Genomic DNA, 68,403 nt, shown 5'->3' with positions numbered 1-68,403 from the left:
CCTCTACCCTATATAGTAAAAGGGTAATATGCCTCCCAGCACCGGGATCAGCGTGACAGGGGGCAGCGCCCAAACCCCCTGATCGCCCTGCGGCTCTGTGTGTGACAGGGGGCGGGGCCCCAACCCCCTGAGCAGCCCTGCTCTGTGCCTGATAGGGGGGAGCTCCCCAAGCACCCCCACCCCCCACGGGCACTGCACTGTGTGTGATGGGGTAGAGCCATAACCTCCCCATCGGCCCTGCCCTGATTGTAAGAGTGGCGGCGCCCCAACCCCCTGATGGGCCCTGCTCTGTGTGTGATGGGGGCAGCGCCCCAACCCCCTGATTGGCCCTGCTCTGTGCGTGACAGGGGGTGGCGCCGCAACCTCCCATCGACCCTGCCTTGAGTGTGACAGGGAATGGTGCCCCAACCCCCCAACTGGCCCTACCCTGAGTGTGACTGAGGGTGGCATCGCAACCTCCCAATCCGACCTACTCTGTGCATGACAGGGGGCGGCACCCCAACTCCCCAATCGGCCCTGCTCTGAGCCCAACAAGGGGCTGCACCTAGGGATTGGGCCTGCCCTCTGCCACCCGGGAGCAGGCCTAAGCCAGCAGGTCATTATCTCCCGAGGGGTCCCAGACTGCAAGAGGGCACAGGCCGGGCTGAGGGGCCCCCCTCCCCCCCCCCCCCCGAGTGCACAAATTTTTGTGCACCGGGCCTCTAGTCTCATATAAGGTAACTTCAAATTTATTATATGTCCCTTCAAAGAGAATCTACAGCTCAGCAGGTGTAGCTCAGTAGGTTAGAGTGTCATCCCTCCCACCAGAAGATCACAGATTTGATTCCCAGTCAGGTCTCGTACCTGGGTGAAAGGTTTGCTCTCCACCCTGCCCTGTGTGCCTGAGGGAGGCAATTAATTGATGTATCTCTCTTATATCAATGCTTCTCTCTCTACCTCTCTACCCACTATCCCTCCCACTCTCTCTAAGATAAATGGAAATAATAAATATCCTTGGATAAGGATTTGAAAGAGAAACTACATTTACTTTTTAGAATATTGTATTGATTTTAGAGAGGAAGGGAGAGAGAAAAAACATCAATGATGAGAGAGGATCAATATTCCACTGATTCCTATTGGTGATTGAAGGGGAAACCCCGGCATGTGCCCTGACGAGGAATCTAACCCGACCTCCTGGCTTATAGGTCAATGCCCATCCACTAAGAAAGTTAACTTCCTACAATTATAACCTATTTTGTTGCCTCCTCCCTACTGAATCCCCTATTTTTGCTTTCTTTTCTATTTCTCAGTGATCTGTCACGTATGCATAACAAGCCTGTCAAATATATACACTGAAGAAGACATTGGGACATATTTTTAGCTCAAGAATCATGAATTCTGGCGTCACTAAGTGGATACATCATTGGCTCATGGACTGAGAATCCTGGCTTTGACTCTGGTAATGGGGACGTACGTACCTTGCAGGCTGAACTCTTGGCCCGTGCAGGAGGCTACCAATCGATGTGTCACTCTCACACTGATGTTTCTCTCTCCGTGTCTGTTCCCCTTCCTTTCACTCTTTCTAAAATTCAATTGAAAAATAGCCTCAGGTGAGGATTCACAACAACAAAAAGATTCATTAATGTTGTCCTGGCCAAGGAGTAACTTTGCTGGCTGGAGTGCCACCCCAATGTGCCAGGATTGCGAGTTCGAGCCCATAATGGGGCACAATCAGGAGTCAAAAATAAACAAGAAAGGAATCATTTTGTATGGTGGTATATTCTCTATACTGTAAGCCCATAAAAGAGTACAACCATTGATCAAATATCCAATAGTGCGCCCTGACTGGTTTGGCTCAGTGGATAGAGCATCGGCCTGCGGACTAAAGGGTCCCGGGTTCGATTCCAGTCAAGGGCATGTACCTTGGTTGCAGGCACATCCCCAGTAGGGGGTGTGCAAGAGGCAGCTGATGTATCTAACTCTCTTTCCCTCTCACTTCCTCTCTGTAAAAAAATCAATAAAATATATTTTTAAAAAAATATCCAATGGTGAAATCTCCCTCTATAACCACAATAATTTTTACCACAATATGTTAGTGAACATCTAATATGAAATATGTTTCATTGAAAAAGATTTCACCTATAGACAAACAGCAGGGAATTCTCTGTGTAGTGGGTAGCTCTGAGTGGGAGTAAGCTGAGTCCTGGGAGCTTCGGGTTTTTTTGTTTGTTTGTTTTTTGTCCAATAGCAATGGATCTCCCAAACTTTCAATCTATCTCAGCATAAGCATTTATTTAAAATAATAAAACCTGCCTAAATGAAAGAGAATTATAGTCCAATATCCCTCTTGAACAAAGATGCCAAAATACTCAACAAAATTCTAGCAAATCAGATCCAACAATACATCAGAAAGATCATACACCATGACCAAGTAGGATTCATCCCAGGGATGCAAGGATGGTACAATATCCACAAATCAATAAATGTGATTCATCACATAAACAAATTGAGAGATAAAAACCACATAGTCATATCAACTGCTACAGAAAAAACTTTCGACAAAATTCAACACCCTTTCTTGATAAAAACTCTCAGCAAGGTAGGAATAGAAGGATCATACCTCAACATAATAAAAGCCATCTATGACAAACCCACAGCCAACATCATAATCAATGGGCAAAAACTAAAACCATTTCCCCTGAGAACAGGAACAATACAGGGATGCCCGCTCTCACCACTCCTGTTCAACATAGTACTGAAAGTATTAGCCATTGCAATTAGACAAGAAGAAGAAATAAAAGGCATCCAAATTGAAAAAGAGGAAGTAAAACTGTCCTTATTTGCAGATGACATGATATTGTACATAGAAAACCCTAAAGACTCCATCAAAAATTATTAGACTTAATAAATGAATTCGGCAATGTAGCAGGATACAAAATTAATGCCAAGAAATCTAAGGCATTTCTTTACACTAATAGTGAACTTACAGAAAGTGAGAAGAAAAAAGCAATCCCATTTACCATCGCACCAAAAATATTAAGATACCTAGGAATAAACTTATCTAAGGAGGTAAAAGACTTATATGCGCCCAAACCGGTTTGGCTCAGTAGATAGAGCGTTGGCCTGCGGACTGAGAGGTCCCAGGTTCGATTCTGGTCAAGGGCATGTACCTGAGTTGCGGGCATATCCCCGGTGGGGGATGTGCAGGAGGCGGCTGATCGATGTTTCTCTCTCATCGATGTTTCTGACTCTCTGTCTCTCTCCCTTCCTCTCTGTGGAAAATCAATAAAATATATTTTTAAAAAAAAGACTTTTATGCGAAAAACTACAGGACACTGAAAAAAGAGAGAGGAAGACATAAACAGATGGAAGCACATACCGTGTTCATGAATCGGTAGAATCAACATCATCAAAATGTCCATACTACCCAAAGCAATCTATAGATTCAATGCAATACCCATTGAATTACCAATAGCATATTTCACAGATCTAGAATGAACGTAAAAAAAAATAATAATAAAAAAATAAAAAACGTAAAAAATAAAAATTAAAAAAAAAAGAATGAACGTTCCAAAAATTCATTGGGAATAAAAAAAAGACCTGGAATAGCTGCAGCAATCCCGAGAAAGAAGAACAAAGTAGGTTGGATCTCAATACCAGATATCAAACTGTATTACAAAGCCAGTGTTCTTAAAACAGCTTGGTACTGGCACAAGAACAGACATATAGATCAATGGAATAGAATAGAGGCCCCAGAAATCGACCCAAACCACTATGCCCAATTAATATTTGACAAAGGAGGCAAGAGCATACAATGGAGTCAAGACAGTCTCTTCAATAAATGGTGTTGGGAAAATTGGACAGATACATGCAAAAAGATGAAACTAGACCACGAACTCACACCATACACAAAAATAAACTCAAAATGGATAAAGGACTTAAACGTAAGACAGGAAACCATAAAAATAATAGAGGAATCCACAGGCAGCGAAATCGCAAACATATGCCGAAGGAATTTCTTCTCTTATAATGCTCTTAGGGAAATGGAAACTAAAGAGAAAATAAACAAATGGGATTACATCAAAATAAAAAGCTTTTGCACAGCAAAGGAAACCATCAACAAAACAACAAGAAGACCCACTACATGGGAGAACATATTTGCCAAAGATATCACCGATAAGGGTTTAATCTCCAACATTTACAGAGAACTCATGAAACTTAGCAATAGTAAGATAAACAATCCAGTAAAAAAAATGGGCAATGGACCTAGATAGACACTTCTCTAAAGAGGACATACAGAAGGCTGAAAGACATATGAAAACATGCTCAAAGTCACTAATTATACGAGAGATGCAAATCAAAACAACAATGCAGTATCACCTCACACCTGTCAGAATGGCTATCATCAACAAATCAACAAACAACAAGTGTTGGAGAGGATGTGGAGAAAAAGGAACCCTTCTGCACTGCTGGTGGGAATGCAGACTGGTGTAGCCACTGTGGAGAACAGTATGGAGCTTCCTCAAAAAACTAAAAATGGAACTCCCATTTGACCCAATGATTCCACTTCTAGGAATATATCCCAAGAAACCAGAAACACCATTCAGAAAGTATATATGCACCTCTATGTTCACAGCAGCACAATTCACCGTAGCTAAGATTTGGAAACAGCCTAAGTGCCCATCAGCAGATGAGTGGATTAAAAAACCGTAGTATATCTACACAATGGAATACTACGCTGCTGTAAAAAAGAAGGAACTCTTGCCTTTTGCAACAGCATGGATGGAACTGGAGAGCATTATGCTAAGTGAAATAAGCCAGTCAGAGAAAGATAAATACCACATGAACTCACTCATTTGTGGATTATAGAGAACAACATAGACTGATGAACAGGGACAGATCCAAACAGAGAAACAGAGATCAGACTATCAATCCCCAGAAGGAAAGTAGGGGCGGGAGTGGGTAAGGGGAAGAGATCTACCGAAGGACTTGTATGCACGCATATAAGCCAAACCAATGGACATGGACAACAGGGGGATGAGAGCATGAGTGTAGGAGAGGGAGGTTAGGGGTTAATGGGGGGGCTGAGAACACATTTGTAATACCTTAACTAATAAAGAATTTAAAACAACAACAACAAAACCTGCCTAGATTGCACAGCTCAGTGGTTGAGCATAGAACTATGAACCAGGTCAAGGTTTCATTCCTGGTCAGGGCACATGCCCTGGTTGAGGGCTCCACCTCCAGTGTGAGGTATGCAGGAGGCAGGGGTCCATGATTCCCTCTCACCATTGATGTTTCTATCTCTATCTCCCTCTCCCTTCCTCTCTGCATTTAATAAAAATTATATTTAAAAATTTTAAAATATATAAAAATAAAATAATAAAACCTTAACATAGTAAAATAAAAATACTTTAAATTTTTCAAAACTCATATTATTTCTGAGAAAACCAGGAGGCCTGTGTGGACCATGCTTAGCGTGGTTCAGGGTTCAGGATCTGGAGAAGGTCTTGCGCAAATGACAGAGACAAGAAATAATAATTCAGTCTTGCCAATTAATTTCTTCCTTGGTGGGGTGCCATTCATAAGACTTTTTACATAATGGCTAGTGGCAGGTGTCTTAGTAAAGTTACATTTTCTGCAGCTCTCCCTAGAGCAAGTAGTGATAGATGTATTTGGGCTTTTGTCTCCCCCTTCTTTGGTGTTCATACTAGCCAGAAGCCTCTCTTTTAATTTACACACAAAGGAGCAGTGGTTTGATTCTGTGTCATACAAAAGGGAAGCTGGGTGGCGACACCCGTATAATTATACTTTGCCCATATACTTCTTTCCCCCACCCCTCCTGGGTGACCAAGGCGTTTGGTATTATTGGTGACTACATTAGGCGGGGGATCAGTCCACGTAAGGGGTCTTGCCCATGGTGGGTCAGGAACATAAGTCCAAAATACTTCCCCATTTGCTCCTGGCAGTATTACTGCACAGCTGATTACTGCTAGCATGGCAAGAAAGGCGTTCTCAGAATTCTGGTCTCCTCACAAATTTGCTCAGCTTTCAGGTGATCTCCGGGCTGTTCGCCATCAGCTTCATCCTCCTCCCACTCCTAATCTTCAGTGGGTTGCTTGGGGCTGCTGCTGTCTGCCACTGGGGTAGGCGATTGTCTGTAAGGTGTGGCTCCAGGTGCAAGGTCCTCATTAACCTGGTCAGGTCCTCCCACGGATCCATGTTGAATTTTAATATTTCTTGCGGGAATCCACACAGGCTTGGAGAAATTTTCTGGAAATATATACAAGCATACCCTCAACAAAATGTTAAAAGGGGGTTGGGGCCCTTCCATAAACCAGACTCAGGATCTTTCCATTTATCCCAGTGGTTCTCAACCTGTGGGTTGCGACCCCTTTGGCGTCGAACAACCCTTTCACAGGGGTCGCCTAAGACCATCCTGCATATCAGATATTTACATTACGATTCATAACAGTAGCAACATTACAGTTATGAAGTAGCAACGAAAATAATTTTATGGTTGGGTCACATGATCACAGGAACTGTATTTAAAGAGCCAGATGGTTGAGAACCACTGATTTATCCTGACCATTTTCTTTTGGCTTATTCTAACACCAGTGTATTTCCATGGATGCCTTCCCATCGGCATCACAAGTGAAAAAATTTAAAGTGATTAAGGCGTGGTATAGACTACTTAAAGGCTACTTCTCCATAATCCCCCTTTTCTGTTTTTCAATTTGGGATTTTAGCCTTTGGTGTTGATGCACTGTAATTGCCTGTCCCTGTGAATTATATGGTATTCCTGTAATGTGCTGAATTTTCCACTTTTTACAAAATTGCTGGAAATGACAGCTTGTGTACGTGGGTCCATTGTCAGTTTTAATAATTTTTGGAATTCCCATCATGGCAAAAGCAGCTAGGCAATGATTAGTAACCTGTTTTGCCGTTTCCCCTGTAGATGCAGTAGCCCAGAGGACTTTTGAAAAGGTGTCTAGAGACATGCAATGCTCCAAGGCATCCAAAGGGAGTATAGTGTGTCATATCCATTTGCCAGTTATGGTCCCTTATTAATCCTCTAGGGTTAATTCCTGTGTTAGGCCCTTGAGGCAGATGTAACATGCAAGTGCAACATTACTTAATAATCTGTTTTGCCTGCTTCAAGTGATTGAGAATTGTTTGGACAACATTTTGGCAGGCTGATGTAAAAGCTGATGAGATTCTGAGGCCTGTTTTAATAAAGCAACCAACTGTTGAGCACGTGCATTTCCTTTTGTGAGTGGGCCAGGTAATATACTGTGAGCCCTGATGTTAGTGATATAAAAAGGATATTGTCTCTGTTGTACAATCTGAACTTGTTTAAATAGTAAAAATAAACTTTGGTCACTGAGCCATTTTAACTGAGCAGTTTCAATTCTATTCACTAGGCCCGCAGTGTAAGAAGAGTCAGAGATAATATTAAGAGGCTCTTGGAAATCCTGCAATGCAGCCTTAATAGCTTCTAATTCAATTCTTTGTTCAGAAGTATGACTGGTCAGTATGATTCGGTCTGAATTCATTGCATGGTAGGCGGCTTTCCCATTAGATGATCCATCAGTAAAAACAGTTAATGCTCCAGGAATAGGTTCCTGCCTAGTATTTTTGGGTATAATAATAGGGATATAATATAGAAATTGTAGTAATTTGTCTTTTAATAGGTGACAACTAAGTTCCCCTGAATATCCACTTAGTCCAATTCGCCAATTTAAATCAGTTTGAAATAACATTTCTAATTGTTTCCCAGTGAGGGGAAGATAGATGCACTGGGGTTCTTCTCTAAGCTGCCTGCAGTGATTTCTAAGCTGAGATATCAACTGAGCCAGCCGTGGGCAAACTATCCCGCCCGTTTGAAATGAATAAAACTAAAAAACAAAAAAAGACCGTACCCTTTTATGTAATGATGTTTACTTTGAATTTATATTAGTTCACACAAACACTCCATCCATGCTTTTGTTCCGGCCCTCCGGTCCAGTTTAAGAACCCATTGTGGCCCTTGAGTCAAAAAGTTTGCCCACCCCTGAACTGAGCCATCAGTTCTACATATGTAACTGCAGTTTTAGAGGACAGATGCCCTAGGTGGACCCATTCAATAATAGCAGGAGAGTTTTTATTTTGGAAGATGACTCTAGTGGGACTATTTGCAGTAGGGTTAATCTGTCCCAATAAAGGCAATTCAGGCTGTACCCGTGCTACTTGAGTTGAGGAGATTGTGTGTTCAATTCTTAGCAACTCTTTCCTAGCTTCATCTGTTAATATTCGGTGTGAGGAAAGATTAGAGTCACCTCTAAGTATATTAAATAAATTTGTCATTTCTCCCATTGCGATTTTCAGATAAGGTCTTAACCAGTTAATGTCCCCTAATAATTTCTGAAAGTTATTTAAAGTTTTAAGGCAACCTTTTTGTATTTCCAACTTTTGAGGCCTAATACATTGGTTTTCAGTTACGGTTCCCAGATACTTGAAAGGCATCTCTTTCTGTACCTTTTCTGGAGCAATTTTAAAGCTCCATTTAGGGAGTTTCTTTTCTAATTAGGAAAACATTGCTAAAGTCTGCTCTTCCCGTGGACTTGCTAAGAGCAAGTTATCCAAGTAATGAATAACATAACATCGGGAATATTTGTCCCTTAAAGGCTGAACAGCTTGAGCTAAATATTTTTGACACAAGGTGGGGCTATTGGCCATTCCTTGAGGCAAAACCTTCCATTGATATCTTTTCATGGGTTCTATATTATTAATAGATGGCACTAAAAATGCAAATCTTTATCTTGAGATGCCAAGGGAATGGTGAAAAAACAATCCTTAAACTCTCCTACTATAAGAGACCAATCTAGCGGGATTTGCAAAGGTGCTGGGAGTCCAGGCTGTAAAGCTCCCATGGGATGCATAGTAGCGTTAACCGCTCTAAGATCATGTAATACTTGCCATTTTCCTGCCACCTTCTTAGGTATATTAGTCGTATTCAAATTGATCACTGGGCCTGGTTGCAAAGAATAATTCAGAAAGGATATTCAAGTAAAATCTGCAGACGTCTCATGATTATTTCTGTTCTTACGTTTCTCATTGTTCATAACCTGATAGCCACTTATAACAGATACCGGGAGTCACAAGATGTCCACACAATCCAACTAGAATTGCCGAGGTGTCTCATTAACAAGGATCAAATCGATGCCTCACAAAAGGAGAAACGGAAGTACGCCAAGTCAGGATGATATGAAATTAAACCTGGACGCCTTTGGGCTTTTGGGCCTTTTTAAAGTTTCTTGAGCATTTTTAAATAGAAATAAATTCGGGTTTCAAAAACTTGGTTTCCTTTAGGATGTTCTTGTTTGTCCCCTATTGCCTCTGTGAAAATTCTTCCTGCTTTCAAATTCATGTCATGTTGCCCTGGCAGGGTAGCTGAGTTGGTTAGAGCATTGTCTCGCTGCACCAAGGATAGCGATTTGATCCCCAGTCAGGACACAGATGAGTGGAACAACAAATCCATGTTTCTTTCTCTCCCCTTCCTATGTCGTCTCTAAAATTAAAAAAAAAAAAGAAAAATATTGAACATCTTGTGTCTGCAATGACTTTGTCTGTCCTTTGGGTGGCACGTGCATAGGAACTGATACTTATCACCTTGTAAAATTCAGCACTGGACAGCAGAGAAGTAATAAATGTGGGGCTTTCATTTCAATCTCTGCTTACTTGCTGTCCCTGGAACTAGAGTGATGGCTTGGAAAACACTCCAGGGACAGCTAATGCCAATGGACATACTTCTGGTCAGGCTGTGAATATACAAAATAACTTTGCATCCAAATTTAAAAAGAGAATAAAACCAGTATAACACGGCTTAATTCCTCCCAATAAAGAAGTTAATGGGATAACAATGAGAAATTCTTATGGTTTCTAATGAAAATCAGGACAAGAAAAATCATTCCAATTACAAAGTACACAGATGCCAATTTGTGGTATTCCAAAACTTCATATTAAAAACTATAGGTATCACTATGTCAATGTTCTCATGTAAAAACCCCATCTGAGTGGGCCAGAGAGTTGTTTTTTTCTCTTAAAGCAAGAAGAAATGAAAACAGAAAGAAAACAACCGTAGTGAGAAAACCCCCAGTTCATCTGTGGTATACAGCTCAGGTGGCGTGGGTCTCAGGCTGAGCCCCGGCAGGCCCTCCAAGCCACCTGCATCACACATTATTGACCACTGACTAGTCTGTGTTACCAAGCGTTCAAATGTACCCGTGTTTGCACTCAAATATATTTGGGCTTCTCTCTCAGGTTTTAAATATTTTTGCTAATCAGTGCAGTTGTCAATGCAATTTTTATATTCCTTAAAAGATGGAAGAAGCCGTAACCGGTTTGGCTCAGTGGATAGAGCGTTGGCCTGCGACTGAAAGGTCCCAGGTTCGATTCCGGTCAAGGGCATGTACCTTGTGGTGGGCACATCCCCAGTAGGAGGTGTACAGGAGGCAGCTGATCGATGTTTCTCTCTCATTGTTGTTTCTAGCTCTCTATCCCTCTCCCTTCCTCTCTGTAAAAAATCAATAAAATATATTTAAAAAAAAAAAAAAAAAAAGATGGAAGAGCCGAAACCGGTTTGGCTCAGTGGATAGAGCGTCGGCCTGCGGACTGAAGGGTCCCAGGTTCGATTCCGGTCAAGGGCATGTACCTGGGTTGCGGGCACATCCCCAATGGGAGATGTGCAGGAGGTGGCTGATTGATGTTTCTCTCTCATCGATGTTTCTAACTCTCTATCTCTCTCCCTTCCTCTCTGTAAAAAATCAATAAAATATCGAATCATGGCCTACGTACTTCATGAATATAAAGCAAAATATTTGCCAAATTATGATGTCATTCATTGCATTAAAAATTCCAAACTACTGAGTGGAAGTTACAGGGGCTTGAAAGGCTGATGTGGGACAGGAAGTTTTACATGCTGTGGTTCCACCACTGCCAAAGGAATAGAGCTTAGAAGACAAAGTGAAAAATCAGAGAGGAACAGGAAATGAGAAATGAAAGACATAGAATTAATTTTTCTGAGTTCAGCCAGCAGTGCAGCCTGCGAAAGATGTCCTCGCTCCACATGCAGAATTCATGCCAATTCTGCATCCTGGGTACATCTATGTCACTGATATTGCAATATTCCTCTTAATTATGGCAATCTATTACACAGACAGCACTGTACTGAGTGTAGTTCTGGTCACCTAAATGTGACAACCACAAATTGACATGCCCTCAAAAGTGTGTTCAGCTGAACACATTGGCACAGAAAAGGAAGTAACTTTGATGACATCATTTACAAAACTCGAGAACTATTTTAAAAGATTTATTCAATAGGATTATTCTCTAATAGAAGAAAATATTGTGCCTTACAATATACCCAATATTCCATGGGAATGTGTACACAAGTAAGTCCATATAATATACAACAGCTCATAGATCTTTAAGGCAGAAACAATTAACCCCATGAGTTCACTCACACAAACACCAGGAATAAAATAGCAGCATCAAGTGATATGGGAGGACAATCAAATTAATATTTCCTTTTCAAAAGACTTCAAATAATTTCAATATGAGATAACACTCTAAGTAATTGTACATATGGAAACATCAATTCCTTTGATATATTCAAGTATACAAACATTACCTAACATTTAAAGTTTGGAGTACACTGTGCGTACTGATTTATGGCTATACCTGAAAGGCATTTTGGCTATCGATCTAGTGAAAATTCAGTGATACTTTAAAATTCATAATCAATTACATACTTGGATAAAGTTTTTACATCTTTAAAGTCACTTAAGACAAAATTCTTGGAGTTTTATAAATTGTATATTTTAAACGAAAGTCCTTCCTCCTATATCAAAACCATAAAATTTCTACCCAATTATAATCCCTGATAAGACTGTGTAGCTGGGCAAGTGGAATGAAGTTAACTATAAGAGGACGTTCTGCCAAGAAAAGGCAGGGGCCTGCAAGCAGGCCACATCAGAACAAAGTCTTGCAAGCAAGACTTATTGTTCAGAGGCAGAACTTTCCTTGAGGTGATAAATAGTCCATGAAGGCATGGAAAGTTCAAGGGAAGGTACACTGCTGCAGGTGGAAAGGGTCTTCATATAACATAGGAAATTAATAATTTAATGTATAACTTAGCTCAGATGATCTCATAAGCATGCTTGTTAATCACTGTCACTTACTGTACTCCATTGTTATTTGCTGTACTCCCCAAATAAAAGCCGTAAGAGCTTTGGGGGCTTTGCTACTTGCCTGAGCAAGTGGTAGCCTTTGCTTCCCTAAACTCATCCTGCACGCCGAGATCACCTCAGCGTCACCGTTCACAAACAGAACATCAACAGTCTGGGGCCGTAGATCCAACTATACAATTTCCCACATTCTTCAGTTTTAAGGTTTCTCCCTAGAATAAATCCCAATGTGAGGAATAAGCTTTGGATGCTGATGAAAGACTTTAATGTTTACATCTGTATTGTTTCTCCCCAGTATGAATTCTGATGTCAGGTAAGGTTCGCATAGTGAGTAAGCTTTGTCACATTCTTTGTATCTGCTGGGCTTCGATCCAGTAATAATTCCAAGAGGTTCTATGACATATAAATGAGGATATATACTTTGACATATGCCTGATAATTTGTAAGACCTTATTTTATTTTAAATATATTTTATTGATTTTTTTTACAGAGAGGAAGAGAGAGAGAGAGAGAGAGAGAGAGAGAGAGAGAGAGAGAGAGAGAGAAACATCGATGAGAGAAAAACATCGATCAGCTGCCTCTTGCACACCACCCACTGGGGGTGTGCCCGAAAGCAACGTACATATCCTTGGCCGGAATCGAACCTAGGATCTTTCAGTCCGCAGGCCGAAGCTCTATCCACTGAGCAAAACCGGTCAGGGCTTTAAGACCTTAACATTCTCAGTGTAACTTCAACCATTGAAACTGAAATCCTTAGATGAAAATTTTATATTTTTGCTGTTTTTCTTTAGAATGTTTCCTAAAAAGTTGAGCAGGTTAGACCTCAGTTTAAAGGCTTTCTCACATTTTCTACAGTGTAAAGCTTCCCTCCACTATAAAATCTCTGATGTTCAGTAAATTTTGAGCTGTGGGTAAAGGCTCCAGCCGAAAGTCTACATTTTTAAGGACTGTCTTTAGTATGAGGTCTCTCAGGTACAGTAAGACATGAATGCCTTTTAAAGGCTTGTCTACATTTTTCACATTCATAAGGCTCTTGCCAGTATCCATTCTGTGATGTTAGTAAGTTCTCACAGCTGGTAAAGAATTCACGACACTCCTCACATTTTAAAAAATATATATATTTTATTGATTTTTTACAGAGAGGAGGGGAGAGGGACTCCGCAATGGGGGCGGGGCCGAGCCTGGCAGCCAGGCCTGTGCAGGGACAGAGGGAGGGAGGGGCAGGAGGGAAGAGGCAGCCCTGGTTGCTTGCATCTCGCTCCTATTGGGGACAGCCTTTCCTTGTTCATTGCGTTTGAATTACCCATATCATTACTCCTAATATTTGTAACAGTACCGGGAAACTCACTTTCCCTGGTAGGTAAGCTGGTTCTGAATATGAACACCAATCACAAAGAAATGGTGGAAAAGCCCCAGGCATTTGGCAATGGAGATGGTCTCCTTGTTACAAACCACATCTGCAATCTTGGGGACTATTTCCTTCATTCCTCTATTTCCATTTACTTTACTGTGTGCTTGTTGACCTCCCCATACTTGATTTTCAAGCACCAACCATGGCAAACTCACACATGGAAAGACTACAGTTCACAAACATGTGTCACTCCAACACTTTTGTTGAGCCACAGACCTGAAGGAACATTTTTTCTTCATCTTCATAAAACACTTACTTTGTCCCTGGGTCAGATGCAGCCAGAGTACTGCACAGCTCTTCTGATCTGAGTTGCTCTGAGTCCATATATTCTTTTGAATTCTCCTGGACTATGTCAACTATCTGGGCAGGTTCCTTCTCGAACTCTGCCCACTACACTAACTGTTGGACCCGAGCCCCTCTGACTAGGGACTGGACCTTCTTGGATGCCAGGTCTTAGACAAGCAATGAGAAGTTGCGAGTGTATACGAATCAGTCTTTATTGCAAAAGCCAGGGGCCATAAAGCCAACAGACAAAATAGCTCTTCACAGCAAAATTCCATACACGGCAGCTGCACACTGGCTGGTAAACACATACATCTGTTCCATAAAGCGGCAGCACCCTCAACAGCCTCTGTACCTAGAGCCTCACATAGCAGCGGATCTGAACTCTCTGCCCTAGCAGCTTCTCCAGCCTCTCCTGGTTCAGCAGCTTCTCCTGTCTCCCCTGCCCGATAAGCCTGGTCTCTGTAGCCTTACATAGTAACTACCTCTGAGCTTCTTTCTCAGCACACTGGCTGGTTAACATGGCAGTTATATCTGAGTTCTTAGCCTTACATCGTAGCAGTACCAGCTCTCAGCTCCAACTGAGCTCTCTAGCCTTAGTAATGTACTTTCAATAGTATTTACACAAAAGAGGCTACTTGACAACAGTGACATCAATGATTTGGCTTCAGCAAGGCATGCATGCACACTGTACCATAATTCTTGTCCCCACACCTGCTTATGGTAGCTCAGCCTTGAACATTTGATTAAGATTCCCATGTTCAGAGTGACCTTAGCCGTTTGGCATACTATCAACAAGGCCTCCATGCTCTAATTAGCCTTGACTATCTGAGAACTCTGGCATGGTTCCCACACCCTGTCATCATCTTATATATATTTTCAAGTCACAAAGTCTCGACACAATCCAGTGATTTATGTATGCCCTGCTGTGTTTAATGGGAAAAATGAAAGTGAAATATATAATCAGGGTCAAAGTGTGTGGAAGAAATGGTTAGAAAAAATATATTAAGAAATTGTAATGCCACCCTGGCCGGTTTGGCTCAGTGGATAGAGTGGTGGCCTGTGGACTGAGGGGTCCCAGTGGGGAGTGTGCAGGAGGCAGCTGAATTGATGTTTCTCTCTCATCGATGTTTCTAACTCTCTATCCCTCTCCTTCTCCCTTCCTCTTGTAAAAAATCAATTAAAAAAAAATTGTAATACCATCCAAAATGAACCATGAAATATATTGCTTCTTACCCTAATTTGAAATCAACATTTTAATATCCTATGGAAATCTATTCTTTAAGTAATATAATTTAGTATTGGTTTTCTTTCATAATATAGATGCATTAGTTTTTAAAAATTATCCTACACAAAGTATATAAATAGCAGTTAACAATAATTTTCAACAACCATATCCTACAATAGAACTCATAAGTGCAGAAATAAAGAAATGTAATAATGTATTAGCAGGGGAAAAAATCAGGGTCTTTCCCAACCAACAATCAGCAGTTCCCAGAGTAAAGGCTATCTCACATTTTCTACATAGTAAGAATGCCACACAGAAGGCTTTGCCACATTCTCTACATTTATAAGGCTTCTCTTCACTATAAATTCTTTATGTTGAGTAAGTTTTGAGCAGTGGATAAAAGCACTAGCACATTCTCTATTTTTGAAAAGTCTCTCTTCAGTATGAAGTCTCTCAGGTACAGTAAGATATGAATAGCTTTTGAAGGCTTTTCCACATTTTTCACAATCATAAGGCTTCTTCCCAGTATAAATTCTGTGATATTGCCAAAACCAGTTTGGCTCAGTGGATAGAGCGTCAGTCTGCGGACTGAAGGGTCCCAGGTTCGATTCCGGTCAGGGGCATGTACCTTGGTTGCGGGCACATTCCCAGTAGGGAGATGTGCAGGAGGCAGCTGATCAATGTTTCTCTCTCATCGATGTTTCTAACTCTCTCTCTCTCTCCCTTCCTCTCTGTGAAAAATCAATAAAATAAATTTTTTTTTTAAATATATTTTATTGATTTTTTACAGAGAGGAAGGGAGAGAGACAGAGAGCCAGAAACACCGACGAGAGAGAAACATCGACCAGCCGCCTCCCGCACATCCCCCACTGGGGATATGCCCGCAACCCAGGCACATGCCCCCGACCGGAATCGAACCCGGGACCCCCCAGTCCGCAGGCCGACGCTCCATCCACTGAGCCAAACCGGTCTCGGCAAAAATCAATAAAATAAATTTTTTTAAAAAATTCTGTGATATTAAGTTCTTGCAGTTGGTACAGGACTAACAACACTAACATCTGTGACACTTCTCTCAACTATGGACACTGCTGTACAGAAAGGCAGGAACACTGGTTAAAGGCTTTGCCACATTCTCTACATTTATAGGGCTTCTCTCCAGCATGAACTCTCTGATGATAAGTAAGGTTTGTTGCCCTCCTGAAAGTTTTGCCACATTCTTTACATTTATAAGACTTCCCTCCACTATGAATACTCCGATGAACTCTATACCTTGAGGACCTCCTGAAGGCTTTGCCACATTTGCCACATTTATAAGGTTTCTCGCCGGTATGAACTCTCTGATGATATGTAAGGGATGAGGACCTGCTAAAGGCTTTCCCACATTCTCTACATTTGTAGGGCTTCTCTCCAGTATGAACTCTCTGATGATAAGTAAGAGATGAGGACCTGCTAAAGGCTTTGCCACATTCTCTACATTTGTAGGGCTTCTCTCCAGTATGAACTCTCTGATGACAAGTAAGGTTTGTTGCGGTACGGAAGGCTTTGCCACATTCTCTACATTTATGGGGCTTCTCTCCAGTATGAATTCTCTGATGATAAGTAAGACTTCTTGGCATACTGAAGGCTTTGCCACATTCTCTACATTTGTAGGGCTTCTCTCCAGTATGAACTCTCTGATGATAAGTAAGGTTTGTTGGCCCACTGAAGGCTTTGCCACAGTCTTTACATTTATAAGGCTTCTGTCCAGTATGAACTTTCTGATGATAAGTAAGGGATGATGCTACACAGAAAGTTTTGCCACAATCTGCACATTTAAAAGGCTTCTCTCCAGTATGAAGTCTCTGATGAGAAGTAAGAGATGAGGACCTGCTAAAGGCTTTGCCACATTTGCCACATTTGTAAGGTTTCTCTCCAGTATGAACTCTCTGATGGTATGTAAGGGTTGAGGACTTGCTAAAGGCTTTGCCACATTCTCTACATTTGTAGGGCTTCTCTCCAGTGTGAACTCTCTGATGATAAGTAAGGTTTGTTTGCCCACGGAAGGCTTTGACACATTCTTCACATTTATAAGGCTTCTCTCCAGTGTGAATTCTCTGATGGTAAGTAAGGTCTGTTTGCCCACGGAAGGCTTTGCCACATTCTTCACATTTATAAGGATTGTCTACAGTATGAACTTTCTGATGATAAGTAAGGTCTGATGCTACACGGAAAGTTTTGCCACAATCTGCACATTTAAAAGGCTTCTCTCCAGTATGAACTCTCTGATGATAAGTAAGAGATGAGGACCTGCTAAAGGCTTTGCCACATTCTCTACATTTGTAGGGCTTCTCTCCAGTATGAACTCTCTGATGACAAGTAAGGTTTGTTGCGGTACGGAAGGCTTTGCCACATTCTCTACATTTATGGGGCTTTTCTCCAGTATGAACTCTCTGATGGCGATTAAAACTTGAGGTATTACTGAATCCTTTGCCACATTCTCCACATTTATAAGGCTTCGCTCCGGTATGCTCTCTCTGATGATAAGTAAGAGATGAGGTGTTGCAAAAAGCTTTGCCACATTCTCTAAATTTATAGGGCTTTTTTCAAGTATGAATTCCCTCAAGTTCACACAGATTTGAAAGAAAATTAAATGCTTTACCACAGTCTTTTTAAAAAAATGTATCTTATTGATTTTTTACACAGAGGAAGGGAGAGGGATAGAGAGTTAGAAATATCAATGAGAGAGAAACATCCATCAGCTGCCTCCTGCACGCCCCCTACTGGGGATGTGCCCGCAAACGAGGTACATGCCCTTGACTTGAATCGAACCCGGGACCCTTCAGTCCGTAGGCTGACGCTATCCACTGAGCCAAAGGGGTCAGGGCGCTTTACCACATTCTTTATATGTATAATGTTTTTCTCCAGTAGGGATTTTCTTAAATTTATTTAGACTGAATATTTGACTGAAAACTCTCTCGTATGGGTTAAATTTGTAACCTTTCCATATGGTATGAATATTATCTTGTTCAGTATGATTTGAAGATTGCTTAAATGATTTGTCATATTTAATTCGTTTCTTTGTCTTCCCTACAGGATGAATAAACTGATGTATATTTAGATTTGACATTGGGCCAAAGCCTTTTACACCTTTATAACAGTTTTCTGGAGGCTGAATTTTCTGATGTTTATTAGGATTTGACTTGTGGTTAAAATTTTTCCAATATTCCTTGCACTGGTAACCTCTATCTTCAATACATGTATTCTGGTAATCATTGAAGGTGTAAAGGCATTTAGTGAAAGCTATTATTTCATTATACATGTATACTTTTTTCAAATAACTATTTTGTGGTAACTATTAAACCATGATGGTATAAAAAAACACACACACATTCCAGCCATAGCCTGTTTGGTTCAATGGATAGACCTGCAGATTAAAGGGTCCCGAGTTCAATTCTGATCAAAGGCACGTACCTCAGTTGCAAGCTCCTCCCAGGCCCGAGCCCTGTTTGGGGCACACGCAGAAGGCAACCAATTGATGGGTTTCTCTCAAATCGATATTTCTCTATGACTTTCTTTCCTGCTATCTAAAAATCCAGGGAAAAATATCCTTGGGTAAGGATTCAAAACAAAAGAGAAAAAAAATGTAAAAAACAACCATCCTGCCAGGCCCATGTGCCTTGGTGATTAAGTGCTGACCTATAAACCAGGAAGTCATGGTGCGATTCTCAGTCAGGCATATACCTGGGCCAGGGACTGATTCCCCAGTGGGGGGCATCCAGCAAGCAGCTGATCATTGATTCTCTCACGTCATTGATGCTTCTATGTCACTCTCTCTCCCTTCTTCTTTGAAATCAATTAAAATAAAATAAAATGAAATAAAAAATACACTGCTTCCTGGCTGGTGTGGCTCACTGAGTGAGTGTCAACCCATGAACTAGGAGGTCACAATTCAATTCCCCATCAGGGCACATGGCTGGGTTGGGAGCTCAATCCCCAATGGGGGACAGGCAGCAGGCAGGCAATGAATGATTCTCTTATTGATGTTTCTATCTCTCTTTTCCTCTCTCTGAAATCAATAAAGACTTTTTTTTAATAAAACACTCCTAAGTTTCTGAAAATTGACATGTTTCAAAAACATTAATCAATGGAAGCATAATGATACATTTAATGAAGAAACCACCAAACTGATTGCATTTAAACAATATCTGTGCATTATAAATCACTAAATTCTATAAGTGACTTATTGAAAGTTTAATCCAAGACTACATTGTAAACAATTTTTATAATTATTTACAGTATGGATTATGTGAGATTCTAGATTTTCCCTATTTACGTTCCAAGAATGTATAAGATTTAAAAAAATTGCACTTGTTTTTCACATTTAGAAACATTTCACATTTAGAAAAATTTCACATTTATTTCACATTGATCTACAGCTATAACTAATGGAAATTAGGAGTATTATCAAATGTGTGATATCTTTGACTTCCTTAAATAACAAGAATATTATTATGAATAACTGTCCCAGGTTACTTCTGGCAATATTAACATACTTTCTTCTCATCTTACATTTTTCCTCTAATTCCAAGGCTTTCACTAAATGTACATTATCAAAGCCATACCTTCCATTATCTTACCAGTATTATTTTAGGGAATAAAGCTTCCATTTCTGCCTTTTGTAGCATGGCCTGTTTGTCTTCAGATAAGGTAGCTAGAAGATATGATACAAAATTTCCCAGTTATGATATTAAACTTACTAACAATTACTGACCAAATTACTTTTTTTAAAAATATACAACCCTAGCCGGCTTGGCTCAGTGGATAAAGCATCAGTCTGCAGACTGAGGGGTCCCAGGATTGACCCCGACCAAGGGCACATGCCGGGGTTGCAGGCTTGATCCCCAGTAGGGGACGTGCAGGAGGCAGCCGATCAATGATTCTCTCTCATCATTGATGTTTCTATCTCTCTCTCTTTCTCCCTTCCTCTCTGAAATCAATAAAGAAATATATTAAAAAAAAAAAAATACACACACACACACACACACACACACACACACATATCCCAGCCGGCATATCTCAATGGTTGAGCATCGACCTATGAACCAGGAGGTCACGGTTCGATTCCCAGTCAGGGCATATGCCCAGGTTGTGGGCTTAATCCCCAGTGTGGGGTGTGCAGGAGGCACTGATCAATGATTCTCTCTCATCACTGATGTTTCAATGATGAGAGAGAATATATATTGCATATATTCTTTATATATGCAATAAAGAATATGCATATACTTTATTGATTTCAGAGAGGAAGGGAGAAAGAGAGATAGAAGCATCAATGATGAGAATCATTGACCAGCAATCCAGATGTGTGCTTTTGACAAGGAAAGGAACCTTTGGGCCTTTGGTGGGCAGTCAGAAACTCTAGGCTGAAGTTCTAACCTGAAGCACACTGGACAAGGCATCATTGGTTGCTTCTTGTATTCGTCCTAAAGGGGATCAAACCCACAACCTTGGTGGACAGGGATAACACTCTTAAGCAACAGAGAACCCCAGCCATGGACCAAAGTGCTCTTTCATTTGAACTGAAAAGATGACAAAGACTTGCTTAGAGACAGCAAGACCTATTTACTAGAAAATGGACCATGAGTTTTGATAGAGATTCTCGCATTTCCAATCCAGTTTGTCCTCTGGTCAGAAGACATGGTAGAATGTTAGAATATTCTAGAAAACTAGAGGCCCAGTGTACGAAATCTGTGCATGGGTAGGGTCCCTAGGCCTGGCCAGCAATCAGGGCCAATCTATGGAGCAACCAGCAGGGCGATCGGTCCCCCCACCCCCACCCCGCTGGCACCGGCCTTAGCTGGCCTGGGGCCTGCTGGCTGGGGGGAGCTCCTGCGTTGAGTGTCTGTCCCCTGGTGGTTACTGTGCATCATAGTGACTGGTCATTCCGCCATTCGGTCGATTTGCATTTTAGGATTTTATTATATAGGATTATTTTCTAATATACTGTTTTCAGATAGTACCTAAATTAGTCTAGACCAGTGGTCGGCAAACTGTGGCTCGGCAAGCCGCGGCTCACGAGCCACACGTGGCTCTTTGGCCCCTTCAGTGTGGCTCTTCCACAAAATACCGACTTCTGTGCATGGGCCACGAAGTTTCAATCACACTGCCCGCACGTGGTACTTTGTGGAAGAGCCACACTCAAGGGGCCAAAGAGCCGCATGTGGCTCGCGAGCCGCGGTTTGCCAAACACGGGTCTAGACAACATGTAAAAATTCAAACACTGATTTCCTACTTCACATGCATCACAAATCTTTTCTTTTGTACCAGAAAACCCCCAATTTGTACCTTGAGAGCAAGAATCAGAAAATCTACCATAGAAAGCAGAATTCCCCAGAGATGTTAAAATAATAAAGAAAACAAAACTATGTGGGTGGAGTAGGGACTCAGAAAGGAAGTCATCCTCACCCAGGGAGACCAGGTTGCTGTAGTTCTCTAACATCACATCCAGGTACAATTTCTGTTGAACTGGGTCCAGGCATTCCCACTCCTCCTGAGAGAAATCTATGGCCACATCCCTGAAGGTCAGCGGTCCCTGAAATAAAAGACACATTTACCAAGAGGTCACCCGGAGAGTTCATAATGTCACCCAACATGAAAACAGTGTTAGGAGAAGTTGTTTTGACCTAGGAGAGTATCCTGATTTACCCAATAAGATCACTTTGACCCAGTAACATTCTATGATTTGTTTTCTAACACTGACAAATGTGGATGACAGATGTCCACAAATTCACTGCAGAGGTTTTATTTTTCAGGAAAATAAACTTTAAAATTAAGGCATTAACAAAGGCATAGGGCTTTCTGAGAGCTGTACTTGAATTGTTCAGGGTCAGTGGTGTATATTTCTCAGCTGGAGATGTCATGGTAAGATGGAAGTGGAAGCACTTCTTCAAGGGCAACACAGATGACAACAAACTGCACTTTTCTAAAAACACAGGTTCTGATCCGGGTTCTCAGATGGGGCCTGTGTTTCTACATGTGTAATAAGCTCACTTTTTACTTATGATGACAATGTCTGTGGTCCATGTGCTATATTTCTGAATAGAACAGAACAGAAAAGAAAGGACAAAGTTCATACACTATTTTGAACTGAAAGAGTATTTTTATGGAATTTTAGTTCCCTTAAAATAGGAGACATTGGAACCATAATCCTATTTAGAATTTACTCTGAGTAATTTTAGAACAAGATTATTCCGCCTTTGATATGAGATTATTCTGTGAAATATATAATAAAAAGTAAACCTTCAATTTTATCCCAAACTCGATCTACAATTAAAAAAACAAACAACCGCCGAAACCGGTTTGGCTCAGTGGATAGAGCATCAGCCTGCGGACTGAAAGGTCCCAGGTTCGATTCCGGTCAGGGGCACCTGGGTTGCGGGCATATCCCCAGTGGGAGATGTGCAGGAGGCAGCTGATCGATGTTTCTCTCTCATCGATGTTTCTAACTCTCTATCTCTCTCCCTTCCTCTCTGTAAAAAATCAATAAAATATATTTTAAAAAAAAAACAACAACAAAAAACAACCACAGGTCAATGCCCATAAAGAAACCTCATGAATATTCACAGCAGTTTCTGCAACTGAGAACAATAAAGACAGCTTAAGCAAATAAGAAAAAATATCTCAAATAATGTTACCATTTTATATAGAGACAGACACACGTATGTGAACTATGTACAATATAAAAATGATAGAAAACAGAATTGTCAGGTCAGTGAAATCAAGATCATTTTGTGATTCCATTCCATAAATTTCATGAATCTACTTATTAATGATACCTCTCATCTACAATAATAAAAGCATAATATGCTAATTAGACAGGATGTCCTTCCGGACAACCTTCCAGATGAAGCCAGGGCTGTGAGGGAAGTCTGGGTCCCGGGTGCTAGTGGCCGGAAGGAAGCCTAGGTCCCAGGTGCCAGAGGGAAGCCTGGGTCCTGGAGGGAAGCCGGTGACAGCAGCTGGGGGAAGGAAGGCCTACTCTTGCATGAATTTCATGAATCAGGCCTCTAGTGTAGTATAAATACAATAAGGAGAGAAACTCACATAACGATGGAAAACAAATTAGACCTATTATTTCTCAGGTACTCATTTATTTGAAAATTTTTGTGTATCGTTAGTTGACAACTATAATCATATAAATTTAACTGAATTGAAGATACATTAATATGATTTTTGTAAACTTTCCAAAAAAATAAAAAAAAAGTGATAATGTAGAGTATGTCCATGACATGAGTGTAGGATATAATGAAAACTGCCCTAGCCGGTTTGGCTCGGTGGACAGAACGTCAGCCTGCACACTGAAGGGTCCCGGGTTCGATTCCGGTCAAGGGCACATGCCTGAGTTGTGAGCTGGATCCCCAGTGGGGGATGTGCAGGAGGCAGCTGAGTGGTGATTCTCTCTCATCATTGATGTTTCTGTCTCTCCTTTTCCCTTCCTCACTGAAATCAATAAAAATATATTTGCGGGGGGGAGGGGGGAGAGAATATAATGAAAATTTACAGGAAGAAGTCCTGATTGGTTAAAACTCCCATGTCAAAAGCCAATGATCTGTAGGAAACAGAAGTAGAGCATTTATTTTTCAAAGCAAACAGAGGTAAAAAGAAGAGGTGAGTTTCCAGATGAAATATGATGGTTTTTGCACATCTCTCAATAAGTCCCTACCAAGCCCTTGTTACTGATAAAGGGAGACTATTAACTCTACAGTGAGGGGAGCACCTCTGCCATGGTGGACTGGAACAATGGGTATTAGGTGACTGAGGCACAAGGAAGGACAGGACATCACGGCTGTGACATCACTGGCAAAAATATATCAATAAAAAAATCATTATGTGAAAATGATCACAAACAACATTAATTTTTACAAGTGTCAATCCACGTGTATCTCTCATATTCTGTAAGCTATCAGCACATTTAAATAGCAAGACTTTTGTACTAATCTAGTGAGCAAGTCTTTGCTATTTACTCCTCTTTTCAGATTTTTCTGAGTGATTCTGAGCTGTAAAATGTGCATTTTCTTACCCCTGATCTACAGAGCTGATGCTGCAGCCATTTGAACCTAAAAACTTCATTTCCCTTCTTCACCGATATTAGAGCCCCTGGCCCCATCCCAGTAGGGATGTTAGACATGGCTGCCTCCCAAGATTAATCTGTCAGAGAGGGATGTTTTCAGTAGTTGAAAGTCATTAAAGGTGGGAAATCTTCTTGACCTGGTGGAGCCTGCATAACATGAATGCACAGAAGGCACTGGGATAAAGGACAAAACTATATAAACTGCTGACCTTGACTATCGTAAAAAAAACACAGTAATTAAATAAGTACGTAAAGGAAAAGAACATGAATGGCACCAACATCGAAAGTGGCAGGTTCTAAATCCAGAGATGTCAGAGGAAAAGCAAACATAGCCTGTGACCCAGGACACATCTTTTACCTGACAAGCAGCCATTTGGTCCTGGTCCTGATCAGGGACTGGGTTGTCGTCTCAGGAGAGGATATGTTGAAGAGTCACAGACTGTGCCTTCAAAGACGTCAGCTCAGCGTCTTAATCAGCTCACACGACACTCACAGTCAGAAGGACCTGGAAATGAGGAAAGGCCACCCCCTCCTGTCCTTGGTCACAGGAGAGAGTGAGGAACAATGAGCTTCTACATGGAGACCACACTGTGAGTTTTCTAGTGTGTGTCTTCATGTGTCTCTCCTCCCAAAGACATCCACAAACTCCTACAGAAATGAGAACGTGAGCTGCTGTCCTGAACCCCCAAACTAAACAGAGCACCCCCCCTGACCTCCCCTGAACAAAGCCTGCTCCCCTCTCTCACAAAGGCATCCTGCACCCCTCCTGCTATCCCTGTCCGCACCTTCCAATCACCTGGAGGCACCTCAGTAACCAATGATGCCCCACTCAGAGCATCTGTCCAACTTCACGGGGGAAAGTGCACCTGCTGTCGTTTCTTTTTTTAAAAAAATATATATTTTTATTGATTTCAGACAGGAAAGAAGAGGGAGAGGAGATAGAAGCATCAATGAGAGAGTAGCATCGATCTAGAGGGGGATCAAGCCCGAAACCTGGGCATGTGCCCTTCCTGGGAATCAAACCATGACCTCCTGGTTCCCAGGCCCATGCTCAATCACTGACCCTTCCCGCAAGGCCTGATGTCATTTCTTAAAACTCCTCAGGTGATCTGAGAAAAAGCCAAAGAATTTATCTCAGCATGTTTTTAAAATATAAATTAAGTATCAGACATAGAAAAGCTATATCCATGGAAGAGAAAAATAAAAAACAACAAAAGGAAAAACACAATAAACCTAGGCTTCTAATAGTCCTTGAAAAAGCATCCTGTGGTGATAGACTCAAGTCACCCCCTTCTTGCCATCCCAGGAAATGACAAGCGACCCATGCTCTACAGACAAGTCTCTCCTCTCTGAGTGAATAAGGGTTGCAACTGGAATCAAACAGTTATAAAATTCCCAAGCCTTATAAACTGTATTTATAATTCTCATTCAAATCTGTATGACTAAAACAATTCAGCTGTTAAATATATAAAGCCACAAGCCAGTATAGTAGGTCCTCGGGTTACGTTGGGGAGAAGAAACGCGATTTTCGCCATAAGTCGGAACCCACTTACATAATCATCTAGGAGGCGGGTGCAGACCCCCAGGCCGGGAGCCATCCGGGCTCTTTGGGCGGGAAGCGCCGGGAGGGGGGAGGGGCGCAGAGGGCGGGAACCTCCTGACCCAGACTCTCAGCCCCGCGGGGAGCACCGGCGGCCCCGGGAACGGTTTTCAGCAGGAAAACCGCGCGGCAGGCGGTGGCCACAGCCATAGGCGGAGAGACCCCGGGCCGGGGCCTCCGTTTCCGCCCAAAGGCACGTGGCGCCCGCACCGCGCAGCCTCCCGGGACGCCGACTCACCGCTGACAGAGGCTCCGGGGCGGGGACCCCAACAAGGACTCCAGCGCCGGCAGCGCTCTCAGCCTTCCCTGCGGGGAGGGGGACGGGGAGCGTCAGCTTTAAAGACAAACACCCTCCTCAGGGGGAACCGCCACGTTGCCCTCCACAGCCGCGTCCACGTCTGCAAGAAACTGCGCATGCGCCTCCCTGCGGGGTGGGCGGGGCCAGAGCCTGAGCTGAGCGGCTCCGCGATGGGGGCGGGGCCAGGCCTGTGCAGGGACAGAGGGGCGGAGGTCGGGGCAGGAGCGAGGATGCAGCCCTGGTTCCCTGCACCTACTTCCCATTGGTGACACAGCCTTTCCTGTCCAATTTCTTTGAATTAAGCGCATCATTACTCCTAATATTTGTAACACTGCTTTCTACAATTAACATTATGGGGGCCCTCCATGGATTCAGTTTTCGATAAGGTCTTTGCTACGCACATTACATCTATAAGATTTCTCTTACATGTATATTGACTGATGGTTAGTAATGCTTAACTCTAGGTTAAATATATTGCCCAAACCATTATATTTTGAACTCTATATCTTCCATTGACAATTTTGTCCTGTTTCTTTGTCTCCGCATTTTGTTATGCTTCCTTGGTGCACCCCCTAGTGGTCTTTGTGCGCAGTCTTATAGTTAAACCTTGATTGTTGTAGCTAATACCAGGGAGGGTTTGACCTCCAGGCCAGTGGCTATGAGAATCAGCTGTGTCTGCAGTGAGAGAACTTCTGTCCTCTAGGGAGGTGCTAATCTAGCCTTTGCCTGAGGCTATCTGGCAAATGCCTCTGTGCAGGGCTTGGGCGGGGCGGGTCGCACAGGATCAACAGGGTGGGCCTGAGAGAGCAGTTATGGCAGCTCTCAGTCCTGTCCCCAGGGGCTCTGCCTCTCTGAGTCCCAGCACCCGCTGCAAACCTCGGAGAGAAAGCTGCACTCGCTCTGACCGAAGCCAGACAGTCCCGCTTCTCCCGTTTGAGTCTGGGTCACTAAAGACTCCCCTGTATCTAGAGCTCAGAGTCTGCGACTCCCTCCCGATTGAAAACGCCAACCGCGCCCTCCGCCGCCAGCCTGCTCCTCGCACTCCGCACCTCAGAATTCGACTTCAGCACTGCGCCTCCTCTGAGTGTCCCTATGCGTTTCTCTTTCCTCCTAGTTGTAGGACTTCCACTCAACCAGCGTTCCTGTGGTTCTGGGTGATGTCCGTTCCGTTTTTTAGTTTCACTTTTGAAGTAGTTGTTCAAGGCAGCAAATTCCGGCGTTAACCTATGCCGCCATCTTGGTTCTCCCCCCAAACCATTATATTTTAACACCATCCCCAGTATGAATTTCTGATCCTGTGTTCATCCTGCCTAAAGTCCCTCCAAATTCACTGTAATTTTTCTCTAATGAATATAACTGTGATATTTATTTATTAATGAACAATAGATAAAAACTTTATCATTTTTATTGCAACCCTGCTTTTCAACTAGGAAGGATTCTTTCCAGTTGTGAAAACCAGAAAACCATTTTAATAAATTTCTTAACTTGGTTACACTTCTAATATGTATCCTGTTTTAATCTCCATGGTTAACCCTAATGTAATTAAAAGCTTAATTCCAATTCTTTTATCAAATCATTCCATGCATTTGTTTCCAGAAGATATTTTATTACTAAAAGAAATACAGGAAATGACAACATTACACACAATGATATGATTGCTGCTGGAGGGCATTGGCAGAAAGCATTCAAGGTCCTCATCATGGGAGGAAGATACAAATACTAAAGCATAATCATTCTTTTATTTTTAAAAATATATATATTTTATTGATTTTTTACAGAGAGGAAGGGAGAGGGATAGAGAGTTAGAAACATCAATCAGCTGCCTCCTGCACATCTCCCTACTGGGAATGTGCCCGCAACCAAGGTACATGCCCTTGACCAGAATCGAACCTGGGACCCTTCAGTCCGCATCTGGACGCTCTATCCACTGAGACAAACCAGTTAGGGCCACTCTTTTATTTTTTTATTGACTTTTTACAGAGAGGATGGGAGAGGGATAGAGAGTTAGAAACATGGATCAGCTGCCTCCTGCAAACCCCCCACTGGGGATATATCCAAACTGGTTAGGGCAGCATAATCATTCTTAATACAATAAATAATTGAATTATATCGTAAGCCCTGGCTTGGTATCTCAGTTGGTTAGAGCATCGTCTGGATACACCAATATTGTGGGTTCGTTCTATGGTCAGCGCACATACAAGAATCAATCAATGAATGCATAAATGAGTGGAACAAGAAATTGATGTTTTTCTCACTCTCTTTCTCAAGTCTATAAATAAAAATTTAAAAAATTCTAAATGCGGCCTAGCTGGTTTGGCTCAATGAATAGAGCATTGGCCTGCAGACTGAAGGGTCCCAGGTTTGATTCCAGTCAAGGGCACATGCCTGGCTTACAGGCTTGATCCCCAGTCGGGGGCGTGCAGAAGGCAGCCGGTCAATGGTTCTCTCTCATCATTGATGTTTCTATCTCTCTATCCCTCTCCCTTCCTCTCTGAAATCAATAAAAATATATTTAAAAATGAATAAATAAATATACAAACATGTAGACTATAGTTGTAGATTAATGTAATATTGCTTTATGTCGGCAACATTACTATAGTTTCTTTGCTAACATACAGTCTATTCACTAAAATTTGTTAAAAATATTAGTGAAATAATAACAATTACCTCAAATTAATTAGAAGCAAATCTTCATTAAAAGTGTTTTAAGCCCTAGCTGGCATGGCTCAGTGGGTAGAGCGTCAGCCTGCGGACTCAAGGGTCCTGGGTTCAATTTCGGTCAAGAGCATATGCAATGGATTGCGGGCTTGATCCCCAGTGGGTAGCATGCAGGAGGCAGCCGATCAGTGATTCTCTCTCATCATTGATGTTTCTATCTCTCTCTCCCTCTCCCTTCCTCTCTGAAATCAATAAAAATATTTTTTAAAGTGTTTTAAAATTAATAGGATGTTCCCCAGCCATATTTATGTTTCATAAGATTTAAGCTTTAGTTACATGTTACATAGAGCCTTTTTAAAAAATATATTTTATTGATTTTTTACAGAGAGGAAGGGAGAGAGATAGTTAGAAACATCAATGAGAAGGAAACATTGATTAGCTGCCTCCTGCACACCCCCCACTGGGGATGCACCTGCAACCAAGGTACATGCCCTTGACCAGAATCGAACCTGGGACCTTTCAGTCCACAGGCCGACGCTCTACCCACTGAGCCAAACCAGTTATGGCTACATAGAGCCTTTTGATGTTCATTACCTGGTATTTGCTAAAGTTTGAACATCATTACTCATGTAAGTTGTAAAGTGTCATTCCAAAGTTAATATTGTGTTGGTCCCTAAAGGATTGAATTTTGGATAAGAACTCTGCCACACTGTAGATGAAAAAGGGGGTTCTATGAAAAATAACATCACAGGGTGATGGGATCATAAACTCGTGACTGGGCAATACAATTCTTTACTAACAGGCTTATCTTTGCCTTAAATAAGCACTGTGCATTATTTCTGTACATCTAGGTTAACACAACTTTGCACATAAACTTAAATACCCTGTAATGCAAGCTCCATGTGACCACTCCCAAAAGAGCACATAGTTTTAATTATCCTGTAATCCCATCCTGGTGTTACTCCCTCCACCTTCAAGTAAGTAATCTTCCTAACCTTCCCTCTGTAACCGAAATCCAAGGATCTGCTGCCTGCAGCCAGGAAAGCCAAACTCCTGACACAGATGCTGGTGAGAAAGATAAGAGGTTTATTTGAATGCTGGCAACTGGGGGACTTTTATTGCAAAGCCCATCTCAACATCTCAATGCAGGCAGAGGTTTTTGTAAGGAGGGGGAGGGAAAGCAAAACAAAGAAATAAAAGTTAGGGGATTAAAAAGTTCTCTCTGTGTAGGCCAGCACTGTCCATTCCAATAAGGACCGCAAAACTTGTCAAGTGATGGTCTAGTGTGCGTCATCAGAGTCTTTGTCATCCTGGTTTTATGGTTGAAGGTCAGCAAATTTCCCAGAGCTGAAATGACTGAGGGTCAGAGTCTGTGTCTCTATCATCTGAAGTTAGTTCTTAGGATTCCAATACAAACATTTGTATTAGGCAGAACCAGCCTTTACAAAAACAATGTCAAAAGACAGGTGGGGTAGGTTACAGTTCCCACTTTTATACCTCCCTAATCTCAGATGAATAAAAAAAAACACCTGCAAACTGTTATACTTTTTTTGATTTCTCTTTGGGATTTATTTACAATCTATAATAAAAGCATAATATGCTAATTAGACCAGATGTCCTTTGGGACAAAGCCAGGAATGCAAGGGAGGGATCCAGGCAGCACCCCGGCTGCGAAGGCCTACTCTTCTTGCACAAATTTCATGCATTGGGCCTCTAGTTGTTTAATAATGTTGTTACTAGACAGAAACCGGAATTGGGGCAAGTCTACCTCTGGCAGACTGTAGAATGTGGGTACTTGGCTTTGTGCAGGAAAGATGTCAGGAGTGCAGGTGATTTTAAGAGTGTTTATTAAAGCTGGGGACAGTGAAAACAAGGAAAAAGCAAGAGGAGAGACTAGGTGGGGCTGCTTTGGTTCTTCAGAAATATTCTAGGAAAGAAATGAGCCAAAGCAGGGCTGCTGTACTGGAAAGTCAGAGAAAATAGGGCCTTGGAGACAGTTCCAGGAGGTAAGGCTGGGATAAGCTGCCACTGCCCATTGCTCCCCTGGCCAGATATCTCATGGAGTCCCTTAGAGTTTAGGTGATGCATACCTGTAGGGGAAAAAGAGGTAGCAGGAAAAGGCAGGGGCGTGATCTGGGGAGAGTGTGTTGTGTCCTTCATCTTGAGGGTTTTAAAGCCTGGGAGTTCTTAGGGAAGGATTTCAATAGTCTGTTCATCAGCTTTTCCAGGTGTTTTGGAGGGATGGGGCTTGGTGGTGGTTTCCATGGAGATGTATTCACATACCATAAATTTTGTAGTGCACAGTTCAGTGGCTTTTAGTATATTTACAAAGTTGTGCAAACATCTCCACCAATTCCAGGACATTTCATCACCCCATACCCATCAAGCAGTCTTACCATTGCCCTATCTCTCCCCAGACACTAATCTAGTTTGTTTCTACAGATTTGCCGATTCTGGGCATGTCACATAAATGGAATCCTATGTGTTGCTTTTTATGTCTGGCTTCTCAAGCATAATGTTTTCCCCAGGTACATCCATGTTGTAGCGTAGCATGTAACAATACTTCACTCATTTTTATGATTAATATTCATTATATGGATACACTCTGTTTTATTTGTCCATTCATCAGTTGATAGATACTTGGCTATTATGAACAATGTTGTTATGAATATTTGCATACAAGTTCTTGTGTATCCATATGTTTTCAATGATTTTGGTTATATATCTAGGAGTGGAATTGTTGGGCAAAATGGTAACTTAGTGGGACTTTCAGAATTTTTTCCAAAGTGAATACATCATTTTACATTCCCACCAGCAGTGTATGAGAGTTCCAGTATCTCCACATCCTCAACACTTATCTGCAATACAAATGATTTTTTTAAAATATATATTTTATTGATTTTTTACAGAGAGGAAGGGAGAGGGATAGAGAGTTAGAAACATCGATGAAAGAGAAACATCGATCAGCTGCCTCTTGCACACCTCCTACTGGAGATGTGCCCGCAACCAAGGTACACGCCCTTGACCGGAATCGAACGTGGGACCTTTCAGTCCGCAGGCCGATGCTCTATCCACTGAGCCAAACCGGTTAGGGCCAAATGATTCTTGTATGTTGATTTTGTATCCTGCAAGCTTGCTGAACTTATTAGCTCAATTTCTTTAAAGTGGATTTCCTATATACATGATCATGTCATCTGCAGATTGTTTTATTTCTTCCTTTCCAATCTGCATACCTTTTCTTTTTCTTGCCTAAATACGCTGGATAGAACTTCCAGTACCATGTTAAGTACAACTGGCAGGAGTCTTTGTCTTGTTCCTGATCTTAAGTGGAAAGCACCCAGTTTTTCACCATTAGATATGGTGTTAGCTATTGGTTTTCTGTAGATGCCTTTTATCAGGTTAATAACTTCCCTTCTATTCCTAGTTTGTTGGGTGTATTTCTCACAAAAGGGTGTTAGATTTTGTCAAAATCCTTTCCTGCACCAGTTAAGATGGTTATTTGGGTTTTGTTTATTCTATGGATATTAATTACATTGATTTTTCTTATGTTAAACCTAGCATGCTTGAGATAACTTTCCCTTGGTCATGATGTGTTCAGGAGATGATGGTCTGTAGACTTCTTTCATTTGGTGTCTTTGTTTGGTCTTAGTATTAGGGTAATGCTGGCCTTAAATGAGTTGGGAAGTATACCCTCCCCTTCTACTTCTTAGAAGAGTTTACTAAGAATTAGCATTCTTTAAATGTTCGGGCAGAATTCAGTGAAGCCATCTGGAGCTGGAATATTCTGTGTGAATGGCTTTCTGATTACTCATAATACATGACTATTTTTGTTGTCATTTATATTCCATATAAGAGGATTAAACTCTTAATAGCAGTCTAAGTCAGGTTTTGTCACTCTTATGAGCTCAGGTCTGATCAGGTTTGCCCCAATGACTCATTAAACTAGTGTGAATCAGTTGGTTGGAGCACTGTCCTGTATAGTGAAGGGTTTTCATATTCGATTCCTGGTCAGAGCACATACCTAGGTTGCAGGTTCAATCCCCAGTAGGGGCACGTATGGAAGGCAACCAATTGATGTTCTATCTCACATCAATGTTTCTCTCTCTCTCTCTCTCTCTCTCTCTCTCTCTCTCTCTCTCTCTCTCCCTCTCTCCTTTCCCTCTCTCTAAAATCATTAAACATATCCTTGGGTGAGAATTGGAAAAAAATAAGCCTGCCAGGGATTTCTTTTTTTTTTTTTTTAATATATTTTATTGATTTTTTACAGAGAGGAAGGGAGAGAGATAGAGAGCTAGAAACATCTATCAGCTGCCTCCTGCACACCTCCCACCAGGGATGTGCCTTCAACCAAGGTACATGCCCTTGACCGGAATCGAACCGGGGACCTTTCAGTCCACAGGCTGACACTCGATCTACTGAGCCAAACCGGTTACGGTTGCCAGGGGTTTCTTCATTTTGCATCATGGCTAAGAGATCGGGACCTGTATTTCCTACCGTTAAGCTAGCCATGCCCTGCTTTTCCTCATTGCAGGTGGTCTGCAGGTGAACGGTGATGCTAATATGAGTTCGGCAAGCAGGATTGAGCTAAGAGAAGCAGAGGGCTACCGCTCGCTCAGGCGTGTAGCAAAACCTCCAAGGCTTTCATGGCTTTTATTTGGGAGTAAAGCAAGTAAACTATTAATTTCCTATATTATACAAAGTCCCTTTCAACCTGCAGCAGTGTACCCTCCCTAGCTTTCCATGCCTTCATGGACCCAAGGAAACTCTGCCTCGGAACAATAAATCTTGCGTGCAAGACTTTGTTCTGACGTGGCCCGCTTGCAGGCCCCGCATTTTCTTGGCAGAACGTCCTCTTCTAGTTAACTTCATTTCACTTGACCGGCTACACTCATCTAGCTTGGACTGCCAGCTTTGGCTGGGACCTAGGAGACTCTCAAGCTACCAAAGTATTTTTTTTTTCCTCTGGATTTGTGGGGTTCTCAACTGGTCAGTCTGTCAGAGCCCACACCACATATCCAAAACAGTCTGGGTCTGTTCCACCATCTGGAAAACACAGCTGTACAGGGGACTAATGCAGGGGAGGGGAGGGGCGGGCCTTGAAGTGGGGACTTCCTGCAGACAGGAGGGCCGAGAACAAGGCATGTGCTGAGGCTTCAAATGTTTTGGCAAGATGTGAGGACAGGTGCCCTGACCGGTTTGGCTCAGTGGATAGAGCGTCGGCCTGGGGACTGAAAGGTCCCGGGTTCGATTCCAGTCAAGGGCATGTACCTTGGTTGCAGGCACATCCCCAGTTGGGGGTGTGCAGGAGGCAGCTGATCGATGTTTCTCTCTCATCGATGTTTCTAACTCTCTAGCCTTCTCCCTTCCTCTCTGTGGAAAATCAATAAAATATATTTTTTTAAAAAAAGATCTGAGGACAGGAGGGGCAGGGCCTTCTTTCTTGTCACTCCTTGTGTAACTTCTTGCAGGTCTGGGACGGAGAAGTAATAGGAAGTCTACCACTTTAATCTCTCCGTCCTCTTGCCTTGGCCACAGCCCCAGCTGCCTCCCTAGTCTTCTGGCTTTGTCTGACCCCTGAAGGGTCTGCCCAAGTCTTACTGAACCCTTTCCATCCGAGCCAAGTTCAAGCTCTTCAGGCTCTTTGGGATCTGGACCCTACACCCTTCTCTGTGCTCACCTGTACCAGGCCATTTCTCACTGACTCCACTCTCTGAATTACTTGTTTCCCTGAAGAGTGGAGAGAGAAAGTTTTGCAGGCAGAGGTTCGTGTAACAACCAAAAGGTTGGAGATGTTGAAGCATGTGAATTTACAGGAACCAAGGATGTTTTCCAGGAAGGAGTTAAGTGGTGAGGGTGGGAAGACTTGAATTCTGGTTACCAAGGTAACTGCATCCTTCCTTTCACTCCCCAAATCCAATTGTCACTGAATGTCAATCTGTCTCCTTGGGAATCTTTTCTTCTGTTTCCCTTTTTACCCACCACCTCCTTCTACGTCAGCGTACCTCCTCCAGCTCAAAACTTAGAGACCAGAATTCTCCCGGGCCTCTTGTCCTCAGGTCTTCCCTTTCAATTCTGACGCTGTCACTCCTTTGCCAAAACACCCGATGGCTGCTTCTGCCTTCCAGGATAAAGTTTAAATCTTCAGCTTGCTCCAGACTGCACTCTACTCTGAAATCAGCCTCATCTCCTTGTGCTGTTGATCCCTGCGCATGTCAGCAGCAGAGCTAAGATGGAACTCTAAGCGTGTCGCTGCACCACGTGTGGCAGACTGTTACATAGGCAGGCCCCACTGATCCCTGCCTACAACTTTTCACATCTTGGTGGGCACCTCCACACTGACTCCGGGCCTGACCCTGGGGCTGGTTTTGGCTTGTGGTGCAAGCAGAGGTGTGAAGAGCACTTGCAGGCGGGACGTGTTCTCTGGGACACCGCTCTGAGGATATATGCTAGCAGATAAAGAGGTCCGGCCATCCTGGACAGGCTGCACGGGGAGAGATGCTGTACCAAGCCTCAGCTCAGGTGCCAGGCACGGGAGTGAAAATGGCATCTCAAACATTCCAGCCCCGCCGAAACTGGTTTGGCTCAGTGGATAGAGCGTCGGCCTGCGGACTGAGGGGTCCCAGGTTCGATTCCGGTCAAGGGCATGTACCAGGGTTGCGGGCACATCCCCAGTAGGAGATGTGCAGGAGGCAGCTGATCGATGTTTCTAACTATCTCTCTCCCTTCCTCTCTGTAAAAAATCAATAAAAATATATTTAAAAAAAACACACACACAAAAAAAACACACACAAAAAAACATTCCAGCCCCAGGTGACTCCACCAGGAGCACAAGGACCTTCCAACGGAGCCACGCCCGGACTACAGAATTCAGTCAGTAAGCTTTGAGGATGGATTGTTATGCAGTAAAATACAACTGGAACACAACGCATCATTCATTTGAATGTTCCTTCAACAATTACTGGTAGGTTATCTGCTAAGCTAGAACATTCACCATCATGCTGAAAGTGGTTATGTTGTCCGCCACTTCCCAATCTCATGAATTCCTCACTCACTCAAGTCCTCCAAATACTTATATTCTAGGAAAGGTACATTTGTTTAAACACAATTATTTTAAACCATGGGCCTTGCCCTTATGAAACTAACATAAAATAAGCCAATAATGGGAGGAATAGGGTTTCCTTCACCCTACATCCTGCAGGGCCGAATTGGGTCTAACAAACAATAGGGACTCAGTAATGAAAGGACTGCGCTGGTGAAATCACTTTGCCACCCAATATACCAATTTCCCCTTCACCCTGTTGAGCCAAAATTCACTCAAGTGTCACGTCCTCTGAGAAACCTTACACGCATCGCCATCCACTAAGTCTCTTGTTCCTCTCTCCAGGACTCTCTGGCCCCTGCATCAGTTAGAATTCAGGTCACCTGCAAGTGATGAAACCCCAAATGGACAGTCACTGAAACAGTTCAAGTCTCCCAGGTAACTGATACTGACGTGGGTGATAACAGCATCAGCGCCTAGACTCGTCCTACCTTGTTCTGCTGCCCTGCTCGGCCTATGCTCCTAAGATCAGTCCCTGGCCCGAGACGGCTGCTCCCACTCTGGCCATCTGGTCTACATTCCAGTGCACAGAGAGGAGGTAAGGAGGGGAGTGCATCTCCTCTCTCAGGAACACTTCCTAGAAGCTGCACATACCACTTGTATTGGCCAGAATTTGGTTACCATGCCACACCAAATTTCAAGAGGCCTGGGAAAATGCCAGAGATCCAGGCAGCCATCTCTATTAGTAAAGAAATGGGAGAATGGACATTGAGGGACAACTGATTCTGTCTTGCCACAGTACCCTTCGCGTTCCGTTGCAGCCCCAATTATCCTGAGACCTTCCCAGGCGCAGGGCCCAGCTCACAGGAGGTTCGCTGGCAGGTTATAGCTCCCCCGATTGCCTGCTTCTCTGTGCCCTGCACTGTTACCCACTCGGCACGCATTAACTCATTTGGTCTTCACAACCGGCGCTAGATTCTAGTTATCTCCATTTTACAAAGTACAAAACTAAGTTCAGAGAGACTGGGTAACCTACTCATGGTTACGCAGCTATTAATTGAAAGAACTTGGGATTTAGACCCAGGCAGTCTGGTTCCAAGGAACCTGCTCTTAACCACCACATACTCCGCCAAAGTCTGCGATACTAAACTGACCACAGGACTCTGCTGGCCAGCAACACCTCGTGGACCCTCTAGTCCACGGCCAGCTGCACTCCCCACAGAAACCCCATGTCCAGCAATTAGGACTCTCCTGGAGGGAAGGGAAGACACCAGGCCCTGACATGGAGCCCCCCGCACCCCCATGTTAGTGACTAAGACCAGAGGACCAGCTATTTCTGTATCTTTATTTCTCTGTGAAAAGGGAAAAAGAAAGGAATAAAATAAAAACGGCACAGTTGACACAAATAACCACTGGAGGGGAGGAAGGAAGGTGGAGAAGTAGACTGGGCAGGGGGTCCCTATGACAGCAGCAGGAACCAGTGACCTGGGATGCTCACCTCTCTTCCCCCGAGGAGGGAGTGGCTGCCCCTTCCTCCCAGGGTTGCTGCCCTGTCCCACCTTGTGCTCCCCCAGCTCCTCGGGAGGTGGACAGTGAGAAGTCGGATTCCCAGGCTGGGGAGAGGAGGAACCGTGCTGGGTTAGGGGCCTGGGGTTAGACCATGCACAGGGAGTGACAGCCAGAGGCCCCCCACTGGCTCCCAAGGAAGGAACTTGGTGGAGGGGGTGGACACCAGAGGCCGGCGTTGGCTCCTCTTCCAGCATCAGGCGAGAGACAGAACTGGGGAAATAGGAAAAGGCGGGAGTCAGAACCACAATAAGCCCCCTGCCCACAAGTGCTCCTGCATCTCCCCCTGCCAGGAGCCGCTGTCCCCAGGCCTAGGTGCTTCCCTGCACACCACCCTCCCACTGGGATCCCCAAGTCCTCAAAGCCTTACCACTCAGGGCCTCCTGGGCAAAGTATTTGACGTCCACATCCTGGTCCTGGGTCAGCTTCTCTAGAATGGGCTTGACCTCACTCTGCAGCGTACTGGAAGGACAGGGGGGACGCATGGGAACGGGTGAGCCAGGCAGGGAGGGGGCACAAGGGGGGCAGAGGCCCAGGCAAGAGGTGCCCACAAACACAGGCAAACATGGGAATTAAGAAGTCTTTGGGGCCCAGAACAGGCACAGGGTGGTCAGTCTGGGCAAGTGGGACAGAGGATCACAGAACCCACAAGGCTCTGGGGGTCGAGAGATGGGTGTCCTTCATTTATTTAACCTATGTACTGAGACCTACTAGGGATGAGATGTGAGCAGAGGTAAATCCAACACTCTTGACTCTTGCCCAGGAGGGGGACACAGCCAACTGATGATAGGGAACAGTGGAAGGGCCAGGCCCTCAAGGGAAGCACTTGGCCCTCCAGGAGCCCAGGGGAGGCATCTGCTCTGCTGTGAGGGGCCCGGGGGAATCCGTCGGCACTGAGAGTCCACCTTGGTGGGAAATAAAGGTAGACTTCAGAGGGGCACTAAAGGTGTGAGGTTTTGTCCTGGAGCAAATGCAGAGAAAGACACTGGAGAGGCAGGCATCGTGTGTGTCCCCTTTCAGGCGACAACTCCTCTCCTCTGCCACATATTCTCACTGCTGGCACCGAGATCTGTTTTATCTATGGTGAACCTGATATAAATGGAATTGTAGGATACATTTTCTTGGGTCTGGCTTCTCACTCAACAAAATGGCGTGAGTCGTGAGAGTCAGCTACGTTGTCAAGTATAGCAGGAGTTTCTTTTCATTGCTGAATAGTCTTCCTCGTGTGAATAAAGAACAATTCGCCCACTGTACTGTTGATGAGCAGCAACAGGAGTAAAGCTACCACAAATACACCTCTGTTCGACATAAACATGGAGTGGACGTGCCAGCTCCTATGGGTGAACCTTCACTAGAATCCACCAATTTTCAGAGATTGTTCCCATTTACAGCCCCACCTGCAATGCAGAAGAGAACCGCAGCCCATCTACCAACACCAATGACTCTGAGCTTGTTAAAGCTTAGCCATTCGGGGGTGGGTTTTCCTTTGCATTTTCCTGATGGCCTGTGATGTTGAGCATCTGCTCTTATGCGCACTGGCTGTTTGGAGTTCTCTTTTTATAAGACCCGCTCAAGTTCTTTTCTGCCCATCTCTTTCTTGAGTTTTCTTTGTCATGTTGAGTTGCAGAACAGGATAAAGTGTCCTGTCAGAAATATGTAGTACAAATACATTCTCCTAGTCAGTGGCTTGCTATCTTACTCTCACAATATCCTCTCAATGAAATTCCTTTTTTACTGAAGGCCAATTATTAATGTGTTTTTTTTGGTGAGCTATTTAAAAAATACGTGCCTACTGTAAGTCTTTTTTTTTTTTTTTTTTTTTTTTTTTGGAGAGAAAATTCACAGCATTTTATTCATTAATCCATTTCATTCAATAATGCACCATATTGTTCCCGGCACCCTTAATACTACTGTCATTATTTCCCTTGGAGAGGACCATGCTTTTACAAAATCTGAGTTGGATTTCTATTCATTAACTCTAAAATATTTTACCTTACCAAAAAGCAACCCCTAATCAGCTAAGATGGAGGTGGTATGGGTAAGGTGTGTTAGTCAAAAGGTGGGAGCACAGGTATACCAACAGGCAAAGTTAGTACGTGGCTTAAACCAGATGGCAGAGAGAGAGGTAGCTGGAAGTACTCTGCCAAATAGGTTAGAATGCAGAATTGGAAAGATAAAACCTTTTCCTATTATCTACTCAAGTCCAACCAGAGAATATGAAATAATGACTGACTAGAGGGTCGTAACTTTCCAGAAAACAGAAAGGTGGAGTAAACACGCCATCCTCAGATAAGAGTGAGGCTGGATGTCAGTGCAGGGAAAGGGTTGGAGATCGCCTTTAAGTTTGCTTTTGGCGTTTTGGTCTGTAAGCGATCAAGATGGAGAGGGAGGCTATCCCAAAGAGGAACGTCTGCAGGAACCAGAGCAGTTGAGCCTGACCATTCGTGATGCCTTTAGACTTGCACAATACCATGGCATACAAGGACTCTCCCACGTGAATCAGCCAGGCAAGCCAGTACCCATTGAGCAGGAGGGCGTGATGATGGTCCACCAGGTACTGAGTGAAGGGGCCCAGGGGCCCGAGGCTCTGGTAAGGAATACTCTGAGGCCAGAAGACAACCCACGTGTAATAGCCAAAGGAGAGGGTGATGACCGCGAACCAGAACAGACTGCCCCTCTGGAAGTACGCCTCGTCGCCTGCCGCCTTCCCCATCGCGGCAGCGCGCCCCCGGGAGCGCGCCCCCGGGAGCGCTCAGGCCCCGCTCGCTCGGAGCCCTACTGTAAGTCTTGAAAATATTTCCTGACACTTTCTCCTAGGATCTTTATTATTATTATTTTAATATTTTTATTGATTTTAGAGAGAAAGGGAGAGGGAGAGAGAAATTTTGATGAACATTGATCACTGCCTCCTACACACTCCTCCTGGGGACTGGGCCTACAAGCTGGGGATCTGGAAATTGAACCAGCGACCTCTTGGTGCATGGGTAAATGCTCAACCACTGAGCCACACCAGCTGGGCAGATCTTTCTTTTTTTTAACTTTCTGGTTCTGATCTGTTATCTCTCCTTTTTTTTTTTTTAATCCTCACCCAAGGATATTTTTCCATTGATTTTGAGAGAGTGGAAGAGAGAAGGAAAGACAGAGAGAAATATCAATATGAGAAGCACATTAATTGGTCGCCTCCTGCAGAAGCTCCAACCAGGGCCCGGGCCTGGGAGAAGCCTGCAGCCGAGGTACATGACCTTGACCAGAATCAAACCTGGGACCCTTCGGTCTGCAGGCAGACGCTCTATCCACTGAGCCAAACTGGCTAGGGCTCTAATTTTTTATGCCCTCAAGTGGGAGGTTTTTGCCCCCCACGTGCATACCAAACTGACCCAGCCATCTATGGAGAACACCTGTTTCCCCCCTGAACTGCAGTGACAAGACAGACACACAGGTCTTTTCCTGTGCCCTTGAACCTGTCCCCTGGCTTTTTGAATATTCTGCCAACACCGCACTTTTCCATTACAGCAGTGTCACAGTGAGTCAGTGGTTGGGGGTCAACAATGAAGATGAGCGGAACTTGTGCTGCTGGAGTGTAAGGGTCGGTCCAGGCCTCACCTGTTGTCCAGGATGGGCCCTATCTTCTGCAGGGACTTGGCCACGTTGAAGCGGACATTGGCGACAGGGTCCCCAGCCATCCGCAGCACTGTGGGCAGCATGTGCTTGGTGGTGATGTCCTGCCCACAGACCTCAGACAGCACCTGGGGGTCAGTGAGTAGCAGAGGGGTGATTATCCAAAGTTCATGGCTAACTTTCATTTCCTCCTTCCTCTGACCAGGCCACCTCGGTGACCACCAGGCCTGAGGGTAAAGGTGAACAACATGGGGACTCTAAGCCCAGTTACCCACTCTGGGGACAGTTTTTCTCCTGAAGCCCCCATGTCCCCTAACACCCTCCTAACACCACTGTCTCCCTGCCCTGGAAACTCTCAGGCCAGGTGTCCCGGACCATCTCCCATCCTCAGACTTCCCTTCATCCTCTGGGAATGGGCCTTGATTCCTAACCCCCGGGATCCCTTCCTTAGTTCAGGGGTCTCCAAGGTGAGGCATGAATAGAAATGATCTGAACACACAGTTATAATAGCTTTTAAATATTATCCTTTCATTTCTAGCTACGTGTATGGTTTACTGATATGACTAGAAAGAGGCACTTGCTCTGTACAGCATAACTGTTCTGAGCCTTTTGCGTGTACAGCCGGGTTGTCGGCACAGCCTGATGAGTAAGGTACTGGGCGTCTCCCTTGAGGACCCTCTACCCTCCCTCTCCCAGATACATCTGGTTCCCAGGGACAGGCCGGTGGGCAGGTGGGAGTGCTCACATTGATACAGAAGAGTGTGGTCATGCGGTGCAGGTAGTTGGGATCCCCAGACATGGCCAAGACCTTGGGGATGATCGTGGCATGGGCCCACTCCTTCCCGAACTTCTCCACCAGCTTCTTGAGGTTGCTGGTGGCCGCCTCGCGGATGGCATAGACTGCAGGAGGGCGAGAGGGAGAGGGCAGGCTTCAGGCGGTGAAGGACTGATGCGGGTAACAGCCATGCTCACTATTGCCACCTGAGCAGCCCCTAGGGCTCAGGCTGCAGGGGACCCAATAGCTCCAAGAGGATGAAAGGGCTCAGTATGGGCTAAATGTGGGCTTTGCTTTGCCTGCAGTGCCTCTCAACAGCCCCCAGACACAGGTTCCATTATTGGCCTCATTTTACAGATGGGCCAATGGGCTGCAAGAAGTGATGTACCCATTCCCGACCGGTGTGACTCAGTGCTTGAGCACTGACCCATGAACCAGGAGGTCATGGTTTGATTCCTGGTCAGGCACATGCCTGGGCTACAGGCTTGATCCCCAGTAGGGGGCCCGAGGTAGGCAGCCAATTGGTGATTCTCTATCATCATTGATATTTCTCTCTCTATATCCCTCTCCCTTCCTATTTCTGAAATCAATAAAAACATATTAAAAACAAAAAGAATTGCTGAGCCCAGGCAAAGGATTTAAACACGTAGTACTTGGAATGGTGGCTGATACAGACAAACTTTTATTTTCACCAGTCTTAGTGAGAACAATGAGCAATGCCCTAAACCACTGGATGAGAAGTCCCTGGTCTCACAGAAGGAACATGGTAGATGACTTGCTTAAGCTTCAAAAGCCAGGAGGTGAAAGTCAAACCCAGGGCTGTCTGCTCGGTGGCCCTGGGACTTCCCACTACACCAGACAGCCCCTGGGAAATGTGCTATGTCCCCCTTGCACCCTTCACTTCTCCAGGATTCTAAAAAGCAAGGGAATTGGTCCACCACTGAGGAGCCTCTGATGATGGGAGAGTGACTCCAGCCTCCCACGGCCTGCACCGGCCCCAGCCAATCTGCCACCATCTTCCTGGAGCCCCACCCTCCTCCAGCCACTGGAGCTACTCACCGTGATCCACGAGCCAGGCCATGCACAAGGAGTTGAGTTTCTCATCAAAAAACTCCACCCCCTGCAGGAGAAAAGGAGGTAAGGGATGGAGGGAAGACTGGGTAGTTTCCAGCAAACCCCCAAGGAACTATCCCCACCCCCAGACAGCTTCACCTGAGGGGCTCCGTGCCCTTCTCTTCCTCATCCCATCCTATTCCTCCCACTCCCCACAGTCCTCACAGCCTGCAGTTTCCGGTCACAGCGAGTCACACAGCACCGGCACTAAAGCCTGGCCCCGCCGCTCACTCACCAGCTGTCCAGCCAGCAGGGGCATGTACTCAATGATGGCCAGCCGCACCCGCCACTTGGCATCCTCAGCCAGTTCCACGATGGCGGGGAGCAGGGACTGGGACAGCTGCCGGATGCCGATCACCTCGTTCACGCAGTCCAGGTTGGAAATGATGTTCAGCCGCACCTCTGGACACTGAGGAGGGGACAGGAAGGGTTTGAGGGAATGCACTGCGCATGGTGAGCCAGGACAGCGGGAAAATGCTGAACTGCACCAACTCTGTATGACAGACATCTCCTGAGGACCCACGACTGCCCAGGCCAGCTCTGGGCCCTGGGGACACATTAAAAGCACATGAAAAGCAAGCAACGAGGATTAGGAGAAAGCAGCTTTTCCTTTTTAAAAAATTAATTATTTTTTCAAAGCAGCTTTTCAAATCTCAGAATAGCAGCACAAGAAATGATCAGAGAGCCCAGCTGGCTTGGCTCAGTGGTTGAGCACCGACCTATGAACCGGGAGGTCATGGTTCAATTCTTGGTCAGGGCACATGCCCGGGTTGCGGGCTCGACCCCCAGTATGGGGTGTGCAGGAGATAGCCAGCCGATCAATGATTCTCTCTCATCATTGATGTTTTTATCTGTCCCTCTCCCTTTCTCTGTCTGAAATCAACAAAAACATTTTTTTAAAAATGTTCAGACAGTTTGAAGGATTTGTAGGAAATCATAATGCAAAAATATGAAACCCTGGAAAAAAATAGATATGCAATAACGCCCCCTCTGCTGTTTGCTAGCTGGGAGCACTTTGGCACTTTGACTTAACCTTTCTGGATATCGACCTGTGATATGGAAACATTGAATAGGGGGAGGCTATTCTAGTGCCTCCACAGTGTCTGCTCCACAAAGGGCTTAACACGTGGGGGCTTATCATGACCATTTCTTTTTTTTCTTTTTTTTTCTTTTTTTTTTTTTTTAAATATATTTTATTGATTTTTTACAGAGAGGAAGGGAGAGAGATAGAGAGTTAGAAACATCGATGAGAGAGAAACATCGATCAGCTGCCTCCTGCACATCTCCCACTGGAGATATGCCCGCAACCCAGGTACATGCCCCTGACCGGAACCGAACCCGGGACCCTTCAGTCCGCAGGCCGACGCTCTATCCACTGAGCCAAACCGGTTTCGGCTCATTTCTTTTTTTTCTTAATACATTTTTATTGATTTCAGAGAGGAGGGAAGGGAGAGAAAGAGATAGAAACACCAAGGATAAGAGAGAATCATTGATTGGCTGCCTCCTACACACCAGTAGGGAATCAAGCCCGCTATCCAAGCATATGCCCTGAACAGAAATTGAACCATGATCTCCTGGTTCACAAGTTAATGATTAACCAATGAGCCACACCAGCCTGGCTATCATGACCATTTCTATTACTTTTATTGTCTCTGCTAGCTTTTGAGCTCCATAAGGAACATGTCTCATTCATCCTCCTCTCTCCAGTACCCAACATAGTCTCTGGCCCATAGCAGGTGTCCAATACATTTCTGCTGAAAGAATAAATAATGGAATAACGAAATATTTTTGAACTCCTGTGGTCTACCAATATTATGAGCACTGATTTATAATACATATATATACAGACCCCCACCTATGTTTCATAAAGTATGTGAAGCAACTTATAAGAAAAGGCACATAGCCTGGCACATTCCCAAGGACTGGCCTGCTGAAGGTCTCTAAGGATCAAACTGTCTTAGTGTCTATCCCAGCCGTGGGCAAACTACGGCCCGCGGGCCGGATCCGGCCTGTTTGAAATGAATAAAACTATTGAAATAAAAGACTGTACCCTTTTATGTAATGATGTTTACTTTGAATTTATATTAGTTCACACAAACACTCCATCCATGCTTTTGTTCCGGCCCTCCGGTCCAGTTTAAGAACCCATTGTGGCCCTTGAGTCAAAAAGTTTGCCCACCCCTGAAGCCAGTGTAGCTTAGTGGTTGAGCACCAAGAAGTCACGGGTTCAATTCCCAATCAGGGCATGTGCCAGGACTGTAGGCTCCATCACCAGCAGGGGGTGTGCAGGAGGCAGCTGATCAATGTTTCTCTCTCATCAATGTTTCTATCTCTCTCTCCCTTTCCCTTTCCCTCTCTAAAAAATAAGAGCATTAAAAAATAAAAATAAAAACATATTTTAAAAAAAGTATTACTATTTTTTTGGTGCTCTCAATGCCCAGGAAAAGGACGAGCCCAGACTAAGGGCATGAAAGATAACTGCCTAATAAATGGACAAATGACTGCACAGCCCATCATGGCCAGAAACATTCAACTCATCAGAGATCTGGTGTCTGTTGAGATTCTAGGAGGTTCCTGGCCAATCTGGGAAAACAGCTGACTCACTGGTCACCTCTGCAAACCCACAAGTTCCAGAGCCTGTCTGGTGCCCTCACCTCATCCTTCAGCTGAGCCAGGAAGAGGGGCAGGAGGTGCTCGATGGTGTTGTCTTTGCCCAGGATGGGAGAGAGGCCCATGATGACTGAGGCCAGGGCCGATTTGACGTGTTGGTTGGCATCTGACACCAGCTCCTGGGAGGGAGAAGGGACAGCCACGGGGTTAGTGGCCAAGTAACTCCAAATCCTACGAAGCCTGAACGCAGCCTCCTTTCCCCTTGTCACTCTGGAGCGGGGGACAGCTCAGGCTTCCAGGGGAATTATTTTGCCTCCCCTCGGGGTCTCCAAGTACTTCAAACCCAAGGTGGCCCGGTCCAGAGGGCTGGGAACTCAGTTTGCATCTGGCTGTCCCTAAAGCCCCACCCCCCACCCCCACCCCTTCTTTTTGGTAAGCTCTGTCTGCTCTATTCCCCGTTACCTTGATGCAGGGCAAGATCTGGGTCATGATCACATTCTCCCGACAGTCAGCTGAGAGATTTTCACAGAATTCTGTGGACAGGGGAGGGAGAAAGGGGAGGTGAGACCTATGTCCTGGTTTTACCTCCAGCACCATGGACACCCACCCGCTTGCTGTGTTCTGTCGCCAGCACCAACCTTTGACCTTGTGGGAGGCTGCGGCCCTCACCTCGGCCTCACAGTCTTTCATCAGGTTCTGGAAGGCAGGGACCAAGTCTGTCTTGGTGATCTCCGGCCCCACGGCTTTCTGGAGCTGCAGGAAGGAAGGTGGGGCAAAGTGAGAAGGCTTGGCAAGTGCTCTGGACAAATGAGACCAAAATCAAAGTTAAAGGCAGCAGAACTAGGGGCAAGAATATGATTCTTAGAGTCATTGCCAAGTTCTAATCCCCCCACCACTGGGTGACCACGGGCAAATTTCTGAGTCTTTGAGCTGTGGTTTCCTCAATGGTGGGAGAGTCAGGCTGGGTAGGGCAGTGGTCACCAACTGTCTGGCTCAAATTCTTACTCTTACTTATCAACTGTGTGCACTTTGTATCTCAAAAGCAAAATGAAGACCACAAGGGTACCTACTGCATGGTGGTAGCAATCCATGTGAAAAAGTAATAAAAGGGACCTCCATACTGCTCAGGCAACTTGGGTTGGGTTTCTGTTACGTAATCCAAAATATTCTGAGGCTATACTATAGCAGCTCTCGCTGTTTATGTATTTTTTTTAAAAGTATGTTTTTATTGGTTTTAGAGGGAGAGAGAGAAACATTGATGAGAACCATCAATCCACGCCCTCCTCCTGGGAATGGAGCCTGCAATCCAGGCATGTATCCTGACTTGCAATTGAATCGGCGACCTCTCAGGGAGATGATACCCAACCAAGAAACACTGGCGAAGGCCTCTTTCTTTTTTTCAAGATTCGTTACCAGTGGCACGTTTGTAATTACGGGGGAAGAAGGCATACTGGGCCCTGCCTGTCCCCCAGCACCAGCGTTCTTCTGCAAAGCTAGGTCTTGAAGACCCGGAAGAAATCAGGGTGATTCGAGGCTCAGAAGGGAACAAACAAGTGAAGGCCTTGAAGGGCCCAATGCTACCCTTGTATTCACGTAATGGACACTTACTGAGTGTCTATTGTGTGCCCTGCTCTGACAAAGCTGAGCTTTTATCTAACCCCAGTGCGGACCGTCCGTGCTGTCCAGTAGCCAAGGTACAGAAGGAGCCTCTTCCATAGTGGTGCTGTGGCTCCCCGCAGCCACAATCCCACAGCCATGCTGTGCTAACATTTTCACAGGGAAAACCGGCAGTCCTGGGAAAGATCCTCAGGCTCCGAGTCCTCCCAGCAAACACCAGGGGAAATACTTACAGGAAGAGGGAGACACAGGGCAGAGGCACCGAGGCCTCTCTGCTCGGATGTGCCCATCTCTCCAGTTTTCTCCCTGAAGGGCCCCCCTAAAGCTGGCCCTGATGGTTCCTGGTGCATTTGCTCTGGCCTCCACAGGCCCTTTGCATTTGCCGCCCTTCCGTCTCAGCTCTCACCCACTCATGTTCTAGAACCAGTTGTGGCACCACCTCCTCTCCTCGGCGCCCACCCCCCACATCCCTGTTGGCCCGACACCTGTGACACGTGACTATGAAATTCAACTGGACCTTCCCCTTCAGACTGCCTGCTCCTTGGTGGATGGGCATGTGCTGGAGTCATGGATCCCTAGCGCCCGACACTGTTGGTGGCTCAAAGCAAATTCAGGTCCCGTGGGAAGAGCACTGTCCTGGGAGTCAGAGGCGTGGGATCTTCTCCCTGTTCTGTTTGCCTGGTGGTGTCACTCTGACCAGTCAAGCTGTTGGGCGGTCTGATGAGCTAACCTGTGCCCCCCACCAAGATTCACATGTTGATATCTTAACCCTCCAGGACCTCAGAATGTGAATGTATTTGAAGAGTAAGTTAAAGTGCAGTGAGGTCAATAGGGTGGGCTCTACTCCAAAGTGACTAGAGTCCTTACAAGAAGGGGAGATTAGGTCACAGACATGCACAGAGGGACGACCATGTGAGGACACAGGAGGAAATGGCCATCTGCAGCCAAGGAGAGAAATCTCAGAGAACTACCCGGCTGACGCCTTGACTTCAGAACTGTAGCCTCCTGAACTGTGAGGAAACAGAACACTCAGCATGTGGTGCTTTGTTTTGTTTTGAAACTTTTATTCACTGTTTTATTTTTCATTTTTGAGCTCATCTTTTTTTTTTTTTAATATGTTTTTATTGATTTCAGAGAGGAAGGTAGAGGGAGAGAGACATAGAAACATCAATGATGAGAGAGAATTACTGACTGACTGCCTCCTGCATACCCCCTACTGGGAATCTAGCCTGCAACCTGGGCATGTGCCCTTGACCAGAATCAAACCCGGGACCCTTCAGTCTGCAGGCTGATGCTCTATCCACTGAGCCAACCTGGCCAGGGCAGTGTGTGGTGCTTTGTTATGGAAGCCCCAGCAAACTCATTCAGGCTATGTCGTCCCTTTTGTCCAAGGAGAGAAAGTTGGATCAAGTCAGGAATGGACACGTGCTACCCTTCTCTGCTCCTAGGGCCTCCTTCCCATAGAACCTGACCCTCAGAGCCCTTCTCCCCATGGCGCTTCCAGCTGCCACTATCAACCAACCAGGTTGGCACATGAAGTGAGGTCCAATAAGATGATCACAGAGCTCCCACAGCTCAAACACCCCGTGATTCCACTGCAATAAAAGAAAACCCAACTCCTATACATGCCCCAGCCCTTAGCCTCCGAGAGCCCGTTTCCTACGTGTCAACAGTCCCTCACCTACCTCTGTGAACTTGTCAGCCACCATGTATCGGACGCGCCACGACTTGTCCTCAGCAGCCTGGCGCAGGGTGGGCATCACCAGGGCCTCCAGGTCCTCCTGGGGCAGGAGCTGGGCGATATTCACACATGCCTCCACGGCCAGCAGCCGCACCGAGTCCTGGAGAGAGGATAGGGGCGGGGAGAGGGCAGCAGAGGCCCTGTTAGCACTGGATTCACCTCCTGCTGCAGGGTCTGCCGGAGGGAGGGGGGAGGGGCCGGGAGCAGAACCCACCTGCTCGTCAGAGGCCAGGTTGGAGAACATGGGGATGATCTCACTCTTGACGTTGTCCAGCTCCAGCACCTTGGCGAACTCCCCCAGCTTGGAGGCTGCGGCCCGCCGCACCATGGGGGTGTCATCTGAGCACAGGTTCCGGAAGTACCTGGGAGTCGGGATGGGATGGGGCTCAGGAGGAGTCCCTGAGACCTCGGGCAGCAGGCAGCATGGCAAAGGAGCCAGCAGACTGCAGCCACGCAGGTCCTGGCTTTGCCTGGTGACCTTGGGCAAGTGATGATGCCTCTCTGTGTCTTCCCTGCCCTGTACAAGGAGCTGACAGTGAAGGGCACTGTGAGGTTTAAATGAGTTCCCATGTGTGAGCACGTGGCAGCCTAGCTGTCTGCACATAAATCTGTAGAGGACGGTAGGTGCCGGTTATATTACAACAACATAAAACTGTGCAGCTGAGATGCTGGTCTAGGCCACTCAAAAGTTTTACTTTCCAGCAGTGACTGCTCCTCTTGGAGGCGAAGGGGGCGGAACACACATCTCTAAGCACATGTGGGCAGCTGTCCACCAATACTCTGGGTAAGTAAGGGCTCAGGGCCTGGGCTTGCTGCTCAAAAAGTGTGTGGGGAATGGTGGGTGGACAGAAGTTCAGAGGGAGGGGCAAGTTCTCGTCCAATTAAAACCATGTTCATTCATTCTTCCCAAAGGCAAGTCCCTCCCTGCAAGGAATTTCCTGGGGCATCAGGACCAGCGGTGGAGAGTAGAGGAGGCTGCCAAAGGTCTGGACCGGGGCAGGCCTCAGATAGCATCACGGGTCACTTGTCTATGCTTTTCTATGCCAGATTCTGCTGAGCACTTCATATGCGGTAATCCTTTCCTTGCAAGAAGCAAGGGGAGGAAGGAACTGTCATTATCTATATTTCCTAATTGAGCAAGAGGCAGTGTCCTTGGTGACACAGCTTCTCCGAGGGGGGGAAGACAGGGGCTGGGAGAGCTCAGGGGTGTTTGGGACTTGGGAGGCCTCAAGGGGCTGGGGCTTGAGAGAAGCGGACCAGGCGGAGGGGAGGCTGAGCTTCAGGGGCCACAGCTGGGACTCACTGTCGAAGTTCTGCCTTGACGGCGCTGGACACACGGGGGTAGCAGACGGAGAAGAGGCCGCAGGCCGAGGTGCGGGAGGTGAACCAGTCGCCACCCGCCAGCCGCTTCACCAGCGGCACGAAGTGGGCCTCCAGGTCGGAGGGTGAGTGCTCGTGCGAGATGGCCCGCAAGGACTCCACTGCCTTGTCCCGCACCACCGTCTCCTCCACTGTGGCCAGCGACTCCAGGGGTGGCTGTGGCACAGAGCACGAGGTCACGAGATGCTCCCTCCCCACCATCCCCAGCCCTGGAGCCCCCACCCTGAGCCCCTCTGTGGGTTCATTTCTAACCAGGAACCTGTGATCACCCCATCCCAGCCTTTACGCAGACCTCATTTAGGGGTCCTTCAGGAGCTTCAGTGGGGTGGTCCATGAACCTCAAAACTGTACACACCACTTTCTGAGGAGAGGGCCACCACTGCCACTAGCACCTCAGAGTGCAACAATCCTCGTGACAGTGACGGGAACTCTACACACTAGGTGACCCAAGGAGGCCACCGTCACCAGCTCGGGGGAGGAGGGTGGTTCTAACACACTGACTCCTAGGAAGCAGGTCCTGTTTCTGTCTTCATTTGAAAGAAGAGGGACCTGAGCCGACAGCCCAGTAAGAGCCTCTCACCCAGGTCACCTGCTCCAGGGCCTCGAGGGTTGAAAAGCACAGCTGTGGTCTCTGACAGGCGACTGCATCAGGAGCTCATGTTAGTGGGGGTCTTGGGGGTGTGACTGGTCACTGGTTTGTCAGGGTGAGGCCTGGAGGGACACCTGATTGCTCACCTTTGTGAACCCAGAGCCCAGCAGAGCTCCTAGCACAGGGCAGGAACTCAGTAATCAGTAATGAAGGAGACTCAATCTATTCTCTTTTGTTCAAATAAAAGCTTGGAGGTCTGTAGTCTGAAGACCAGTGTGGCCTTACAGGTATAAGGCAGCAGAAAGAGCCCTGACCGGTAGCTCAGTGGTTAGAACGATGGCCCATGTGGTCCTGGCCAGTGCCTGGGATCTGGGTTGTAGGTTTAAAGTGGGGGATCTTGTGGGAGGCAGCCAATCAATGTGTCTCTCTCAAATGGATGTTTCTCCTTCTCCCCTCTTCCCCACCCCCCCACCTCTCTCTCTAGAAATCAATGTAAGAGCATATCCCCCAGTGAGAATTAAAAAAAGAAGAAGGTAGGAAGAAATCACAAAGGAAAATACTGCCAGGCCCCGACAAGTAAGAGAATGAGGCACTGAACACAGGTGACAGATGGGACGACAGAGAGAGCAGACCGTGGCATGTAGCCCAGGGAGAACAGCTGCTTCCCAGCTCATCATTGTCACCACAGGGGGGACACAGCTTTACCCACTGGTTTTCCAAAAGTGGCCAAAAGGGCGAGGTTTTAAGTGTGAAAAAAATGTCATCTAACACGTGCTACAACATGGATGGGTCTTGAAGACACTATCCTAAATGAAATCAGTGAGTAGAAGACCAGGTATTGTAGGATTCCTGTAGACCCAGAGGGTAGAGTGGTGGTTTCTGAGTGCAGGGGTGTGGAGAGGGGACTGGGGGACGGGGGTGCTGGGGGGTTACTGATTAATGAGTAGTTTCAGTTTGGGAAGGCGATCTGGAGACGGATGGGGGTGATGGCTGCCTACAATGTGCATGCACACAGCACTGTACACTTAAAAATGGTTAAAATTGTAAAAATTCATGCATATTTTACCACAATAAAACATTTGAAAAAAAATCAAAGTTTTTGAAAATCTCATTTACAGAAGGTTGGCAATGATTCAAGAGGGAAACCTAATGCTGTGCTGGCCTGGGGACCCCCAGTATGAGGCCTTTGTCATAGGTCCTGCTCTCTCACAGGCTGGATTCAGGGCCAGCTCACGCCAAGGTGCGAAGGTGAGGTGGGAGGGTGATGTCACTGGGCTACTGCAGGGACTGGCACACAGATGGCACCCAGTCAGTGTTTACCGAGTGACTGAAGTGATCTGTCCTTATAACAGAGGCCTGGGGACCGAGGCTGGGTGTCATGGATTTATGCCCCCTGTAGGAACAGGTTCTTACAGAGTGGTGCCCGGACCACCCACAGTGGGGGCACCCAGGAGGCCTCCCCCAGCGCACACCTGAGGAATCACTCCAGGGCGGGGTCTAGGAAGGTGCAAGATCAGCAAACGCCAAGTGATGCTTTGGCACAATGAAGACCCAGTGCCATGGGGCCTGGCTGTAAACAACAGAGGGTGAGGTTCTCAAACTGAGACCAAGCCTGGGAGGAAGGGGCGAGGCCTGAACCTCCTTAAATCATCTGTTGTCTCCTGAGAGGGTCCAGACTCTCAAAGGGATCCACCATTCCAACAAGGTTAGGAGCTGCTGATAACAGAAACAATCCTGGCGCTGCAGCTACACGAGTCCCTGTGAAATTACTTCCCTTTCACCACTGTGAGACCGAGGGCGAGTGGGGCCTGACGCCGCTCTGGGTTCCCACTGCCTTGCTCATGTGTGTGGAATGAACAAATTGCACAATAGCCATTTCTCCTTTTTTCATAACTTGTCAAAATCCAGGTTAATGCCTCCTCCTCCAGGAGGCCTTCCCTGACCACTCCTCCATCCATCTAAACTGGGTTAGGCGCCTCCTCTGGATTGTAAGGGCTCCAGCTTCCCTCTTTCTCAGCTCTGAGCAGCCTGTAAAACAACCAGGCCCTCTGAGAATAGTACAAAGGAGAGGTCATGGTTAAGAGGCAGGGGCAATTCACTCAAATCAGTCTATGCCTCAGTTTCTCATCTGTGAACTGGAGCATGTCCCATCACTGTGAGAAGTGATGGGTCACTGTGCCTCAGGCACTTGGAACAATAATCACGGGCATTGAGTGAGCGTCAGCCACTCTGACCCGACTCCCTCTAGGCTCCTGGAGGGCCTCAGAATGTCTGTGCTGCACAGTCCAAGAGATCACATGTGACTGACCCCCAGAAGGAAGCGTGTGATGACTGGGGTTCACCTCACTGAGAATGCTCTGTGGGAAGACCCTGACCTGGCTGGGGAAGGACCCCGGGTTCCAGTGCTGGCTCCCAGAAAGCCTGAGTCCCTCCCCTATCTGGAGCCCTGGTGATCTCAGCAGTGTTCTCTGCTCAAGTCCTCTGAGAAGCTGCTGAAAGCTATGCATTCTCTCCTCAGAAAAACTGACGAAGGCCAGGGCTGCAGAGAGCTTCATGGCGTTCAAGGGCCCCCCCCTTTCAGGCTGGTCCTCGGACCGCCCATTCCTCATGGCAGGCCTGTTCTATGTAAAATGCAAACAATCCCATTCACATATAATTTTCTGTGTACACACAGATGAAAGCTCAGATACCAGCACTGAAGGGCAATCATCACACCTCCTGACTTAATGCTGTTTGGAAAAAAACAACCTATCACATTTGCTGAAATCCAACATACCAACAATTTTAAGAAGCATGTTATATTATACACCACTAAAAGGAAGGCTGCTGACAGTAAGTAAGACACCATCAAGTGCAGAGGACTAGTATGAAATACGTGTTTAGAAACAATGAACTACGTGTTTAGAAGCAATGAAATACGTGTTTAGAAACAATGAAATATGTGTTTAGAAGCAATGAAATACAGAATTACTGGGAGGAACGCCATGGCCCAGGGGTCTGAGGAACAGAGAGAAACCAAGGGCCTGGGCCACCTCTGAGGTGTTTTCTTCCCAGATCACCGACTGGAGTACCTTCCAGAGGCCAACGGGGGTCCTCCCTTCTCTTCTCCCAAATAGCAGTCAATGTTAGTATCTGACCCTTCTCTATGTCCCCGGCCACCACCAAGCACAGAGTCAGACTGGCAGGCAGTGGGGTAGGGGCTTGGGGGAGACTCAAATGGACATACCTGGAATCCCACCTCTGCCATGTACTAGCCGTGCGACTTTGCACAAGACGCCCAACCTCTGGGCTCATCTATAAAAAGGAAACTCTCCCTATCCCAAAGGGTGGACATGACCACATAACACATGGCATCATGACAATGGCAGCTAACACCTGTTAGTAGTACTACGTGCCTAGTACTGTGCTAAGGCTCAATTATAAAGATAGGTGTTAATGACTTCCATTTAGAGATAAGCAAAGGATAGCACAGAGAGGTTAAGTAATTTTTAAAAGTCACACAGTAAATCAGTGGTAGAAGCTAGCCTGACTCCTAACCCAAAGCCCCAACTTGTTGGATTAAATTAAATGCCCAAAGCCCATCTACTGTGAGATGACTCCCAATCACCTCCTATATTCTCCCCTCCCTGAACCCCAAGGGGAAGGCAAGAGCACTTCCCCGCCTCCAGACTCACCAGCAGGCAGTGCACATACTCCGGGCCTCCAACCAGCGTGGTGAAGGTTCCCAGCTGTTCCGCCAGGGCCAAGAGGACCTCATCCTCATCGTAGATGGTGTCTGTGGTACCAAAAGAGACTCTGTTCCAGTTCCATCCGAAGTCTGACTCCAGCCCCTTAAGAAGCCAAGCTGGGAACATGCAGCCTCATGCTGCTTCTCAAACTATAGGCACTCACTGCCCCCACCTCCACCTGGGCTGGCACGGGATCAAGGCACGGGCCTGGGTTGGATGACAGGGCACATGCCCGGGTTGTGGGCTTGATCCCCAGTGGAGGGCATGCAGGAGGCAGCCATTGATGATTCTCATCATTGATGTTTACCTCCCTCTCCCTTCCTCTCTGAAATCAATAAAAATATATTTTTTAAATAAAGTTTTATAAAAAGAAAATGCTCTGTCCTGATGCTAAACCTGAAACCATTCTCTTCCAGCTCCATCCTATCTTCCCTGAGGTGGTGGGAACTGCTGCATCCTTAGCATCTATGCTAGCATCTTAACTTCCTGAGGTTAAGCCAGGCCTATGGCAATCCAGCTAGACTACATTTCCCAGGCTCCCCTGCAGGTGGCATGGACAGGTAACTATACTCTGGACAATGGGGTGGGAGTGGAAGTGGTGGGTTCCAGCTCTGGGTCACCTCTTCATTTTTTTTTTTTAAATATATTTTATTGATTTTTTACAGAGAGGAAGGGAGAGGGATAGAGAGTCAGAAACATCGATGAGAGCGAAACATCGATCAGCCGCCTCCTGCACACTCCCTACTGGGGATGTGCCCGCAACCAAGGCACACGCCCCCGACCGGAATCGAACCTGGGACCTTGAGTCTGCAGGCCGACGCTCTATCCACTGAGCCAAACCGGTCAGGGCTGGGTCACCGCTTTACCACAACCCTCTCATGGTGTCATCATTGCCCCCATCTTGTGAGGCTCCTCCTCTTTTCTGTACTTGAAATGTTAGGCCTAAAGGCAGATGTCAAGCTACTCTCCTCTGTCTCAGGGAACCTGCATTCCTAGGTCTTTGCAACAAAACAAGGGAGTGCTTTCAGGGCAAACCTGGGATTTCTGAGCATATTTTCACTAGTGTTACAGGAGTCCGAGTCTTTACATGACAGGTTATTGTGCAGCTCCACGACAAACTCGCATGTGACTTGACTCACCGTGCAGTCAACCCATGTCTCACAAATTAAGGCCAAAATTTACCAACACTGGTCTCTCTAACACAGCGGGGACATTAGGTGGTAATTTCCCCCTCATAATGTCGATTCTGAACGTTCTGTAGGTGGAAGCTCAGGACTTTTACCTTTTCTGTCTGAAACAGTATGAGCTTTTCCGAAAGACAGTGTATCTGCCATTTACTATTTTGAACATTTGGCAATCTCTTGAAGCCCAAAGTAAAGAAAATCTGATGTCATTTGGGATTACAGCAGCCCAAAGAAACCTCTCTCTTGAATTATGTGACTCTACAATGTAATAAAGATAACACATACATTAAACTCCCTGAACCTTCACAATGGCCCCCATCTGTCTGACGATTATTTCCATTTTACAGATGAGGCAATGAAGCCCACTGAGGCGAGGACTGAACGCAGACAGCCTAGCCCCGGCACCTCTGCTCTTAGCTGCTGTCTCCCAAGTTGACGTCCTGCCTCTGGCCTTCTTTCACTCATCCCGCCCCTCAATACAATTCTGCCTGCCCGCTAGGTTTATTTTTGTCCATCTCATGCCCCACCCTCCACCAACTATCTATAATGGCTGCCCTGCCTTCATCTACTGGATTAAACCCAAACTGCTACCTGGCACCCAAGGCCAGCAAATTCCAACCCCCCACCACCCACCTGCCACTGTGCCTGTCCCAGGTGAATCCCCAGGTCCCAGCCTGCCTCCATTTGCTGTTTGCTCCTGCCGGTTTCCCTCCCTGGGCTGCCTTCCCCATGGCCATTACAGAATTACCAGCAGCACTTCATCCTCCCAACAACCCTGAGTTAGGTCTGGCTCTTACAGGTGAGGGAACTGGGCAGGCAGGTGGAGTGGCTCCCCCAGGTTTATCCAGCAGGCTGGAGGTTGGTGGCACCGCTGTGTTTCAAACCCAGGTCTCTCCAACTCTTTCTCTCTCTGCAACTATTTAACCCCTTGTTATACTCTGTGCCACAACCCTTGTCCCCTGCAGCCGCAGAGGTCGCCCCTGTCTCAGCATTCCAAAGCTCTCAAGTCTCTCCAACAGTTCATCAGAGCAAGCCACCTGGTTCGGGGCCATCTGCTCTGCGTCACGTGTGCAGATGCTGACGGTGGGACTGAGGCTTTAGTTGTGGTTTTAATTAGTATAGAGTTGTCATGGGAATCACGGGAAGAGAGGATTTACTAGTGATTGGTGTCAGACATTGTCCTAAGGGCTGTGCCTACACCTTTGCTGACAGGAGTGCTCAGGACAGGCTACTCATTCACATTTAAGCAGCACTTAGCACATGCTGGGTACCGTTACCCGGTGTCTATTTCATCGTCCTGTCAGGTTATACTATTACGCGCACTTCACACGGGAAGAACTGGAGGCAGGCAGATGTGAAATACATCGCCTGAGGTCCGTCAGCTAGAAGTGATACAGAGCTTGCATTTGAACCCAGGTAGTCGGGACCCTGATGCATTAACCACGTGAGTTTGGAGCCAGCATGACTAGATAGCATTCCGAGTCAGCTCCTGTGTGACCTTGGGCAAACAGATCATCTTATCATGCCTCAGTTTCCTCATCCAAAAAATGGAGGCAATCTTACCTACCAGGTGTTGCCGTGGCATTAACTCAGATAATGATGGTGACTTACATTTACTGAGCACAGGCGCCGGTCTGGGGACTCTAGGTGAATGAACTCAATCCTCTCAAGAAAGGGTTTATTTAGCACAGTGCCTGGTATGTGGCAGGCATACAATAAGTATTAGCGATTATTATTATTATTATTATTATTATATGCTCATCCCCATTTTACACATAAAAACTACAGAGAGCCCAAGCCACAGGCTCGGTGGATAGATCGACAGTCCTTGGACTAAAGGATCTCAGGTTTGATTATGGTCTAGGGCACATACCTTGGTTGCAGGCCCCAGACCCCAGTCAGGGCGCATGCAGGGGGCAACCAATCGATGTGTTTTTCTCACATCCATGTTTCTCTCTCTCCCTCTCCCCTTCCTTTCCACGCTCTCTAAAAAAAAAATCAATGGAAAATATGCTCCAGTGAGGATTAATAATAACACAAAAACACTACACAGAGAGTGAAGTAACTAGTCTAAGTCACTCAACTTCTAATGGTGGGAGCTGCAATTCATACCTGCCTACACCTGTCTCCAGACCCCTGTCCCCAATCCCTGCCCCTAACATTCCAGATCATTCCTTCAGAGAAGGACTGCACTTCTCCTCACAGTCCCTGCGCACCCATGTCTAGCAGAAGGCAGACACAAACGACTTGTTAAATCCACAGCAAGGCCCCTTACCCAGCAGGCACCACCCTGACAGCCCCCACTCCACATGAGCCAGAAGTGCACGTGGTTACCTGTCAGGAAGGGCAGAAGCTCACTGCGGGTCCTCTCCACCCCGAGGGCCAAGGCGATGGTGGACAGCTTCTTGATGCTGTTGAGGCGAAGCTATTGAGAACAAGAAAAGAAGGGGAGAATGTGAGCAAGCCCAGCTGTAAGAGAGTCCGACAGCACCTGAAACTAAGTGTGTGTGAAGACACCAAATAATAACTTGGCAAACACCTACCAAGTACCTCTGTGACCTTCAGTCATGAAGTTAGCATGGGAGCAACCCCTCAGCAAAGCAGCTTTGGGGTCTTACTGAGGTGATGCCCGCTCAGCGGCCCTTCCCAATTCTGTGTAAAACCCCACCTGGCCTCACCCCCACCCCACAGGCCTCCGCTTTCGTCCCCTCTTGCACTGGGCACTGCTGAGCACACTACACATCACACTGTAACAGCAGCAGCCACACCACAGTGCACTTACTCTGCGCTCCCACATTCAGTCTTTTAACTCTCACAATCACCCTGGGGTCAGAGGATTATGAGCTCAATTCTACAGAGTGGAAATGGGCTTGGGGAGCAAGTACCTTCGAAGGGTCACCCCGCTCAGATGGCCTGGAGCAAGGAATGAAACCCAGGACTGTGGGCTGACCGTGATGATAACAGAATAAACAGCACTGTAACAACACTGCTATAAAAACAGGAGTGGCTGTGCAGTAGTAACAATACCACTAGTGTAACAGGCTGAATAGTGGCCCCAGAAAGACATGTCCCAGTGCTGGCCCGTGTAGCTGTGAGTGTGAAGATAGGGAGCCCTTGTGAAATAAGAGAAACCTATCCCCCAGCTCCTGGCATGCAGCCCCTAAAGCCTGGTAATTTCCTGAGTGATTGGTGCGCCTTTTGTTCTAACGAGGTGACTGTGGATGGGGACTGGTCACCAGAAAGACCAAGCCACGAGTGGAACCTTGGACCTCTCAGCCACACTCTGCATTCTCCAGAGAGGGATGGAGACTGAGTTAATGATCATGCCTACACAACGAAGCCTCCACATAAATCCCCAATAGGAGGGGTTTCAGGGAGCTTCCGAGTGGGTGAACACATCCAAGCACCGGAAGGGAGACAACACCCCAACTCCACAGGGACAGAAGCTCCCACACTCTGGGCCTTCCAGACCTCAGGCCTATGTACCTTTGCATGTGACCGCTCATCTGCATCCTTGACCACAGAAGACACTGGTAAATGTGTTTCCCTGAGATCGGTGTGCTGTTCTAGCCAATCATCAAACCCAAGGAGGGTGTCAGGGAACCTCTAATTTGTAGCCATGTCCGGCAGACGTTGTGGGTAACCTGAGGACTTGCCATTGGCGTCTCAAGTGTGTATGTGTGGGGGGCAGTCTCATGGGACTGAGCCCTTAGCCTGTGTGATCTAACTGGTCAGTGTCAGAACTGAATTGAACTGAACTGAGTATGAATAGCAGGGCTCCCAGCTGGTGACACGGAGAGTTGCTGGGTGTGGGGAACTCCCCCTGCAACTGGTGTCAGAAGTGTTGAGTGGAAGTGTGCGAGAGTAAAGAAGTAAAGGAGATACACAGAAGAGCAGGTTTTCTCTGCAGAGGCCTAAACCCTTAGAAAAGAAGACACAGACACAGAGAGGGAAAGGCCAGGTGAAGACGGAGAAAGATGCGCCCACAAACCAAGGAATGTCAAGAACTGCCAGCAGCTACCGGAAGCTAGGAGAGGGGCATGAGTTTCCTCGGAGCCTCCAGTGGGACCTCATGTGATCCTCTGGATGCAGGAAGGTAAGCACGACTGACACCCCCTTTCCCCACTGTGCGAAGAGGCTTGGAGAGGCAGAGGCACCGGCTAAGTGAGCACGGAGAGAGTGGGGACTCCAAACTAGCTGTGATGGCCCGGCTGGCTGTGAACTCCTCCCCCCGTGTTTCTCCATCTTGACAAAGGGGCCTCCCCCACCCGGGGCCTCCCCCCTGCCCCCCCGGCTCACAGTGCCATCACCAGAATGCAATGAGATCATGTGTGTGACAGGGAAGGGGACACGCTCACGAGTAAGCCACTGCCAGGCACAAGTGGGAACTCTCTTCCTGGAAGGAGAAGCAGGGCAAGAAGGGACCGGGCTCCCTCAGCCTGTCCTTTCCTGGGCCCAACGCGACTGCGGAGAGGTGTGCCAGTGACACATCAAGTAAGTTCTGTTTAAAAAGTCTGTAGGGCCCGGCTGGCATGGCTCAGTGATTGAGCATCGATCTATGTATGAACCAGGTCATGGGTTCAATTCCCAGTCAGGGCATATGCCTAGGTTGTGGGCTCAATCCCAGCTGATTAATGATTCTCTCTCATCATTGATTTTTTTTAAATATATTTTATTGATTTTTTACAGAGAGGAAGGGAGAAGGATAGAGAGTTAGAAACATCGATGAGAGAGAAACATCAATCAGCTGCCTCCTGCACACCCCCTACTGGGGATGTGCCCGCAACCAAGGTACATGCCCTTGACCAGAATCGAACCTGGGACCCTTCAGTCCGCAGGCCGACGCTCTATCCACTGAGCCAAACCGGTCAGGGCTGATATTTCTATCTCTCTCCCTCTCCCTTCCTCTCTGAAATCAATACAAATGTATTTTAAAAATAAAAATCCCTTTGGGATCACAGACAATGAGGAGACTCTATGATGAAATGCTAAGGTGGCCTCCCCTCAGACACACCCCCCACACATACACATTTTTGATACGACGTCACTAGGTTTTTGGACTCTCTGGGCTTGAGGGGGTCCAAAAACTCACCTTCCTGACTGTAAAAGGACCTCGATGAAATTAGGTATTGCAAGGTCTGCAACTTATTTTCAACCAAAAAATAAAATGGAGAGATTTTTTTAAAAACCTGAACATAGTGAACACTAGCAGCGAACCTGGCTGCTAAGTATATGGCACTCACTACACTAGCTCAGAAGTCAGAGGCTCTCTCTGTAAATTGCCAGAAAGTGTTTTCAGCTTTGCGGGCCACAGGGTCTCTGCCCCAACTACCTGACTACGTCCTTGCAGCACAAAGCCGCCGCAGAACCAGACATGTTAACAAATGGGCACGACTGTGTTCCAATAAAAGTTTATTTGCAAAAGTAGACAGCGGGCTGGATCTGGCCTACGGGCCGCAGTTTCTGGCCCCTGCACTAGTCTTTCAGTGTTCTGTATGTGTGAAGTCTTCCATAATAAAATGTCAGGGGGAGCGGTGACCCAGTTGCCTATTTCTTTCTTTGTCACCTTCAAGCTGGGTCTCTGGGTTCTTCTGACAGCTGGGCTATGGGGAAACGTACACATGAGCCAGGGCCACCCCAGGCGAGCAGCAGCCCTGAGGACAGTGAGGAGTGCCAGAGAATATCATCATAAGGCCAGTAACAAGCAGGAGCAGCTAACAGTTACCAGAAGCTTACTATGTGCTTGGCAGCAATCAAGGACTTGGCTTGGATAATTAACATACTCAATCCTTACAACTCCGCTCTGAGGTCGGTATTATTACTAGAATCCTTTGATCCACAGGGAAGTTGTCACTTGCTGGAAAGCAGCAGAGCCAGGACCAAAGCCAGGTGCCCTGACTCAAAATCTCAACATCATGCTGTCACTTAGGGAAGATGCCCAACGGGTGGGCCCGTGAGAATCAGGCCGTGCCTGCCATGGTGCAGAGCCCCCTTCCGTCCACTGCCCTCCCTGGAGATTCCGGCTTGGGTTTCATGAAGAACATCTGCTGCTTCTCTCAGCGAAGACAGCACCTTAAACGCTTACAAAGGGCAGCACAGGGTGACGCTTTGGAGCCTCACTGCCTGTGTTCAAGGCTAAGCTGCTGTGCATGTTGGCTGTAGGATCTGGGGCCACACTTTGTACCTTTTTGAGCCTCAACTTTCTCACCTGTGAAATGGGATTATAATACCTACCCTCAGAAAGTTACTGTGAGTACAAAGTTACATACTACTGGGAATACCTTATCACCGGACGTAGGTCAATAAGGGCAGGATCCTGGTTTATTTTGGGCTCCAAAAGGGCACGAGTGGCAGTTGGCTAGCTGTCCACCAAGGTCTCTTTTCCCTTCTCCCATAGTGACAGAATAAAGACAGAAAGAAAGAAAAAAAGACAGCAAATATTTCCATGGTACTTGTATGTGCCAGACACCGTTCCTGGTGTGCCAATGTTTTAACTCATTTGATCCTCAAAACAACTGTGAGGTAAATATAGGATCACCCACTTTATGGCAGAGAAAAGGAAGGCACAGGGAGGTTAAGAAACCTCACACACTCATAGGCGGTAGAACTAGGATCTGAAACCTAGCCAGTTGGCTCTTAACCAGTAACCACCAACAATCTGTATTTCTGGTGTGTTTTTTATCGAGGGAGGGAGAGGGGTGCGGGGCAGGGTTGGGGGACTTCCATGGACCCCTTTGGTAGGTCTAATGACAACCACAATTTTGAACTAGAAGTGAGCATAAACACTAGAAGTGAGCTAGGAACAGTCATGATTTCCACTGGGGACAGAGTCACAGGTTTGCTAACGCTACTTACAACATGCTCTTGTAATACTAGAGTTCATAATAGAAGTTAAATTTGAATTAGAGGTTAGTGAAAATAAAGACGTTATGCTTCTCATCCAAATTCACGGACCTGCCCTGGGAATACAGATGGGCCCCGGGTTAAGAGCTCCTACACTGGCTATGCTGGTGCTCCTTAACCCTTGCTTTTCAGCTGTGCACATGACCCCCACCCCAGCCCACCCCCAAGAAAAGACATTTCCAAATCACCTTTGCATCTGGATGTTACCATGAGATTAACGTCTGGCCAATGAAATCCAAGTGGGAATGGCGTGTGTGACTTCTAGGGAGTGTCCTTATGGGGAGACTGGGTGACAGCCTTTTCCCTTCCTTTCTGTCTGGAATGGAGCTATGACGGCTGGGGTTTTAGCAGTCATCTTGGGACCTTGAGGTAACCTGGGGATGGGGAGGGCAGAATGGAGGATATGCAAGCCTGACACCCTAACACCACAGAGTACCATTTCAGCTTGGCTTGCCACCAGACTTTTTTTTTTTTTCCCACAGAGAAAGGGAGAGGGAGATAGAAACATCAATGATGAGAGAAAGTCATTAATCAGCTTCCTCCTGCACCCCCCACACTGGGGATCAAGCCCACAACCCGGGCATGTGCCCTGACCAGCAATCGAACTGTGACCTCCTGGTCCATAGGTCCATGCTGAACCACTGAGCCACGCCAGTCAGGCGCCACCAGACTTTTTGATCATGAGTCAGAAATAAACTTCAAGCTCATTTAAGCCTCAGTTATTTAGCGTTTTCCTATTACTTACAGCCAAACCTAATTCCAACTAGCTCAGCACATGACCTAGTTCTGGACAGAGACATTAAGAGCAAGTCGGCCGAAGAGCTTCCAGGAAAGATTTTCCTCTTTGAGAGAAGGGAGGACATGGAGCACCTCTGCCCTAGAATGGCCCCTGCTTTTAGCAAGGACCTACTGAAAGCAGACGCTGCGGCAGGCTTGTGACCACAGGAAGCAGGTGAAAAGGGCGCACTCTGACCCAATTATGTAATATCCTTGTTAGTAATAATAGGGAAAATGAACCTTTACTTGTTTCAGTGACTATGGGTTGGGTTCTCTGTAACATTTCTGATATAGAGTAGCTATTAGTATCACTAAGAAACCTAACCATTTAAAGAGTGCTTGCTCTGTATGAAGTTCAGGACTTTACACATGTTCTCTCTCAATACCACCTCTGTGTTTATTTTACAGTCGAGGAAACTGAGGCACAGGGAGGGAACGCAGGTCACCCAGTGAATTTGTGACAGAGCCTGGAACGTGAACCCATGTTCCTCATCAGCATTCTACCAACTTCTTTTCTGGTTTAAATTCTCAGAGGGCAGCCTTAATTCTAGCTCTGTTTCACCGAGCGCCTAGGCACTCTATAAAAAGGCGTGGGAGCCTGTCATGCCCTGTTTCTAAGATGTGGACACGCCATGCTATTGCAAGATTAGACAGTAGCTAGCAACGGTGTGTCTTTACAAATCATTTAATCCTCACAATAACCTGGCCTAGTGTGTCTTCTACCCTTTTTCCCCATTTAACAAGAAAATCAAGGCCCAGGAGGGTTGAGTAACTCATAACGTGGCCAGACCTCGGTCTGCGTCCTCCCACAGAACTGCCTCCCGTGCGTCACCTCCAGGCCTAGACTTTCCTTTAAGGATGGAGCAAGGGACCACAGCCAAGAATGCAGGCAGTTGCCGGGCTGGTGTGGCCCAGTGGTTGAGTGTCGACCCATGAACCAAGAGGTCACTGGTTCGATTCCCAGTCAAGGCACATGCCCAGATTGTGAACGTGATCCCCAGGGGGGGAGGGGAGTACAGGAGGCACCCAATCAATGTTTCTCTCTCATCACTGATGTTTTTCTCTCTTCCTCTCCCTTCCTCTCTATCTAAAAGCAATAAAAAAAATAAATAAATAAAATAAAAAAGAATGCAGGCAGCCTCTGGCAGGTGGAAGAGGCAAGAAAACGGATTCTCCCCTACAGACTCCAGAAAGGAAGCAGCCCCGCCAACACCTACATGAGCGCCCATTGAGGCCCATCAGACTTCCGACTCCCAGAACTCTAAGATAATTCAGTGGAGCCCTTTTAAGCCACTCAATTTGCCTCAGGAGTTTCCTGGACCAGGGCTGCTCTCAGTCTCACCACTGTGGACATTTGGGGCAGATAATTCTTTGCTGTGGGGTTGTCCTGTGACCTGTAGGAGGCTTAGCAGCTTTCCTGACCTCTATTCACCAGAATCCAGTAACACTCCCCCAGTCGTGACCTTCCAAAAGGTCTCCAGACTTTACCAAATGCCCCCGGTGGGCAAAACCACTGTCATTACCTGCCTGCTCTTTCCTCCTGGCAGGTTCTCCCCCAGCTTCCTCGGGGAGCGGTGTCCTTCGGGTGCCCTCTTAAAGTCTGCATCATCACAGGGGCCTCCCCTGGCGGGCCCACTTCGTGCCTGCTGTGTAGTCTGCCCCTTCCCTTGCCTCCTCCTTCAGGTCTTTGCTCAAACATCACCTTCTCAGCAAGGCCTTTTTTTTTTCTTTTTTTTTTTATTTTAAATATATTTTTATTGATTTTTTACAGAGAGGAAGAGAGAGAGATAGAGAATCAGAAACATCGATGAGAGAGAAACATCGACCAGCCACCTCCTGCACATCCCCCACCAGGGATGTGCCCGCAACCCAGGTACATGCCCCTGACCGGAATCGAACCTGGGACCCTTCAGTCCGCAGGCCGACGCTCTATCCACTGAGCCAAACCGGTTTCGGCTTTTTTCTTTTTTAAAAAAATATATTTTATTGATTCTTTACAGAGAGTAAGGGAGAGGCAGTTAGAAACATCGATGAGAGAGAAACACTGACCAGCTGCCTCCTGCACACCCCCCACTGGGGATGTGCCCGCAACCAAGGTACATGCTCCCGACTGGAATTGAACCCGGGACCCTCCAGTCCACAGGCCGACGCTCTATCCACTGAGCCAAACCGGCCAGGGCAGCAAGGCCTTTTTTGATCACTCTTAAAAACTGCACTCCCAATGCCTCTTCATTTTCCTCCTTAGCACTTATCCCCATCTAACACACGGCACATTGTACTAATTGATCCTGTTGTTCATGTCTGTTTCCCCTCACTACAAGGTCAGCTCTGAGAGGCCAAGAGTCTGTCTGGTTCCCTGTGCCTAGAACAGTGCCCTCCGCAGAGTAGAGCTCCCCCCACCCCCAAACTACGGAGTCACTATCACAACATCCTACTGTCTCCTTCCCATCACATCGCACATGCGTTATTCATGTATTCCGCTGTCTCACCGCTGTCTCTTGTGTAACAACTGATGTCACCACTACATCCTCAGCACCGTACCTGGCATGTGGCAGGTGTCCCGTGAACAAAGGAGTTCATTCATACAGCGGCCCTATGAGCTAGAATCAGTGGTTCTCAACCTTCTGGCCCTTTAAATACAGTTCCTCATGTTGTGACCCAACCATAAAATTATTTTCGTTGCTACTTCATCACTGTCATGTTGCTACTGTGATGAATCGTCATGCAAATATCTGATCTGCAGGATGGTCCTAGGCGACCCCTGTGAAAGGGTCGTTCGACCGCCAAAGGGGTCGCGACCCACAGGTTGAGAACCGCTGAGCTAGATAATTAGCTCCACGGGAGAGTAGAGCAAACCAGGGCTCAGTGCCAATGAGCAAGAGGAAGAGCCGGCTGGCGGCATCACCATGGCCTGTGTCATTCCAGAACCCCAGCGGCTGGGGTTTCATAAACAGGGAAACTGAGGCCCCGAGGGCAGACCGGACTGCTTCCGCCCTGACTCCCCATCATTAGAGCTACCATTTATTGGGCTCTTTACAAGAGACCAGACACCGTTCTATTACAGTTGTATTTATATATATATATATATATATATATATATATATATATATATATATATTATATATATATATATATATATATATATATATATATTGATTTTTTACAGAGAAGGGAGAGAGAAATATCAATGAGAGAGAAATACTGATCAGCTGCCTCCTACACACCTCCCACTGGGGATGTGCCTGCAACCAAGGTACATGCCCTTGACTGGAATCGACCCCGGGACCCTTCAGTCCGCAGGCGGACGCTCTATCCACTGAGCCACACGGCCGGGGCTATTACAGTTGTAGTCACTCGTTCAGTCCCTCGCCACTCCCCTAAAGAGGCCGGGACTATTATTTATGATTATTTGCCTACACTTTTATGGAAAGCAGAGTCGCCCCGAGCAGGGAAGTCACCTGCCCAAGGTCACGCGGCGGGTGGGAGGTGGATATTGGGGGGGGGGGGGGTGCAAACCGTGGACTCCTCTCAATGCCTCCCGGTCCCACTCACCACAACTGTCAGCCCGTTTAGTAAACTGTCCGCGCCCCGGACAACGGGAGGGTCCCAGGAGACGGGCGGGATTCCACCTCTTTCATTCGTCCCTAAATTGAGCAAGTTTCCCCCCTTGGAGGTGGGGTATCTTCGCTAGCTGACTCTCAAATCAACAAAAACAAACAAAAAAACCAGAACCGGCAAAGCGGGGAGACATTGGGACGACAGCCTTCACCTCTCAGTCCCGATTTGGGGAGCTGACCCCACCCACAGCGCGGAGGCCCAGTCGCCGAAACCCCGGCGGAGAAAAACCTACCCGGGTCGGAACAATCAGGTGCCCGCCCCCCCCCCCCCCCGCACTCGGACCCAAACCCACCGGGGGTCACGCAGCAGCCGCCGCCAAGCCCCGAGCCCTCCCCCAACCCCAACCCCAACCCCAACCCGGCCGACCCCCTGGCGGGCCGCCGCCGCCTCGGCCCCCGGCAGCCGCGCGCACTGGGGCAGGCCCGGGACCCTCCAGGGCGGCCCTCGCTCCCGCCCTCCGCGGGGCCCACCCCCAATCCCCGGCGCTGTCTCATCGGTTCCGGGCACCCGGACAGATAAGAGCTGGACGCTGATTGGCCGCCTCCCCCTTCCGCCACTCCCTGCGAACACCGAGCCTTCTCCGCGAGGGTCGCCCGTGCCCCCTGGCCCCTCATCCCGCCTCCCCCAAGTCTCCCGTGGCCTCCGGACCTGAACATCCTCATTGCGGAGCTCGTCTATGAGCACCGCGATGGGGTAGAGAGAGTCGTCGCCGTCGGCCGCCGCCATCTTGGTTCCGTCCCGTTCCTGTCAGACTGCGCCCAGCGCCGTGCTGAACCCGGGCTGGGAGGGGCAGAGGCGGGAGGAGGAGGAAAGGCGAGTGTGGGGGCGCACGAGCCACTTCACAGGGGCTGCCCTTCGGTCACTGCCCGCCCCACGCTGGGCCGAGCCCGAGTTTCTTTGGTCCGGACGAACGAAGTCCCCGCCCACCTCCGATTTCCTATTGGTCGAAGGCCTGCCAGAGCCAGAGGGTAGAAAGCGGAAGTGCGTGGTATCTCAGCGACCAACATTGTACCCGCCTACGTCGCTACTAGCAACGGCGGAGACGAGCAGTTGTTTCTAGCCAATGAGGGGCAGGATTGGGAGGAATCGCAGGCTGCCCTTCTGCGGGTCCTGCAGAAAGCTTCTGCGCCTGCGTCACTAGGAATGCATGACATCATGTGGGGAACTGAGACCGTCTGCAGGTTTTGGCTTGTGAGGTCGCTGCTTCGCAGGCTCGCGGGCGGACAACCCGCCCGTCTTTGTGTCACAGGAGGGGAATGTGAGTTTTTGATTTATGCCTTTGTTATGCCGAGGCCCAGAGAAGGGTGGCGACTTGCCTTAGTGTCTGGATTAAAAATCAAGCCCCAGCCCTAGCTA

The 68,403-nt window shown here is 46.6% G+C and overlaps 2 protein-coding genes and 1 long non-coding RNA gene across 4 annotated transcripts; all 3 read right to left on the bottom strand.

Moving 5' to 3' along the window:
• Positions 1 to 5,548: 5,548 nt before the first annotated feature.
• LOC308530455 lies at positions 5,549 to 25,079 on the bottom strand. The gene is made up of 5 exons (XR_013996851.1): positions 24,592 to 25,079; positions 21,569 to 21,695; positions 19,744 to 19,817; positions 8,938 to 9,529; positions 5,549 to 6,252 (listed from the first exon to the last, which is right to left on the bottom strand). It is a non-coding gene; the product is annotated as an uncharacterized lncRNA (long non-coding RNA).
• Positions 25,080 to 37,152: 12,073 nt separating this feature from the next.
• PPP2R1A (protein phosphatase 2 scaffold subunit Aalpha) lies at positions 37,153 to 68,001 on the bottom strand. 2 transcript variants are annotated; one of them, XM_081107109.1, is made up of 15 exons: positions 67,696 to 68,001; positions 58,084 to 58,174; positions 54,512 to 54,612; positions 50,172 to 50,404; positions 49,083 to 49,230; positions 48,813 to 48,968; positions 46,149 to 46,263; positions 45,973 to 46,043; positions 45,555 to 45,689; positions 43,136 to 43,309; positions 42,847 to 42,907; positions 41,758 to 41,912; positions 40,998 to 41,140; positions 37,765 to 37,856; positions 37,153 to 37,607 (listed from the first exon to the last, which is right to left on the bottom strand). In XM_081107109.1, the coding sequence occupies exons 1-15, from the start codon at positions 67,771 to 67,773 to the stop codon at positions 37,591 to 37,593; spliced, it is 1,770 nt and encodes a 589-aa protein (XP_080963235.1). In that variant the 5' UTR covers positions 67,774 to 68,001; the 3' UTR covers positions 37,153 to 37,590. The 2 variants fall into 2 exon arrangements, with proteins under 2 accessions (XP_080963235.1, XP_080963236.1); XM_081107110.1 differs by lacking the exon at positions 67,696 to 68,001 and adding an exon at positions 62,841 to 63,026.
• LOC308530451 (transmembrane protein 254) lies at positions 39,605 to 40,120 on the bottom strand. The gene has a single exon (XM_081107117.1). The coding sequence runs from the start codon at positions 40,105 to 40,107 to the stop codon at positions 39,733 to 39,735; it is 375 nt and encodes a 124-aa protein (XP_080963243.1). The 5' UTR covers positions 40,108 to 40,120; the 3' UTR covers positions 39,605 to 39,732.
• Positions 68,002 to 68,403: the final 402 nt, after the last annotated feature.

The sequence above is a fragment of the Myotis nattereri genome (genome assembly GCF_964212035.1).
Source record: "Myotis nattereri genome assembly, chromosome: 15".
Classification (NCBI taxonomy): domain Eukaryota; kingdom Metazoa; phylum Chordata; class Mammalia; order Chiroptera; family Vespertilionidae; genus Myotis; species Myotis nattereri.
This window is presented reverse-complemented; position numbering and strand designations above follow the sequence as displayed.

Excerpts from the sequence above, each read along its gene's own strand:
- LOC308530451 (XM_081107117.1), bottom strand. The coding sequence starts at position 40,107 with ATGGGGAAGGCGGCAGGCGACGAGGCGTACTTCCAGAGGGGCAGTCTG.
- PPP2R1A (XM_081107109.1), bottom strand. The coding sequence starts at position 67,773 with ATGGCGGCGGCCGACGGCGACGACTCTCTCTACCCCATCGCGGTGCTC. Across the intron at positions 43,310-45,554 it reads TGGCTCAGCTGAAGGATGAG|TGTCCAGAGGTGCGGCTGAA; the intron begins GTGAGGGCACCA and ends TCCCCTCCTCAG. Across the intron at positions 41,141-41,757 it reads CCACACTCTTCTGTATCAAT|GTGCTGTCTGAGGTCTGTGG; the intron begins GTGAGCACTCCC and ends ACTGACCCCCAG.